Source organism: Taudactylus pleione, unplaced genomic scaffold (genome assembly GCF_031769625.1).
Source record: "Taudactylus pleione unplaced genomic scaffold, aTauple2 ptg000248l, whole genome shotgun sequence".
In the NCBI taxonomy this organism is placed as follows: Eukaryota; Metazoa; Chordata; class Amphibia; order Anura; family Myobatrachidae; genus Taudactylus; species Taudactylus pleione.
Genome location: NW_028284650.1, coordinates 2,711,524 through 2,783,612, shown reverse-complemented (window position 1 = coordinate 2,783,612; position 72,089 = coordinate 2,711,524).

Genomic DNA, 72,089 nt, shown 5'->3' with positions numbered 1-72,089 from the left:
GTTAATTAGTTCGCAAATGCAAGTCACTACACCAACAATCAAAAATGCGGTAATTAATTCGCAAATGCAAGAAAAAAAATGGACTTACCCAACTCGACTATATAAGATTTCCAAAAAAAAGGTCTTTGGGTCCGAAAGCCAAAACAAACTAAAAAAGATGAAATTAGTGTTAAAAAAAAATAGCTAACCAAAAAACAGAAGTAGACACCAATTGGCCACAAATTAGACTGCACAAAACTTACCAAATCAGGAAAGGATGTGGAAAAAAGCAAAAAAATGCGAACGGAAAACCAAAACAACTGTAGCAAAACCAAACAAAAAACCAACTCTGCCAAATCCTCCAACCGCAAACAACCAAATCCAAACAACTTAACCGCCAACAATCCAACAACCCAACCTCGACTCCACACACACCAAGCCATAAATAGTGTTTATTTTCCCGCACAAATTAAGGATGAATCATAGGGACGCACAATCAATGATGCGGCCGCAAACAAAGGACGCATGTATAAATACGTCACGAAATCACATTGAATTTCTGGTTGATTTCATTCTGGAAGCAGAGACATGGCTTCAGACCAGGGAAACAATGGGCAAAAATCCGGCGGTAAGGCCTTCATGCATTTTGTCTCAATGATTATTTTAAACCAAATATATTGGTCAAGTTGTGAAGTGGCTAAATCTGCATATTTACCCAAATAGGTGAGGAGGATGAGATGGAAGAGACTGCTGGCCCCAGTCAACCCGCCAAAGCTGCCAAAAAAAAAAGGCAGCCACATTTCACAAGCAAGGAGATGGAGGTTTTGATCCAGAAGTGCATTGACATCCTGCCCCAGGCAGCCAGGAATATGAGCCAAAGCCAGAAGTGGAGAATGTGGGAGGAGGTCGCCGTTGCTGTCAATAGGGTGGGTGATTATGTCCGTCTAGCCCGGGATGTCAAACGGCGGTAAGTAAACACTTTCCCATCCTATAAACAAACCCCATTGTAAAAAAAAGGATAATGGGTCCAATTTCATTCCACAGATGGGCAGACTTCAAATATCGTCTCAAGCAAAAACTTGCCGACAGGGCTAGGCATGCAAGGGGGACAGGTGGGGGTCCCACCCCTGTGTCATTGGAGTTGACAGACTTAGAAGAGCTGGCACAGGGGTGTGTGCAGGCTGTGGAGGTGTTTGGCGTGTCCAACATGGATACGGACATGCCAGACTTTGCGGCTCCTCATGTTGGCCAAGGTAAGTCTTGTGATGTCACCAACTCTGAAATGCTATTGTGCCAATATGTAGATTCTAATGTGAGTCTTTTCGCAATTTTCCTAACAGAGACAGAGGCGGATGAGTCTGCTCCAGAGGGGAGCCTTGGCCGCAGAATTTCTGCTGGCTCTGCAGGGGAGGAACCAGTACATCCGGCTGAGGACCCTGCAGAAGCCAGTCCAGGGCGTGCCCCCTCGCAGGCAGTGGGCCTCCTCACAGAACTCAATTTTAAATCGGATTTCCATATGGAGATTCTGCAGAGGATGGACGCCAGTCTGCTACGGGTGGCTGAGGCCCTGGAGCAAAATGCTGCGGCCAACGTGACCATTGGTCAGGCCCTGGCGGAAAATACCAGGGCCAACATCCGCATCGCCGATGCCCTGGAGCAGCTCGTTCGCCAGCACATGGTGGAGCCGACCTCCCTTCCTGCCGGAACATCCGGATCCTCCACCTCTGGCACAACATCAGCCAATCCTCCAAATGTGCCTAGCCCTGTGCCTAGTCCAGAGGCCACAACATCTGCCTCGGGACAGGCCAGCCCGATGGCATCCCGGACCCGGTCTGGCGCCCACCCTCACCCAGCCAAACGGCCGAGAAAACGGTGACAGCAATGGCGACTTTTCCCACACTCCTTCTGTGCTTGGCTCATATTCCTTTCTGGTCAAAACTTCCCTCTCCTTTCTTGTGAAATGTTTTTAAATTTTGTATTTACGCTTATGTTAGCAGTTATGGTTTTTTTTTTTTTATTAACAAATATCTTTGCCACAAAAAAAGGCAACAAAATATTAGGCCAATTTGTTTGTGTTTAAACAATAAATTTAAAACAAAAAACTGAGATTGTATTGTGACATTATTGTACAAATGGGTTACATTTAATCCTGGCCCTAAAGGCAAAAACTGACCCTCTTAAAAAAAAAAAAGGCCTCTTTAAGGAACGTTTAAAAAATCACATAGCGATGCAAATTCCACAGTAAACCAAAAAAAAGGGGAGCTAATTAAAACATGATGACATTATTGTTACAATAGGCCATAACCAACAAATTGTGGCCAAAATAAAAAACCAAAAATGTACGCTAATTGATTGTGTAATCATGACATTAGCAGCTCTGATTTCCACCTGCGTACGCTTTTGTGCTATCCCAATAAACTGCTTTCCAAACACATACCAAGCCGGGTTTCAATCCAACACTAATTACTTTACTGACCAGCCGCGATTAATCGCAACACCATCGTTGAGTCCCGGGACGGAGGAGAAGGCCATCGCCAATGTGGTCGAGTAATCCAGACCCTAAGCTGTGCGAGCATTTTGAAGGGAAAGCGGATGTTCCAGTGACGTATGAGACGGTCCAAACACATTTGACGTTCGCATCTGCTAATGTATGTACGCCCCAAAAACGCCTCGCCACGCCTGCGTTTTTTCATCTCCACCCCCGTCAACACCCAAAAACGCCCTGTTCTGGCAATCACATTTGACATGTCACTTCCTGTACGCTATTTTAGGAACGAGAGAAAAAAAGCTCGCAATCTGCCGTACGCACATGCGCAGTGTAACACCGACGCATGCGCGGTTAGTCAACATCGGAACGCAACGAGCGTACTGTTGTTAACGTGCGGCTCTGAATGAGGGCCAATGACTTCTATATAAAGTGTATTAATGGTCTATTTATAAAGTAGAGTAAAACCATTTTTCTGGCATTTTCACTAGAGAATGGGTTTTTCGCAAGTTTTCTCTATTTTTAAATTAAGAAATAATTAAGTAATTTCTAAATTATTAACAGGCTTTGTTTGTTGTTGCTGGGTAACACTATCTTCACATGGCATTACTCTACACCTGTCTAGGGAGGACAAACAAAGCTGTAGAGTGTAGAAGCTTTGCAAAGCCGCCCAAGGGCCAAATCTTACTATGCTGTATATACAGTACCCTTATATAGTAGAGGGCAGTGCCGTCCCCATGGGGTCACCCGGTACAGGGAGGGACGCTGTGTGTGCTGCGAAACCGAGCACCGATGAAAAGGGGGCATGGCCATGCAGAAAGGGGCGTGGTATCCCGGCCAAGCCCCCGTGGTCCAGTTATTACTGAGGGGCAGGGTGGGTGCCGCAGGTGCAGACTGCCCTGTGTGCAGTGCCAGTCGGCTCCCTCACAGTGCAGCACCCGGCTCCTGTCACTGAGGGGGAGTCTGCACATTGGTGTCACGCCTCCTGCGTGAAGCCACTGGTAGAAGGGTAAAGTCTCAGATTGTTGAATTGCAGAGTAACTATTATCTGTATTGCTGCAATAAGTGGTGATACAGATTTTAAGTTAGCGACACGTTTTTAATAAATAGACCCCTTAGGACAATAAATAAGGATACTATGCTCCAGACACAAACCTGAAATGCTGGACGTGCTAGAAGCACTGGCAAAAGTATATACTGAAAATGCAGCAATTTTTTAGACCTATATTAATGATTGCAAACATACGTACAGAGGACCTGATTCAGACCCGCAACTTTTGCGAGCGGCCAGGTGATCGCGACCATCGGGCTTGCGATGAGACCCTTGTTGTAGGGTCTCGTCTGCTGCAAGCCCCAGTGAGCTTCCTGCTCTAAAAGAGCCGGAAGCTCACTACTGACATCACTGGTGATGTCAGTAGGGACGCCCACAAACGGCAGGCATTCGCTTGCCATTTGTCTAGCCACCCCTCCACCCCGCCTACAAAATGGGGTGAGCTGTCGATCAACATCGACAGCCGCCCCGTTTGTAGCAAGCCCCGGAGCGAGTGAATTTCTCACTCGCTGCCGGGCTTGCGCACGCCGCGCGTGCACACTGCCCGGCCATCGACCTGCTTGCAAGCGCTATGCGGGTCTGTATCAGGCCCAGTATGTCATCTTGAATGAAACACTTCCTTGGTAGATGCAGTTCCTCTGACCCCAGCAGCCAAGTTCCGATGGACATTCTGAGCAACCATAGAGTTGCTCAGAAGACCGATGTTATGGCCGATGTTCTCCCAATTGTGCGCCTTTGTGCACAGAGCAGCGGATTAGTCAATGGGCATTTTAGTAGACAGCAAGTCACAAATGCTACTGCTCTGCGTCCAGCTCTAAATCTGCACCATAATGAAGTAGTGCTTAGACACTCTATTGTAACTCAGAGCCACAGATATTCTCTCTTATTAGTGTAACAAACAAAATTGACCAAGACTATCAGAGAAGTCTGAGCAGTTTGCATATGTGTGAGCATGACGGAACGGGTGACACAGTAGTGTAAATAGACATGTTTGCACTTGGCCTGTCCTAGTGTTTTGCAGCATGTTGATTGTAACTCTGCAAACTGCAATACAGTGTATACTCACTCCCCATAATGTGTCACCCCGTCTGCCGCCACTGATATGTCTCCTAGAGAAATGCTACTCAGCTTTTATTTTCTGCATAAACATCCTCTTTGGTTATTTTTGAACTTAAAAGATGATGCAACTTCAATAAAGTGGAACAAAGCATCCTTCCGCTAGTGTGCTAACCCTAACCCCTGCATATAAAGCCAGGCTGTCCCTGTTTCCCCCTCCATAAAGTAACGGTTTTATCTAACCTTATAGCTTCAGCTTGTGGCTTCTCCATTCCTCTTATAACTGGTGCTGACATAATCCCGTCAGCATCAGTGGAGAGACACACGGAGGAGCCGACAGCAGACGAGACCTCAGGTCATGTCAGTGGTACTTTGGAAGAGTCTCTTAGAACAGCTATAAGCACTGATGCTGATGCCATCGGAAATGGGGGACTGCTGCAGATTCCCCTCCTCTGCACATTTTCCAAATGCTCAAAATTTCCGGAAAGCTGTGTTCATGGCATATCCCGTTAATTTATTTTGATAAATATGCCCTTTACTAGCAATGCACTGCACTCCACTGTAAAGGCGAGTATCCACTAGCTGAGAAAAATGAGCGATTGAACCATCACGACATCGTTATCGGTCAATCGCTCATTAATCGTGCATAAAAATGTCGGCAACGACCACAGATGTGTGTTCCCGCTGGTCGTTGTCGGCATCACTGATTGCTCGAACATGACGGTCAACCTGACGATATCGTCAAGTTGAGAATGTTCGGAGATGAGGGAGGGTGCCTGCGCTGAACAACATATCGTTCAGTGTGGGCACTGCACAGCATAATGAACGACTGAACGATAATGATATCGTTCAGTCCTTCATTGTCGGCTAGTGGATATGCGCCTTAAGTTGTTTTACAGGTGACGGTAGTTAAAGATGATAGTTACCATCAGCAACAGTGCAGGGTCTAATACTGAGAAATAAGCAGAACTTTTGGACCTGAGCCCTTATTTAACCTATTACCACTTCATACAGCATCAAGATGCATAATCTATTATCTATCACCTTCATACATGCACAGTATGGATATAAGATATGCCATGCTGTGGGAAGTTTAATAAGAAAGAATTTATGGTCACTGACTCACTTCTATAATCACCAGCAGTGTATCTGATAGACGTTACCATGGCTCCTGAGCATCACACTTAACAGTTCTCCTTCCTAAGCCTTGTGCCAGGTATTACACATGACTTTGGCTGCATATAGAACGCCATATAACTGGTGGTTTCATCACCTTCTCAGATTATCACTCGTGCTGCTTCCTGTATAATAGCAATAAACCAGCCAGCCTCACAATACTGACCACAAAGTATCATCCTGTGCTACACTAATAGCAACAAGCTACTGTTCTGACACAGATGCTTGCTAAATTACAAAATAATATATTACACTTCATACTTATTGTTTGCAAAAATATATTAAATTACGTGATAAGAAGTGCACAAAATTTCCTGACATAAATACTGTAAATCTTCCCCTTAGATCACAGTTCTTCTGCTCTTAGGGGTCTATTTACTAAGCAGTATGTGAAAAGTGATAAGTCTGTGATAAGGTGCCAGCCAATCGGCTCCCAACTATCATTTTTCAAACACAGCCTGTGAGATGACAGTTGGCAGCTGATTGGCTGGCACCTTATCACTATCTTATCACTTTTCACTTCTCCTAACACTGCTTAGTAAATAGACCCCTCAATCTTGTAATGTAGTCACAAGGGCACAAACGTTGAATGGCCTGATCGCTAAGCAATGTGGCCTTGCGAATACTAAACATACTGGCAAACCCTATATTGTTTGGCAGAGGTCATTATAGTTTGGGTCAGGTATGCTTTTTCCCCTTGAACATTAAATATCCAATTCATATAAAGGCTAATTTGAGCTATTTTATTCTGAGATCCATGTGGAAATGGCTGTTTCCACATAAGTTTTTGAACTTTTAGGAAGGGGACATATATGAAACCTTTATTGCAGGACATATCAAATGTATAAAATATCTTGCAGGAGCCATCACAATAGTTCTCTATTGGGACGAAGATATGGACCTATTTAAAAACTCTTAGCGTCTCAGAGTTAATCACTGTCAGCTAGTGCCATCTTTACAGTAGATGATGATAGCTTGTTGTGTCTAAAGGGGAGGCCCAGGTATAGAGGAGATTTCTGAGAGCTCCATGGTAGGTGCTTGATCATGGGTGTCTCTATAATGGGTGAGGGGTGTACAATGCACATGGGCTCCTCCTTTCAGAGGAACCCACCCTGCACCCATTCACCATACTTACCTCTCCGTTGGTATCTACTCACCGAAACTCCTGGGGTGGAGGTTACAGGAAGACAGTTTTTTCCTTAAAAGCCCAAAGGTTAAAGAAAAGAGAGTAAAACTGTAAGGAAGGATAAAGCAGGAGACACAAATCATAATATTCATAGTTTTTATTCCTGGATTCAAGAAGCAAATTGTGCCATAACATGCTAATAACTGTTTTAGTAACTGAAGTTTCAAATACATTCAGTTACTGAAGAGATAACAGTATTAATTATAAATTACTTGAAGCCCATTACCTTTAACCATGTGTTAATGTATTTCATTCTTTAGGATTTGCGCCATTGACTGTAATTTGTTAGTCTGCATCCTAAAATGACATCACAGTGAGCTGTAGATACAAATCACTACTGTAGTCACTGAACAGAATGGAACTTCAGAGGATAAAACTAATCTTTGGCATGTTTAGAATACGTACCTGTGATCTATGGGCCTGATTCAGCCTTGTATGCTATCTATGCCGATATTTATATAGTTGGACAATGTATTTATTACAGTGCATGCATCTGAGTCGCATGGCACATGCTACCCGGTGCCTCTGCTTTGTCACTTGCAGAGAGGATTTAGTCAGTCATTAATAGCTATGGGTGGTTAGGAAAACGCAGGCGTCTCACAACCGTTTTATAGAAGTCTCGGATCCAGCGACTGCGTCTTTGTATCAGAGTTGCTGTCTCTCCCACAATAGCCAGGAGGCTCCCAAAAATCAGGTGGCACTCCTGGCCCCCCACAACAGAAAGTAACCCTGTTAACCTGCTGCCTGTCGAACTTCATACCTGTCGACCTTGTTACCAGTCGACTTTAGTGTGTTGACCTTCTGACCCGGCCAACCTTTAGTCCCTGTCGACCTATTGCCTGTCGACCTTTAGTACCTGTTGACCTATTGCCTGTCGACCTTCTGTACCTGTCGGCCTATTGCCTGGCAACCTTCAGTACCTGTCGACCTTGTTACCTGTCGACCTTTAGTGTGCCGACCTTCTGACCCTATCGACCTTCAGTCCCTGTCGACCTATTGCCTGCAACCTTTAGTACCTGTTGACCTATTGCCTATCGACCTTCTGTACCTGTCGACATATTGCCTGTCGACCTTCAGTATATGTCGACCTTGTTACCAGTCGACCTTTAGTGTGTCGACCTTCAGACCCTGTCGACCTTCAGTCCCTGTCTATCTATTGCCTGTCTGTCTTCCATTGTCTACCTAAACACTGTCTATCTAGACAATGTAGACCCAATGTACCATAACCGTTACTCAGAGGGCCAATGATCTACTGATCTGAGATTGATGCTGTGACATGTTACACAGATGCTGGGACATGTTACACAGATGCTGTGACATGTTACACAGATGCTGGGACATGTTACACAGGTGCTGGGATTTGCAAAGCTGCAGCTGGACGTCTTATTGCATCTCCTGGCAGCTGAATCAGGCAATGTGCAAACTTTCACCTCTCAACTCAAAACTTCTCTATAACTGTAAGGACAAAATAGCTTTATTTGACCACAGTAACTTGTATTTGCTCCAGTATCGCTCTAATACAGACTAAGGGCCTGATTAATTACGTATCGCTATTGCGATCGCATCTGCAATTACGCACGCAGTCTCACTGTGAGAATATGCTAATGATTGCGATCGCTATGCCGTCACAGCCAAACATAAGGACGCCCACTTTACCTTACACACATCCGTAATACTGTGCACGTCTGTGAAACCATCGGTAACACCGAGTACAAGCGCAGTCTCACGCACACTTGCACAAGGGCTGACCTTACTCAGAAATGACTAATCTCATCGCACACAATGATAGCCTAAGCTGTGTATGGCATCGCTGTGGCTAATTTATGCACGCCCCTGTAACGGCATTCACATGCACTGGCACCCCTGCATTTTCTCTGAACACCCCCCGTCACCACCCCCAAACTCTCACTTCCTCCAAACTGCGATGGGTCTATTATCAATCACCTCTGATACATGCACAGTGTGGAAGAAAGCCATGCCATGGGATGATGAATAAGAAGGTGATTATATGATCACAGTACACTTCTGTCTTCTCCAGCAGTCTGTTTATATGAGAGATGTTACCATGGTACGTGAGCATCACACTAAATACTTCCCCTTCCTAAGCCATGTACGTGGTTTTATACAGAGATCTGAAACTATACATGTACAGTAAATGCTCTGGACAAGATAGAACATTAGTGGGAATGCTAGTAAGCGCTGACGCTCCGTGATGGCACACCGCCATTGAGGTGTGTGACCAATCCAATGCAGATACTTATATTTTATCATTATATTACGCAGCGACAGTGGCGTAACTACCATGGGTGCAGGGGGTGCGACTGCAATGGGGCCTGGGCTGCCTCCAGGGCCTGCCGCTCCCCCTGCACCCAGTCATGCATGGATTCAGCCTGAGTCACCTGTCCAGGGGTGGATTGGGCCACCAGGACAGCGTGAATGTTCCTACTGGTCCGATCCCATATTCCCCAATGCCGGCAGGGCCGGCTTACATCAGCCGGCTGCCGGGGAATGCAAAATGGTAGCGGACATCTACTCCGGCTAACGGGCACTTCCGGGTGCCGCTAGCCGTGAGCAGCGCCATAGTGTGCAGGGCCGGCCTGATGCGCTGATAGTCCCTGTAGCCTGGACCAGGAAACTCACATTGCCGCACATCGTTTCCCATCCACGCACAGCCCCTGATAGAGGCAGGCTGCGGTGATGAGCTGAGGGTCTGAGCCGAGGTCAGTGATTTGAGGAGGGGCTGAGGACATTGATTATGAGCTGGGGATGGTGGTGAGGGGCTGGGGAAGGTGGTGAGCTGAGGATGGTGGTGAGGGACTGGGGATGGTGGTGAGGGGCTGCGGGCTGTGGACGGTGATGAGGGGCTGGGGAAGGTGGTGAGCTGAGGATTGTGGTGAGGGGCTGGGGCAGAGGAAGGTGATGAGGGGCAGAGGAAGTTAGTGAGGGGCAGAGGAAGTTGATGAGGGGCAGAGGAAGTTAGTGAGGGGCAGAGGAAGTTGATGAGGGGCAGAGGAAGTTGATGAGGGGCAGAGGAAGTTAGTGAGGGGCAGAGGAAGTTGATGAGGGGTAGAGGAAGTTGATGGGCGCAGAGGATAGGGAGAGGGGCAGTGTGTTTGTTTGTTTTCCTATTGAGGCCAATGTGTTTTGTTTTGATGTGGGGACCAATGTGTATTTTTTTAACTCTCGGTGCCAATAGAAAGGGGGGGGCTTTTCAAGATTTTGCTATGGGGCCCGCAAAGTTCTAGTTACGCCCCTGTGCAGTGATGTATCCCCGCTTATTATCGCAGAGATCGAAAAATCTTTTTCAGGACAAACTACCCAAAAGAACTTCCTGGGGCACTGGAGAGATGTTTAGTTCCTAGGAGAGAATGGCTGGCAGCGGGATGAAGAGACTGAGCACTTCCCAGGCCATTCCAGGTCGCCTATATGCACACCACAGCATACAGAGGGCCTGATTCATACCAGGTCGCTAAGCTGCGAACGCACTCTAGGGGCGATTATCGCACATCTGCGCATGCATATGCTGCGCGAACCAGTCACTGCGGCCGGGAGTCGTGCGCTCGTAGTACACAGACTGGATGCTACGTTGAGTGTCAGAATGTGCCATTTGTGGGTGGTGACAGGGGAAGGTGCTTGTGAACGGAGTGGATGTGCGAACGCAGGCGTGTCTGAGCGTCAAAATGGAGTTTAATGGGTGTGCATAATTATCAAAGTAGCGTCATTGTACACGTCACTTAGTTGTATTTTAGCCTGAACTGATCGCAGTGTTTGCGGTGGGGTAGGGGCTACCTCAAGGGCTGCGAGCTGCTCCGATGGGTCTCGATGTTCCCGATTACTCACACACCCTGGAGATGACGTGTGCTAAGAGAGAACGTGGGCAGCTTTATACACCTACGTACGCTCACTGCCGTCGCCCTCTAAGACACAGAGGGCGTCCTTAAGCCAGACAGTGCACTCGTGGCCCCTTTTGGCAGCGAGAGAGTGCAGCTTAGCGACCGAGTCTGAATCAGGCCCAGAGTCAGATTCTAGTGACAGAAAAAACCCAGCAGTATTCACCATCGGTGAGAAGAGCGCTGTACCCTGGTTACGGTCCTGTTTATACATCAATTTTGCTGCACATAGAAACTGATATAAGTAATACGATGTCTTTTCAACACCTTCACAGATTTTCGCTCACTCTGCTTCCTGTATACTAGTGATAAAGCAGTCAGCCTCTGCAAGCTCACCACAAAGTATCATCCTGTGTTTATTTAAATAACAATAGGTTACTGTGTGTGATGAACGCCGAAATACCAGCTACATGTGTCAGGTGGCAAGGCGCCATCAACACTGATAACAGCAACACACTTATATAAAAGTGCAGAGTCAGCACTTCGGCTAAGTCAAGACAATCAAAACTAAGAGAGCTCGTCTGTTGCAATACACAACAAAAGCATGCTAGACGACACAACACTGTTATATAACTCTTACTGCAATTATGCTAGTAATCAAATGAATCAGGATTAGGATACCTACTCTGCATGCAGCCTTTATAAGGCACTTTCTGTTGGTTCTTCATGGTCTTGTTTTATTTGCCCATTCATCAACATCAGCCTCGTTCTTCACCTTCTCCAACTCATCATCTTCAGCTCCTTCCTTATATTTTCAACCTTCTACAATCCATTGACTTTGGCCTTGTCTCTCACCATTCTACATGCTCCAACCCATTGACCGTGGCTTCATCCTTCATGATTGTATCTTCTTCACCTTATTTACTTTAAACCTATTGACTTTTTGCTTTGTCCCTCATGATTCGACCTTCTTCAAAATATTGACTTTAACTCTCTCCCTCGTGATTTTACTCTCTTCAACCTATTGACTTTGGCTTCCTCCACAATGATTCTACCTTCTTCAACCTATTGACTTTGCTTCCTCCCTAATGATTCTACCATCTACAACATATTGACTTTGGTTTCAACCCTCATGGTTCTACCTTCTTAAACCTGTTAACTTCACCTTCATCCTTCACAATTCTATGTTCTGCAACCAATCAACTTCCACTCATGACCCATCTTCTAAGGACTTTGGACCTCATTCAGACCCGGTCGCAAGTGCTGAGCGCTCCCAACCGGGTCGATGTTTAGGCCCTGCACACGCGCAGCGGTCACACTGCGCATGCGCAAGCCCCGGAGCGAGAGAGAAATTCTCTCGCTCCGGAGCTCAATACAAAAGGGGCGGCTGTCGATGTTGATCGACAGCTCGACCCATTTTGTAGGCATGGCGGGGGGGTGGTTTCACAAATGGAGGCATTCCTTAAGGAACGCCTGCCGTTTTGTGGGCAGCCGCACTGACATCAGCAGTGATGTCAGTGGGGAGCTTCCTGCTCGATCAGAGCAGGAAGCTCCCTGGGGCTTGCGGTTGCCGAGATCCAACCTTAGGGTATCGTCACAAGCCCCGATGGTCGCGATGGTCTTGACCATCATGACCATCAACCTGGTCGGTCGCTAAAGCTGTGGGTGGTAACCCACAGCTTAGCTAGCGACCAGGAGGCCACATTTGAAAAGTCAAGTGGCCGCCCTCATTCAGAGCGAGCGCTCGCTTCTTGCGACCGCCTCTGAATGAGGGCCATTGTGTCTTGGACAGATATACTGTGCCTTATAGATATTGTAGCCAAATGGATGTCTCCTGGGAGCACTGAGATAAATACATATGCATACAAGTCCAGTTTGTGGGCAGTTCTCATGATGTTTAGCAACTGCACATGCGTTGGAACCTGAATATGCAACTTTGAGTAACTACGGGCAGTTTAGACTCATACTCATCTTAGCTGTGTCTCCACTTGCAGCTTAGTGGGTGTAATTGGGTGGCAATTTGGCATTCACATGTAGAATAAGTGTTCTGTGGGCGTGTCTGGGTTTGTGTATGGGCTATTCAGAGTTCTGACAGATGTCTAGCTCCAAGGATTGAGCTGGTGTAAATATACACTGATAGTGATGATAGGTACTTTCACAATTACCAGTTGCATATATTTACAAAAATATGGCTAAGCCTCCAGGCCACATCACGGCGTCTCTGTTTACTGGAGGTCCCTAATACTTAGTCAAAGTCTGGGATGCGAACTCCAAAAAGCTGGCGAAGGCCAACCACCTCAGGGCAGCACACCAGTGAGAGGCTAAAGTGTTAGTGAGTGTTAATAAGAATAAACCAAAAGCTGTGTTAAAAGGTGATACACAGGTGAAAAGTGTAGGTGCTATATGAAGTGTTATAGTGTGCCACCCTGGAGCAGCCCAGCCACACCAACCAAGGGGACACTGTACCCTCTCTTTCATGCACCTGAGTGATATTACTGAAGTGATTGAGCAGCTACCAATGTGTACTGGTGTATCTCTGTATACCTACCTACTCTGTTCTCATGGATTTCAATATCCCCACTGACATCCCTAATAGCACTGTTGACCCTAAATTTGTCATGTTCACCTCCTACATTATATCTTCCTCAATGAACATCTACCACCAATCACAATAGTAACTCTGTCCACCTCATCTTCTCACTCCTCTGTGCATCACAAAACTACTTCAAACCCCTTATCTCATCTTTGGCTAACAACCCCTGTAATCTCCTTACTGTTGCTTTCTGTCCGCCCACTCCGTCTGCTGACTTCTCACTCACTGCTCATGATTTTGCCACTTACTTTAAAGACAAAACTGATGCCATTCAACATAAAATCTGCTCTCAACAGATCATCCTCCCTCAATCCACCATCTCAGCTGCCAGTCACCCTTCTACGCTCAGTTCCTTCCCTCCTGTAATGTGAGATTTTCTCTTCTCTTTGTCTACACTCTCAACATGACGTCTCAAAACTGTTCCCTCCTAGTCCTAAATTCCCTCTCTCCCTCACTTCCTGACACCTTGCTCATCTCTTTTACCTTTCCCTCTCCACCAGTGTCTTCAAATATGGTTTTATTTTCTCTCTTCTCAAGGAATCATCTCTTCATCCTTCCTATCTTTACAACTTTTGTCTGCTCTCCTTTGCTTTCAAAAACCTTGAATATCTTGTCTTCAACTAAGTGACCCTCTTCCTTTCCTACAATGCTCTTCTTGATTATCTGTTATCTGGCTTCCACCCACATTACTAAAACTGTCCTCAGTACCAAGACCAATGATCTACTTTTAGCTAATTCAAATGGCCCATTCTGCCAAAATATGCAGCTTCCTCATTCAAGTAGCAACTAAATCCCTGGACCACTTGCTCATTATCTTTAGAATTGACTACTGTAACCTCCACCTCACTGGCCTGCACCCACCTTTCAACTCTACAATGTATTCTGAATGGCTAGCGTAATCTTCTCACCCACCACGCCTCATCCACAGCAGTTGTCTGTAAAATCCTTCACTGGCTCCCCAATAGCTATCAAAATCAATTCAAACTGCTCACCCTGCTCACTTAAAGTATTAAGCCTTCATACATGTGTCCACTTTGTCCATCTCTGACATCACACGATACACCAAATCTGGACCACCTCTGACCTATTCCTTTCCTCCTCTATTATAATCTCCTCATATACAGTATGTCTCCAAGGCTTCTCCTACATGGTTCCACAAATATGGAACTCCTTGTCTTGCCCTTACAAACTTTACCCCAACCTATAACCCTTCACACACTTCTCATAATTAACCTCTTCATATTTACTTACCCAATTCCCTTCTAGACCTTCATGTTCACTCCCTCTACTTCTACCATCAATCATGTTCACTAGTGTCCCGCCTACTCTTTCATTACCCCCTCCATCTAGACTGTAAACTCTCATGGACAGGGTCTTCTCTGCCCTACACCATGTTTGCCTCCTCTCTGTCTACCTTGTTTGTTCCTATTATGTCTAACTGTATGTTGATTTTTTTATGTGAGTGCTATGCCATTTGTTTAAGTTATACACAGATAATTCACACTTGTGTTTGTGCGACCTCTCACCGATTGGTCACAACTTACTACTTGTGTTTGTACCATATTTTCTATTATGCATTATTAAGTATAATATTCATGTATTTGCTATTATGCTTTATTATATTCATGTATTTGCTGGTATGCTTTATTATATTCATGCATTTGCTGTTTGCTTTATTATATTCATGTATTTGTTATTATACTGAAATATATTCATCTGTTTGTACTCAGTGCTCTAGAAATTGTGGAGCCTTATCATTAAATATTGATAATGATAATTATGTTATGGCATATCAATAGGGTAATGTGAATGGAATTGAGCATTTACTACTAACACTGTCAAGCCATATATATAGGTAAACAACGAAAGAAAGAAAATAACCTGTGGCGCTATGGAAACCAATATGTAACAATAATGAGGTTTAAATTACAAATACAAAATAGAGGGACAGATACACCAAGCTTCTGAGATAAAAGTTGCCAGCAAAAGACCCAAATCAGTATCCAAAAAAACACAGCGCTGGGGAGTGACTCTTAATCGCTTATTAGTGGGTGTGGAACTAATCCAATGTACACGTCACTACAATAAATTAATAAATAAGTAAAATCAGTAAAAATAAATATAAAAATGCAAATGTTCCATTAATAATTTAATAAACCAATCAATACAAAATAATGAATATTTATGATAAAAAGGTAAAAAAATAAAGAATCGTAAAGATTTATACATAATCATGCAGAATGTAGGTCTAATACACATTGCACAATATGCAGAGAATATTTTTCAGAAGCTGTGATCCCAAGCACTAAATCAGTCTGACTGAGGCCGGTGATTATGTATCGTATGAAAGTTACAGCTGGCAGTTCTGTAATATATCCTTAGTTGCAGCCGCAAATTTGCAATAATGTTTCAGTTAATAATTCCTGTCAACATTTGTCCACATGTATGAGAAATAGAAATAAGTCTTCCAGGACAATTAGGAGAAAAATGAAATAAACATATAAATGTGATGGATGTGGCACTTGTCATCCACTAAACACGCTCCGGTGAGAGAGAGTGGTTATTTTATGGAGCATAAAGTATGTAGCTACAGCCGCGTCCGGCTAAGCAGAAATGATCTCTACTCCAATATAATGTGTACGGCTAAGCAGAAATGATCTCTACTCCAATATAATGTGTACGGCTAAGCAGAAATGATCTCTACTCCAATATAATGTGTAGGAGGAGAATATTCCTTATTTGTTGTTCAAACAGGCTCCCTGATAACTTCACTAGCAGCGGGTGCTTACAGGTGATATCATATCAGCACTCACTGCTGCAGATACGGGACCTCATCCGCTCCAAAGGGCCGTGCCCCCGCTATGGATGTGAGATGTTACCTTCAGCTGATATTGAGGCCGCTCACACTGTGCTTGTCCTGCAGTAATAGAAGCACCTGCTTTGGATGCCTGCGGGGTCTCGTGTAATAACCGGGCTGGAGAAAGTGTCAATGCTACTACATCCGGTCTCCAAAGTTTCATAGAATGATGTTTTCTTCCTTGATAGGATTTCATCAGAGGGGTAAATACATTTGTATGCTGGCGATAGGGCTACTGTTTTTGAGTTAGAAGCATTATTGTGCATTTTTTCTTATGTAAGTTTGGTGTTTTCACACCCTTTTCACATTATTTTAGTATCACCTATAGTTATTACAGGGCAATTGGAGTAGAATTCGTAAAATTCTACTCCAACCCCTAAGTATCACTTATTTTTAGTAAAGCAGGTCACATTTCCCATAACTGTAATGGGAAATGTGATCCGACCAGAGTTACTAAAAATAAATTATGAAAAAATATCGGGGAAAGCCCTGTGATAATAACGCCACCTGGAGGGACCGGTGATCAGGCCTCCGGTGATGACTCCCCTCCGGTCAGCTGGTCTCCCATAGTGCACTGCTCTACGGTCATCAGGTGATCGGGTCCCAGTGCAGTATGGGAGATCACCTGACCGGAGGCATGAAGAACATCACCGGCGGGCCCGGAGCATGCAGGTAAGTGCAATTAAGGGAGAGGGGGGTCGCGGGGGGTCCGCGATCGCGGGTGGCGGGACTCAGTGCTGGGGGGCGGGGCTTAGCACCGGGGGGTAGCAGCGGTGACCGGTCTGCGCATGCGCGGGCACTTAGTCACGGTATTTTTTGTGAAAATACCGTAATAAGGCTCCAAAGGGGATTCGCAGGGACAGAGCTTTATCGCAAGCTCTGTCCCTGCAGGGGATTTTTAGTAAATCCCTGTGATATTGCCTGAATTCGCAATGCGAATTCAGTCGATAATATCACACTAGAATCTGCATTCAATATGCGGATTGTAGTAAATAGAGCCCTTGGACATAATCATAATTATTTTATCAAATAATTATCATAATTATTTTAGCAGATAATTATCATAATTATTTTATCAAATAAAAATCAAATAATTTTATTAAATAAGAATCATAATTACTTTATCAAATAAGTGTATTGACATGTAATCAATTGCGAGCAGCCATTTGTGGACCTTTTTAGTAATTTCATAATAACTCTAACAGTTATACACTATGATACCCTATTATGGTTTGAGACTTATTGTAGGTCGGTCCTTTGTGCAGTGGCGTAGCCAGCTTTTGACATGAGGGGAAGCAGAAATTGGAAAAATAGGAGACCCAGTGCCAGGTGTTCCAAAATTCCAATACCAACATCTAATGACATTATCTACATTCAAATATATCAATTATACCCCTGACAATAACAATATAAAGCAGCAGAGCCAGTGACTGCCATGCAGTACACACAGTATTGTATTGTATTGTATTGTATTTATTGTTGTCATCAGCAAAACAAGTTTGACAGACGAAATTACATTGCACTTTTTTAAAACAGTGAATAGCAATCCATGGTAAAGGTTATCACAAACAATTTCACAAAAATAATAAAATTAAAATTAACTAAAGAGATACAATCATAGCATTCAACATGCGCACAGCAGATGGAAGAAAACTAACCCTCAAGCGACTCGTACGTGCCCGAAGTACTCTAAACCGCTTTAAAGATGGGAGCTTATCAAAAAATTCATGAAATGGATGGCTTGGATCCGATATGATACCTTTGGTTCTCTTTAGAACCCTAAGCCCATAAACATCATGAATAGTTGGCAGCTGCACGCCAATGATTTTGCTGGCGGTCCTAACAACCCGTTCCAGTGCACTTCTTTCACTCGCTGTGCAGTTGCCATACCAGATAATGATACCAAACGTCAGAATGCTCTCAATTGAGCATCTGTAAAAGTTTAGCATAGTTACTTTGCTAACTCCCGAGGCCCTCAAACGTCTTAGGAAAAACAAACGCTGTTGCGCCTTTTTAATTAGGGACAGTGTATTTAAAGACCATGTCAAATCTGCCGCAACCTGGATACCCAGAAATTTAAAAGACTCAACTATATCAACATCCTGGTTGTTAATAGACACTGGCAATTTCTGCTCTAAACATCTCCTACGAAAATCAATTACCAGTTCTTTTGTCTTGTCACCATTTAGGAGCAAGTGATTATCACCACTCCAAGAAACCAAATTTTTGATCTCTTTCCTATAATGGGACTCATCATTCCTGCTAATTAACCCAACGACTGCAATATCATCAGCAAATTTGATGATTTTCACAGAATCAGAAGTCGACACGCAATCGTGGGTAAATAGCGAGTATAATAGGGGGCTGAGAACACAACCCTGGGGAACACCAGTCTTAATCAACACTTCCCCCGACACAGCACCTCCAATTCTAACTACTTGTGGTCTATCAGTTAAAAAGTTTAAAACCCAGTTACAAATAGACCCACTTAACCCCAAGTCAAACAACTTAGATGTTAGTGAGATGGGAATAACCGTATTAAAAGCAGAACTAAAATCAACAAAGAGTATCCGAACATAAGAATCCCTCACTTCCAAATGAGCTAAAATAGAGTGAAGTGCTGTAAGTACCGCATCATCAGTGCAACGATTTTTCCTATATGCAAACTGAAAAGGATCAAAATCTACTGGGAAAAAAGATTGAATATGTCCTAATACCAGCCTTTCAAAGCATTTCATTATCAATGAAGTTAGTGCAATTGGGCGATAATCATTAAGGCATTTTACTACCCCCTTTTTTGGAACTGGAACAATATTTGCCTTCTTAAAACATCTCGGCACTACACAATTAAAAAGGGACAAATTAAATAAGACCGTTAATATCCAACTTAACTGGTCTGCACACCCCTTGAGGACTTTACCGCTAATCCCATCCGGGCCGGCTGATTTACACAAATCAACCCGACGTAGACATTTAATCACATCATACTCCTCCAACATAAGAGGAGACTCCCCCACCCGGGGAATTTGGGGCGTAACAGAAAAACTATTCTCTTGATCAAACCTAGAGTAGAACAGGTTCAAATCTTCAGCTAATAGATTATTGTCATTGCTAATCACCTCCTTTTTTATTTTACAACCAGTAATATCCTGGATCATCTGCCACAGGCTTCTCGGATTCCTGTTATCATGACTTCTAGCTTCAATCTTTGCGGAGTAACTAATTTTAGCCCTCCTAATACCTTTCTGCAATTCACACCTGGAAGATTTCAACATTTCTAAATCACCAGATTTAAACGCTCTATCACGAGCCTTGAGTAGAGATCGAACTTCCCCGTTCAACCAAGGCTTCACGTTGGGAAATATTTTAATACTCTTTGTTACTGTAACACTATCCGTACAGCAACCGATGTAACCTAATATCAATGATGCTAGAGAGTCAATATCTATATCGCCATTTACCCTACTCTCATCAATAAACAAATCCCAGTTTGTGAATTCCAACATATTCTGTAATCTAGTCAGTGCGTCCTCCGGCAATATAGTTACCAGACGTCTGACCGGTCGCACTCTCCTAACTAATGACCTGTAAACAGGTATGAGAAACAGGGACATATGATCGGATCTGCCAATATGGGGGCAAACAACAGTTTCATAAGCTGACTTGAGGTTTGTATACACCTGGTCCAAGGTACGCATGCCCCTAGTTGGAGCCGATACATTTTTATATAACTTAGGCAATACTTTCCTCAGGTCAGCTTGATTGAAATCACCTGCTATAATGAAAACTGCCTCAACATACACAGATTGTAATTTCGCAATTTCCTCGTAAAGAATTCCCAGGGCAATTGTCACATTAGCCTGAGGGGGAATATAAACGGCAATGATAATTGCCACCGAAACTTCTCTGGGCAAATAAAAGGGTCTACATTTGACAGACAGATATTCAATATCCACTGAGCAATGATTACCAATACAGATAGCATCAATACACCAGGTACGCAGGACATACAAACACAGCCCCCCACCCCTACTTTTCCTTGATGAAGAAGTTCTGTCTGCTCTGAACAGAATCCTGTTTCCAAAAGAGACCGCAGTATCCAGAACTAAGTCATTTAGCCAAGTCTCGGTAAAAATTAATACAGAGCAGGACTCCAGATGCTTCATGTATGAAAGAACTGCATGTAATTCGTCCAGTTTACTAGTCAGGGACTGAACATTTGCAAGAAATAAGCTAGGCAAAGGGGGTTTGATAAACCATAAATTGAGCCTGGCTCTAGTACCAGCTCGTTTACCCCTTTTTTGCCTCCTCTCCCTCCTCCGATGCCTCTTCCAACCCTGCCTGCGTCTCCAGGGATAACCGAGTCTCCAGAAATGCCCCCCTCCAGAGCGCTGCCCACCCCCATAATCTCTACTTCCATTGCCGTGCACATGGCTCTTCTCACAACTCCAGTCTCCAGACCAGCCACCACTCACCACCCCAGCTGCGACAGACCCATCCAGGGCCGCCACGCTTGCAGGCACAGTAACTCCAGGGGCAGCAGACACACAAGCTCCAGAAGCGGCAGCAATCCCAGCCACCCCCGCTCCACCCACAATGCCTGTGGCTGAGGGGTTACCCGGGGCTGTACCTCCCTCAGAGACCTGCACAGCCTCCGCGCCGGACCCAACAGCCCCTGCAAGCGGCTCCACCCCACCAGCTCCGGAACCTGCCACTCCACTCCAAACTCCAGTCAGGCGGAGACCAAGGAGCACCCCGCGGGGGTATGTGATCCCACACCAGCCGCCGTCACCACACAGGACTCCGACAAGCAGGAACAGGAACAACCACACCACATCCGGAGCGCGCAACACACGGACACCCGGACCACAGGAATCGCCATCACCGGCACCAACGGTAAGTGCAGCCGCAGCGTATACACGCGCCGCCATTTCCCAAGATGAAGACAATCCTGTATAAGCCACGATGGGGATCTGCTATTTCCACAGTATTGCAGTGACCACCATACAGTACACACAGCAATAACTGCGCAGCCCCTCAAAGGTGAGGTGAGGTTAAGTACTGTGCATCACCTATGCCACCCAAGGTCCGCCAGTCCATCTGTTTTTCTGGCCACCCCTTACAGACTCCTCCATTCTCAGAACCCAGCACATATTGAATAAAACATATTACACAGCATCCGGGTGGCCTTGCACTGGATGTCGCCCTTCTCCATTTTTAAGATTTCATCAGCAGGGGGTGCTGTTTCCTCCCCCTGCACTACCCCTAGCTATGCCACTGCCTTTGGGGTTCTGATATAGCGATCTAACTGGGATATGGACGTCTGTGACATGGATCTATGTACGTGCAATATACTGTGTGGGAAATAATGAATTTAATATTTTTCACTATGGGATAGATTTACTAAAGCTTTTTAAACAGACAAATGGAGGTGTTGCCTTTAGCAACCAATCAGATCCTGTCTATCATTGTCTAGGATGCAGATAGGAATGATAGCTAAAATCTGGTTGGTTGATATTCTCAACACTAGTACTTTTCATTTTTGGATGCTCTAGTAAATCTAAATCTTAGCGCTCCCCTTTATCTTTCATTTCATAGAGTGTTGTGACTGCCCCAGTGCTGGGTCATTCCTATGACAAGTTGAAGCAGACGAATTATGATTAACATCTCAAATGGATTATCATATTATTATCCTTTATTTATATGGCGCCACAAGGGTTCTGCAGCGCCTTACACAATACATAAACGAATAAGCACACAAGAAAACAGATATTAACAGTCCAAACAATGCAGGACAGATACATCATTTAGACATTGATGCATAACACTTAGATAAGCAGCATGGTGTCTGTAACCAAGGGTTGGGTGCTGTTGTAAATTAGAGTATAATTAAGTCAAGGAGAATCACATGAGGGAAGAGGGCCCTGCTCATGAGAGTTTACATTCTAAAGGGGAGGGGGCAGACAAACATAGGTGACACAGATGGGCTGGATACAAGGGTCACAGTAATCTAACATCTATGGAAAGGTTAGTCTAAACTTAGGAAAAATAAAAAATAATATGAGTACAGCAAAATTGCACCAAGCATCATGATTTGGGGGCCACAGCCAAGGACCATTTGAGATGTCATCTTGCTGCGTGGTTCGGTAAGGTATAGTTGGAGTGGATAAGCAGAATGCATGGGAAGATCACGAAGGATGCGGGCAGCGTTGGCGGTCCAGGTGCAGGCATAATCCATAGGCATGTTGGAAGTGTGGTGGTAGATAAAAACAGTCCTTAATAGCAGGATTTGCTGATCTGTAAAATTCTCCTTCTGTTCTCCTCCTGAATAACTCCAGCTTTAACCTAAATGTTCTATTGACACTTCAATCCTAGGCTCTGATGTTACTTTTGCTTATTTGGATCCTGCTGACTTCATGTCTTTAGGGCTTTGATATTTGCTTCATTGTCGAGTTTTATGTATATTATTGTTATTGGAAACAGGAATTAAAAAAGAGAACTATTTGTCATAATTTCTCTTCTTCTTTGTGTAGTGTTACATTAATCCTGAAATTGCGGAATCATTTTTTTATCTTAAAGAATGATCATACTAAAGAATGACTTTAATGAAGTAATTAAGTTTATACATATAGTAGCTCAATTGCAACATTGTCTGCTGTCAGAATACCCAGTCTTGATGCTGATTAAAACTGTTCTATAATTTAGGTAGTTTACAGATACAGAATATATTATTTTATCTTACTTAATTCTGGCATGAGTGGGCCTGATTCAGACTTGGGAATAAAGAGAGATATCTCTCTCAACTGTGAACCTGAACAAACCATATTGCAATGCAAGGGGTGTAAATACATAAATTTTTTTACATGTGGGGTAAATACTGGCTGCTTTTGCATGTAGCCCACAAGTACTGCACAGCTTTATTATTACTCTACAATTTAGATGTCAGTTTGGAAACACTCCTCCCAAATCTAAATCTCTCTGCACATTTTAAATCTGCCCCACCTGCAGTGCAGCATGGTTTCACCAAGATGACCAGTTGAAAGAGATCTCTCTCTATTCCCAAGTCTGAATCAGGCCCAGTGGCAAACGCAGGAATTCTAGAGGGGGGTTTCCAAATGCCTGATTTTAGAGCGAGTGTGGCCAGTCCATGAAGAGGACATAACTAGCACTTAATCAGCTTTAATATACGTCATACAAAGTGTATTGTGTGTCATGATTCCAGCATATACAGAACCAGTGATCACAGTATGCCATTAGATGCGGCAGTAGGCCATCCTGTTTGAGTTGAATGTATTTATTTTAGATGTGTGCACCATTACAGACTATTGGAGCATGTCCGGGAGCCTGGGGGAGCAGCAGAAGAACCTAGCACTGCCCTAGACATATATCTACATATTGGGCTCTATAGCAGTGCATCCCTAACAGTGCATGTTTTCCATATCTCCTAGTTGGTGCACAGGTTATTTATTACTGGCTGATACATGTTTTAAGATCCACAGGTGGTGCTAATTATTTCATTTGTGATACTGAGAAGAACATGCAGCACTATTCTATTACTATTTCTATTGTGGTCATGGTGTAGGCTGGGGAGGGGGGTTTCCAGGCAGACAGAACCCCCCCCTGCGTTTGCCTATGCGGCCCAGTGTATACGTGCATAGAGATCTCTACTTTTTCAAATAAGTTCTCTAGCCCTCATTTCCCTCATTTCTTGGACATCATGTTTATAATAATAGTAATATAAGGTATGCAGTCGAAATGCCGACCACCAGCTACCCGACTGTCTAATCCTGACAGGGGACTAATGACAGGCGTCGAAAAAAACGACGTCAATCATTATCCCTACGTCAGGAGCCTGACGCCCGGCATACCGAACGAAGGTTCGGCAGGCGCAGACAGCCGCTGGGGGAGGGTTAGGTTTATGGCTCCGGGGGTGGGGGGGACTTAGGGTCAGGCATCCCCCCGGGAAGGTTAGGGTAGGGGAAGGGGGGGTTAGCATTAGGCACCCCCGGGGGTGCTTAGGGTTAGGCCCCCCAGGAGTCTTAGGTTTAGGCTGCGGGAATGGGGGGGTTAGGTTTAGGCACTTACAGGGGGGGGTTAGGGTTAGGCACTAGGGGGGAGGTTAGGGTTAGGCACCCCTAAAGGAGGGTTAGAGTTAGGGGGGGTTAGTAATGGTTTACATACTTACGATCGGGATTTTGGAGGCTGCCAGTGTTCTACTGTCGGTATTTGAAACCCGGCTCTGACCCGTGAAAGGCGTACCTAAAATTAGCTGATTGGTGGCTGCTGAGCAGTCACCACCCACTTTTTATGACCTCAACTTTGTGAGCCTGAAAAATGTAAATTATTTAATGACACACACAAGTGCAGGGCTCATATGGGTTCAGTGTGAACGGTGTCTATCCAGGAATACACCGGGTCCAAGGTGCAGTGTGAAAGGAGTCTGACCCACTTGTGACATGGGTTGGAACTCGTACATTTTGGTGTGAAAGGGGTATCACTCTCTCACAGAGCTAAACACAACTGGATGGCTTATACCACTTTTATGTCTGAATGCTGGGTCGCACTCGGTATTATGTTCACGCGCCCATCCAGGGTGCAACCTGGCTAAGACCCCATTCAGTCTGAGGCACTAATGCCGGGTTGATGATATCATCGGCATCGCGTGAGGAGCCGGCGCTTGGAAATGATCTCATCTCCAAACGCCGCCTCTTCCTATGCTGTGAATGGGTCCAGAGTCGCATCAACATGAGTTCAACCTTCGTGTGACCATGAAATACCATGAAAGCCCGATTTATTTCAACCTGGCCCTTTCACACTTCACAGTAACCCAGGTTGCTGAGCGTTCACGTGCAATAACCCGGGTTATTGCTGCAAGTGTAAAAGGGGTATAAGTATCACCTTTCCCTCCTCCTATTTAGTTACACACACTAATGGTCAGATAAAGGTACATGGATTATTACATCATTTAATATAAATAACAGATGGCTATAATGTTATTGGTAATGGTTATTGTGTAATAATGTGATTTCGTTTTATGGTAGTTTGTGTGATATAAACAACTTGCAGTAATTGCTGTTTATAATAGTTACAAATCATGCTTAATAATTTAGATAATTAACCTCACAGTTTAACATGTCCGATTAAGGTTTCTTACACATTGTTAGTGTCTGGATTAGTTATAGGACCCGAGGCAGTTATTTGGCTGGAGGCCGTGTGATGGAACTGGGAGGTCTAATAACGCTTCCTCTCATGTAGCATAAATATAATTGCTTTATTGAACAAACATAACAGGGTAATTGGCAGAACACAATATACAGTCACTGGTTACCGGCAGGACCGGCAAATATGGTACCCACCTTTATCGACCCCATGGAGTTCACCTCACTGAGGAGGGTTTGGCGGTGTTTGTTGAGTTTTTTAAAAATTATTTTAATAGGTATGGTTTAGTTTTTCTTTTTAAGGGTTTCGGTTTGTTTAGTTAGGGTATAATGGCGGCGACCGCTTAAACCTTGCTGTGACGGTTCTAACGACTGTGTGGTAGGATGTTTTTTTTTGTTGCATTTTAGATGGGTGCGTCCTCCTTTAGTTTGGTGGTTGCTGATGACCCTCTGCGGGTTCGGCTACACCACTCGTCCATGTGGATGCACCATAAGTGGAGCAAATGTGTTGGTTGTTTTAGTTATTGACCTATTTGCTGAGTTGTGTTGCAGCCGTTCATTACCATTATACTTCCCTTCCCCCTTCTTTTTTTTTTATCAATAATTGGTTAAATAGGTTTTGAAATCTTTTTTGCAATTCTGTCTCCATCTCTTTATTATTTAGTATTATGATGTTTAATGTACATTAGGTCTTTATGGTTATGTCACATACATGTCTGATGCTGAGTCGTATACATGGCACTATAGCACTAAACATGGAAAGTCTCTGATAGTATGCAGCCCAATAGGGAAAGATTCACACAAAGGTACTTCCGGGGGTAGTAGTTGGTAAATTTGAAGCAGATCTAATTTCCCATTACAAGTATGGGAAATGCAATCTGCTTACTAAAAAACGAACACGAAAAGTGTTCCAAAAACCCTTTAATACATTTAAGTGAAACTAAAATAATGTGAAAAGAGTGTGGAAAAAGGATTGTGGCATTCTGTATTGCCTACAAGATAAAACAATAAAGGAATTGTTGAATGAGTCAAGTGGGTTCCTATATACATACAAAATGCATTGCCAGCCCATAAGGTAAGGGGATGTCAATCCAGACAAAGGGCCTGATTCAGACCCACTCGCGAGCGGCTGTCCGCTCGCAAGTGGGTCGATGGTCTGCACTGAGCATGCGCACGACGGAGGGAGCTCCGTCGTGCACATGCGCCAGACACGACGAGCGAAGGACTTTCCTTCGCTCGTTGTGTCTGATCAAAGGGGGCGTGCTGTCGATGTTGATTGACAGCACGCCCCCTTTGGTGGGGGTGCCGGGGGCGTGCCTTCCTGACGGGGGCGTTCCCAAGGGAACGCCTACCGTCAGAAGCCGGCCCACTGACATCACTAGTGATGTCAGTGGGAGTGATTTTGGCTCTGATAGAGCCAAAATCACTCCGGGCCTTGCGGTTGAAAACCTCAACCGCAGGCTCCGGCTCGCAGTTTCGATGGTCGCGATGGTCAAGACCATTGCGGCCATCAAACTGCATGCTCGTATAGGCTGTGGGTGGTGACCCACAGCTATACGAGCGTCCAGGAGGACGCTCCATTTTTATGGAGGGCGGCCCTCATTCAGAGCGTGCGGCTCTGAATGAGGGCCAAAGACAGTAATCTACTGCCCTCCCAGTACCCAAGTCATGGCACTGTGGGAATCAAGCTGGGTAAATGTAGAAACATTTTAGGAGTCTTATGATGTAAAGAGCCAGACCCCGAAATGGTCAGCTCCAACTCCTCTCTGGGCTTCTCCAGGAGAGGAGAATTAAAATGTCTGCAAATATGGTCTACACTACAGTGTTAGTTTTCTTAACCTGGGAGAGATCTCTAATCTCCTCCACTAAGCATTTCTCATGGATGTCTCTTTGAGAGAGATAAAGCGGAGAAGTTGCCCATAGCAACCAATAAGCTTCTTCTAACAAGCATATTCAATTAGGTGCGGGATTGAAGGCTGCAAAAATTTTGCGTACCTCACACACATTTTTGAATTATTGTAGGTATGCTTGCTTCCGATACCCGTGGAATTCAGTAAAAAAAATGGATGCAAAATTGTTTGCACGCAAAATTCTGTAAGGGAGTAAAAAAGTTGCTGCACGGAACACCGGGCACTTACCGATGTGTTCTGGCCATTCCTCACTTGCTCACACTCTCTCGTAATGGCCAGGAGGCTCCCAAAAATCGGGTGGTGCTCCTGGTCCTCCAAAGGAGAGGGCAAGTCTCCCAGCCCGGCCGAAAGTGGGCAGTCCAGAAGGGGCCGATAATGCGATTTGCGCTGAGTCGCGTCATCGTAGCCCCGCCCCCTGCTTTGCAATGCAGGTAATCTCAGCATTGTACAGCGGGGGGAGATTTGGGGCAGCGATGATGCCACGCCCCTGCACCAACCCCGCACACCTATGACATCACCACGCCCCTTCTGCGCTGACCTGGCTGCCACCTTCCGGAGGGGGCAGCTGAAAGGTTTACAAGTATGCTGCTCTTATGGCCTCTCACCCTCCCTGTCAGCCCCCTTCCTGTTGTTGCCAGTCTCTGACTTGCCGGGCCAGTTGCAGAGGAGGATTCTGGGAGGAGCCGGGGGATTATGGGAGATGTAGTTCCTACTGCTGACACCGACACACACGAGATATCACACACACACACCGGAGGTCACACACCTGACTGGGAGTCTCACACACACTTACAACACTCACAGCTGCAGAAGACCAGCATGTCGGGGGAAGCGGAGGAGAACAGCCCTTCAGAACAGAAGGTAAGTAATTATGGACTAAATAAGCTATTTGGGAACTTCCAATTGCTTAAGTAGTTATCATTAGGGGGCCGGGGGGGGGGGGGGGGAGGGTGTCCAAGGGCTTCAGAAGCTAGTCCATACAATTTGACCTAAAAATAACGATTTCAGAAAAATCAGACTTGCTCTGAAGCTGCAAGAAAAAAAGAGCATGCCCACCCCAAGGAAAATATCTCTCACCCAAATGAACACCAAAAATCTTGCACATTTTTTGTAAACTCGCACCTAATTGGATATGCCCCTAAATGTCATTTATCTAACACACAGGGCCAGTTCTATGCATACGCATGGTACGCAGCTGAGTAGGGCGCCACATAGTGGAGGGTGACTCAGCTGCGACCATGCAGGCCGCGGGCAGACTGTGTCTCTGTGACACAGCTGCACTGCGCGTGTAGTGCTGACCGGACGGCGCCGGCAGCTGTGTGTTTGTTTTAATAAGCAGCCAATGAGAGTCTGTCAGACTCTCATTGACTGCTGCGCCCACTGTCGGAGCCAGGCTGGAGCTCACTCATGAGCTCCATCTTCCGGCTCCCGCAGTGGGTAATGGGAGAGATGTCATGACGTCTCTCCCATAATGCAGAGCGGGCCGGCCCGGGAGAACGGACAGAGGAGGGGGGGACAACTACTAGGGGCACTACAAGGGGGGCTACTACTGCAGGCACTGCATGGGGGGGATCTCCACTGGGGGCACTACAAGGGGGGACTGCTACAAGTGGGGACTACTACTAGGGGCAATACAAGGGGGGGGACTACTACTAGGAGCACTACAAGGGAGGACTACTACAAGGGGGGGACTGCTACTAGGGACACTACAAGGGGGGGCTACCACTGGGGGCACTGCATAGGGGGTAACTACCACTGGGGGCACTGCATCGGGGGACCACTACTGGGGGCACTATACAAAGGGCACTACTGGGGCACTGCATAGGGGAGGGAACTACAACTGGGGCCACTATTTAAAGGGCACTGCATAAGGGGTACCACTATTGGGGCACTGCATGGGGGGACTACTATTGGGGGCACTATATAAGGGGCACTGCATAGGGGGTACCACTATTGGGGGCACTGCATAGGGGGGACTACTACTGGGGGCACTATATAAGGGGCTTACTACTGGGGGCACAAGGGGCACTGCACAGGGGGGACCACTACTGGGGGCACTGTAAAAGGGGCACTGTAAAAGGGGCACTGCATAGGGGGGATCACTCCTGGGCACAAGGGGTACCGCACAGGGGGGGAAACTACTGGGGGCACTGTATAAGGGGCACTGCATAGGGGGGATCACTACTGGGGACCTGCATAAGGGCGACCACTACTGGGGGCACTATATAAGGGGCTTACTACTGGGGGCACAAGGGGCACTGCACAGGGGGGACCACTACTGGGGGCACTGTAAAAGCGGCACTGCATAGGGGGGATCACTCCTGGGGCACAAGGGGTACCGCACAGGGGGGAAAACTACTGGGGGCACTGTATAAGGGGCACTGCATAGGGGGGATCACTACTGGGGACCTGCATAAGGGCGACCACTACTGGGGGCAATGTATAAGGGGCACTACTTGGGGCCTGCATAAGAGGGACCACTACTGGGGCATTGCATACTAGGGGTACTGTATAATGGGCACTACTGGGGGCCTGCATAAGAGGGACCACTACTGGGAACACTGCATACTGGGGGTTCTGTATAAGGGGCACTACTGGGGGGACTGCATTAAGGTGCATATGGAATGGAAAGGACTGTTCCCAGAGTGACGAGAAAGGTGTGTGTGTGTCATGGTTATGGCTTTTTCCATGAGACCACGGCTCCTTTCATTTGTTTGGGCACGCGCAACAATATGCCTGGGGACACCAAAAAATATACTCGCTTACCAAATAATTTGGGCTAGGGCCGGCCCTGCTAACACAGTGTATAAAATTACAGTTAAAGTAGACACCTCATTGATTGCTACAGTAGTGGCACCTTCTCCACTTCCTCTCCCTCTCAAGGTGGGTACATGTTGAACATATATATTTGCAGATCGAGTGGTCTGCAGAAATATCTGTAGATGATGGTCGTTCATACACACTGAACGACCATCACTTTATCAGATACTGTAGTTTGTGGGAGATGACATTACCCGCAGAGAGCACGGTAAGTAACTCACATATAAGGGGAATTCCACTAAACCAATAAGATTCCAGTATCTGCTTAGAATGTTCCATAAAAAGGCTGCAGTCGGCTCCATGGCTGATACCAGGATCATATGAGAAAATAAACGCCTCCCCACTCCCCTCTTCAATCTTTTAGACCAATTAACCAAAAATGTATTTATGTGTTGTATCTACAGTACTGTGCAATATAAATTGCGTTATTTTCAGTGCACGACTTGTCCCTGAAAAGCAGATTGATTTGCTGGACTGTATTCACACAGACTTCATGACCGAATACAGTTGCTGCTGACCTGATTTTCTGACCTGATTTGGGGAGAGACACGCAGTGAAAATTGAGGTTGTTTCCGGCTATAAAGATTTACAGCCGCCAAGCTCAGAGGACACTGGATACTCTCTTGGAGAGGAAAAGGGCTGTTTTAACAAAAACATCTGGGAATAATTGTGCTTAACACTCATGGGGATGAATGTGCCCTATAAACAGACTATAGAGTAACGTATACCTTCTGGGCCTGCCAGTAAGTAAGCAGTATAAGGAACAGGGTGCAGTAATGGATAGACCATTGTCAGAGATTTCCCCAGATGTTACATAGAGCTAGCCAAACGGTTCTGCACACAAGTTATTTTTACCAATATTTTGAAATAATAACTATGGGCCTGATGCACAGGTATATAATATGCAGTAGCAGTCGCTACTATGACATTATGCTAATGCCGCAGGAGGTGTCTTGTGTAAATAAACGCCTCCTGCCGGTTTCTGCAATCCTCTGCTGCATCTGAGGACGCAGCATCCGATCACTTGCGTAAACATCAGTCATCTGAGTAACCCGCAGGTTACTCAAGATGGCCGTGAAATTCACGCTAGAGAAGCTGCATCCAAGGACGCAGAAAATGGCCTCGGCACGCCCAGAAAACATGGCCGACACATTTTCTGGGAAGCTGGGCGTCGCTGCCCGTTCCCTGTCCCCAAACAGCCGACGCTTGACAATCATGCTGCAGCTGACGGGGCACTGCAACCGTCATTGCAGATACCGAAGGGCTCATGCACAATACAGATCATCGGATATGTACGTAAACCATTGGGTGTGCATACATCTCTAAATCAGCCCTATATGTATAATTATAATATGTACAAAAATATTACAAATTTCCCCCCTGTAAAATAAACTAAGGGAAACTCATTCATCTGCAGCCAATCCAGGGTAGGTGAATCTGTATTCTTATTGTGCTGAGGTAAATGCCCCCTGGGAGATGGACTGGCCTGGTGGCAGCTCTGGAAGCCTCCTGTTCCCAGGGTTAGGGGGAAATTCACTAAAGGCAGTGTTTGCTGACGGTGTGGATTGAATTTACTATTCAGCAGTTTGAAGGTGGATTGTGAAAACGCCATCGATACAGTGTTTAAAATAGGCCATAAAACCACCACAAAACCACAACAAAACTGCTGCTACTCCATCGGTCAGCTATCTGGCCAATCAGACGAGGAGGAGGCACAATACATTTATTGTGCAATTATTATGTATTGAATAAAAGGCCAAACACATAAATAATTATCTTCTGAGAGCATTATGACTTAGGGCCTGATGCACTACCGTACGCAACTGCGATTACGCATGTTTCACACTGCGCATGCATACACATCGCAGTGCGTGTGCGCGAATGGGCCACTGCGACGGGGACTGCGATCGCAGTGACTACGCAGACCCATCGCAGAGTGATTGATAGGAAGTGCCGTTTGTGGGTGGTAACGGGGGAGTGGTTGGACGAACGCAGGTGTGCCAGTGCGTTTGAATGCCATTGGAGGGGCGTGCATAAATTATCCACTGCGATACCCTACAAAGTCTGAGGCCTCATAGCGTGCGTGGAAGTTAGCAATTTCTGAGTAAGGTCTGGGCTTGTACAAGTGTGCGTGAGGCAGCGATGATACTCGATTGTACGGATGTTCGCAGTCCTGCTAAACAGTATGTATGTGTGTTGTGTTAAGTGGGCGTCCTTTGAAGTTCTGCAACGGGATAGTGATCACAATGAATTAGCGTAACATCACAGTTGAACTACGTGCATAATCGCAATTGCATACGGTATTGAATCAGGCCCTTAGTTAATGTTTTAGGGGTCCAAATTGATTTGTAAGTCAGTTGTAATTCTGTGCTCGGGAATAAATACGTATATCCGCATATGTATGTGTTAGGAGGACAATACCTGCAGGGAGGTGATAAGATTTTAGATCCCTTTGGAGAGAGGTTTATCTACAGTATAGCTTCCGCCATTCCCTTAATGCTCTATGGGAGGAATTCAATTCAGTGCGATGAGCAATAGCCGTAGGAGGGAGCTCCCACAGATATTCAATTCAACGTGCTGTTTGGGCGGGCAAAGGATTTCTTCTCGCACCCCCCCGGGGGATGTGAGGAGAAATCGGACAAAAGTGCCCGGCACGCAGCTGTTTGCCGGCTTATAGCCGCGCGCCTGGCACTTTAGTTGGATAATGCCAGTTACCCTACCTTAACACCCAGGTTAAGTCGCATGAACCGGAATTCTTTGACTTACCTGCTTCCCGACAAGGCAAACAGCGCATTGAATTGAACAGCTGCTGGAGCTCCCTCCCGCGGCTATTCATCATCTCGCTGAATTGAATTCCCCCCCCCCCCTATATGCTGAGGCCGCTGAATCTAACAGTATGCAAGGTCGTACACATCTTTGCGGTCAGACAGCACCTATCCGTACACTTGGTTCGATACCTGACTGAGGGCCTGATTCAGAGCCGGACGGTCTTTCAGAGAGCTCGCTCTGAATCAGGGTGGCTATTTTTATTTTTTTGTATCGGCCTCCAGCTTTTGCGAGCGGCCAGGTGATGGTCACGATGGTCACCATCGGGCTTGCGACGAGACCCTTGTGGTAGGGTCTCGTCCATCGCAAGCCCCAGTGAGCTTCCGGCTCTAATAGGCCACCCCCAAACGCCTCCATTTGTGTAGCCACCCCCCCTGCCTGCCTCCAAAACGGGGTGAGTTGTCAATCACAATCGACTGCCGCCCCGTTTTGGTGCGGAGCGCCCCTCACTGGCTGGGTCTCGCGCATGCCCGAGCCGGCTCCGGCGTGCACATGCGCAGTGGGGGCCCATCGACCCGCTTACGAGCGCTGTGCGCTCGCGAGCAGGTCTGAATCAGACCCTGAAGCTTAAACTCCCCCCTCTTGCGGACCGACAGCCTCGTGCATTTCATCTGTACTATCCACTTTCAATGGGAAGTCTTTTAGCGGATTTCATTGCATGGCCAAGACCGCTGGCCTTTGTGCAGACTTCATTTGTACTTGCAGTTTTCTTTTCTTTTTTCTTTTTTTTTCTTTAGTTTGCTGTATTAAAGTCTTCCTCTCTTCTAATCAGATTATAGATTAGATGTCTCTCGGTTTATGGGGCATGAAAGATAACTGAAGCCTGTGATGGAGACCCAGCTGCAAGATGTCTGTCATTTTCTGGCTGCATTTTGAAGCATATTTTTTATTTTATTTTTTTGCCACAGCCAAATGCGACTTCCTGTCCCAGCAATTCTAGGAATATTGTAGCACTCTGTTCTCCAAGAGGCCAGCTCTTCCGTCTGATGGAGTGATAGGATGATGTTTGATGCCTTCTATCAAGGGACAAGAATCTTTTAAGATAAATACACTTGTTTATTGCAATGGTATATTGGTATTTCTGCCTGTTCTCTTTATCTGTGTTGATGTGAGAAACTTTCTGTCTCTGTTTGGCAGCACATAAGTTTTAAAGTCTATATTTTGTTCTTAAAGACACACAGGGCCTGATTCAGACCCGGTCGCTAGCAATCGATCGCTCGTTGCTGGCGATGTTTGCTAATGTGCTAATGTGCGCATGCGTATACATCGCAGTGCGCGTGCGCAAACTAGTCCGAGTGATTGGGAAGCGCTCGCTCGACAAGCAAAGACAGTCCAGTGGAATGAGTGACAGGAGAGGCCATTTATGGGTGGTAACAGGGGCAGGCCACTGGAAACGGGGGAGTGGATGTGCGAACGCAGGCGTGCCTGAGCATCTTAATGCCGTTTCAGCAGCGTGCATAATTACCAGGCAGAATCAAAGTACACGTCACCTGGTTGAGTTATACACTGAAGTACTTGCAGTGCTTGCGGTAGGGTACAGTCAACCGCAAACGCTGCAGTCAGTTCCAATGGACCCGATGTACTGATGGTTGTATACACTTCCAGGAGATGATATTCGCTAGTGGGCGGCTAAAGACAGGCTGGTGGGCGTCTGCATACACAAAGTGATCGCTCGCCAAGACATAGTGGGCGTGCTAATGCCTTGCAATGCCTTGGATTGCATACGCTGAGAGCGAGCGATCGCTTCTGGTGAGCAGGTCTGAATCAAGTCCACAGTGTGATGAGAAACTACTTGGCCAGTTTTTTTTAATGCTTATTCATTTTTAAACTTATTGCAGCTCTGCCATAATACCTGAGGGGGAGTGGCCAAGTATTAGGGCGTGGTCACATACATCATTGGCATCGGCACACACTATCTTGGTGGTGTGACTTCACCTCCCTGGCAGGTCCAGTCCACCCCTTTCAGCGCCCTGGTTAGATCTTAATTCAACTTCAGAGCCTTATTTAATCCTGCTGCAAGCTATCTAGCCATTTAGTCTTTTCAGGCCACATCTGAACATGAATGGCAGCATGTGGGCCCAATACAACCAGTAATACTAAACATTATCCGATCAGATGATTGACAAAGCGGAAAATTATGTTGACCAATGATCTTATTATCAGAATTTGTGGGTTGTCAGCCGGTCTTGCTAACTGGGTCCATACTTTTTCTATAACATACTTCTTCTATTGTAAATAAAAGCATATCTAGAGTGGTGTTTATCAAATAGTTTATGATTTTATGGCTAATGCAGTTATAATCATTTGCTTTTCTGAGGACAATGTGTTGTCTGGTATACAGCACGGGTGATTTCTGTGCCAGACGCCAGCTCATTTGCTTTCAACATTGTTTGTAATGCAATGTAGTTGTTTATTTGTGCATATCCGGTGTAGCTCTGAGGACCCAGGAGTCCTGTAAACTTCACCTCTCCACCCGTGCAGGTCACCAGCAAGAATAATAAGGGTTATGAAACTTGCATGCTGGTAGCAATTGTTAAGATTGTACAGTACCTACAGTATGAGAAAGAGACTGTCCTAAAAGACAGCAGCCCTGCTGAACGCAGATTCCTGATGATAGGGAATCTGCACAGGAGCCTGACCTGTTCTGCGCATGTACAGAACGGGTCTGCGATCCCACACGCAGATTGGTAGCAGTCTGACATTGATTGACAGTCTGCTGCCGTTTGTGGGCGGGGAGGGGGCGGAAACGGAGGCATGTCGCCGCCATTGGGGGCGAGGGAAGAGGTCAGGATCTCCGTTGGCTGACGGAGATTTACTGACTTCATCCTCTCACTTCTTCCTCTCATCTGCGGCGGCCGGCTGCGTGACTCCATGGGTTACCTTCGCCAGCCGATGTTCCGCAGATTATCCGATGCTGCATTGGACAACGCAGCTCGGATAAGTAATGCAGCAGGAGGCGTGATGCCCCCTACTGTATTACCATATCTGCACAGACGGAATTGCAAAGCTGTTTGCAATTAGCTTTGCAATTCAGTCCGAAGCTGAATAATGCCCAGTGTCCTGAATAGCTTTACTCAACAGATTAGGCAGTTCCATGAACATATTAGACAGTTTCATGAACATATTAGACAGTACCATGAACATATTAGACAGTTTCATGAACATATTAGACAGTACCATGAACATATTAGACAGTTTCATGAACATATTAGACAGTTTCATGAACATATTAGACAGTACCATGAATATACTTGACAGTTTCATGAACATATGTTATTAGACAGTTCCATGAACATATTAGATGTTTCCATTAATATATTGGACAGATCAATGACTATACTATGACTATATCTAAGGCTGCTAAAGCCAAGGCTGCGTTTGCAAGAGTGCTTAGATTTTAAGTAGGGATGTGCGCCGGACCATTTTTGCCGGATTTGGATTTGGATTTGGTTCTAATTCGTCGTCCAGCTTTGGATTTGGATTTGCCAAACTGCGGTGACTGGCTTTGGATTTGGATTTGGATTTTTTTACAAAAATTGACAAAAAAAGCTAGAATCACATAAATTGGTCTTTTTTTTCTTCCTAGAGTATTATTAACCTCAATAACATTAATTTCCAGTCAATTTAGACTATATCACAGCTTATAATATTGTTTTCAACATTATTGGCCAAAGGTTGCAGTGAGCTGACTGGTTACTAAGCGACAAAGCAGCGGCACAACGACACAGACACCACAGTATAAAGCACATCTATGACACATTGCCACACAGCAGTGGCAGAAATGAAAAGTAGTGCACCCACCCAGTGGGTACGGCCAGCAGAGTCACAGTACTTGTTTACATAGTGGGCTACGGCCCAAGGAGTCACAGTGCACAATCTTATTCACATTACACCGCACACAGGGCCTGATTCACATTACACCATAAAGTAGTGTCTCTTATTTATGTTACAACACACAGTAGTGCCCCTTTTACACAATGCCCACAGTAGTGCCCCTTTTACACAATGCCCACAGTAGTGACCTTTTTACACAATGCCCACAGTAGTGCCCCTTTTACACAATGCCCACAGTAGCGGTGTCCCTAACACAATGCCCCCAGCAGTGGTGCCCCCTATGCAGTCCCCTTAGTAGTAGGGTCCCCTATGCAGTGCCCCTAGTAGAATGTCCCCCAGTAGTATGCCCCCCATTAGCAGGCCCCCCCAGTAGTATGCCCCCCATTAGCATGCCACCCAGTAGTATGCCCCCCATTAGCAGCCCCCCCAGTAGTATGGCCCCCCCAGTAGTAGGCTGCCCCAGTAGCAGGCCCCCCCCAGTAGTAAGCTGCCCCAGTAGTAGCCCCCCTGTAGTATGGCACCCCCCTGTAGTAGTAACCCCCCCCAGTAGTAAGCCCCCCCCAGTAGTATGCCCCCCCCAGTAGTATGGCCCCTCAGTAGTATGGCCCCCCCAGTAGCAGACCCCCCCCCCAGTAGCAGACCACCCCCCAGTAGTATAGCCCCCCCAGTAGTATAGCCCCTCAGTAGTATGGACCCCTAGTAGCAGACCCCCCCTAGTAGCAGACCCCCCCTAGTAGCAGACCCCCCCAGTAGTATAGCCCCCCCAGTAGTATAGCCACCCCCAGTAGCAGACCCCCCCCAGTAGTATAGCCCCCCCAGTAGTATAGCCACCCCCAGTAGCAGACCCCCCCCAGTAGTATAGCCCCCCCAGTAGTATAGCCACCCCCAGTAGCAGACCCCCCCAGTAGTATAGCCCCCCCCAGTAGTATGGACCCCCAGTAGCAGACCCCCCCCCAGTAGCACCCCCGGCCCTTGCACAAGTAAAAAAATAAAAAATAAAAACTTACCTGTATTCCCGCTCCCGCGCCGTCCGCTCTGCTGTCACACGCTGAGGAGGGAGCCGGAAGACGGAGCTCATGTGTGAGCTCCAGCCGGCTCTCTCCGTGCAGCAGCCAATGAGAGTCTGTGTGACTCTCATTGGCTGCTGTAACAAACACACAGCTGCCGCTGGCGGCTGTGTGTTTGTGTCTATGTAGGGCAGCGCGCTATCTGCCCTACACAATAGGAGCCCTGATGTCGGATTCTCTAGTGAGAATCCGACATCAGGCGGCCGCCGTTCGGCCCCGATCGGGGATCCGAGTCAGGCGGGGAACACCCGAACAGGGTTCGGGAGGACTCGGATCCCCAATGTTCGGAGCGGTTCGGATTCCACAGAATCCGAACCACTCATCTCTAATTTTAAGTGCTTAGTTTAAATTGTAACTAGAATTTTAAATTGAAGCCGGAGTTATTCAGGAGTTAAACAGGAGGAGAACAGACGGAGAAATTAAAAAATCAACTATTCCTGCTATTAAGGACTGTTTTTATCTACCGCCACACTTCCACCATTCCTATGGATCGTGGGACTGACGGAGATTTTAAGTCACCGCTGCTACAAAAAATATCCTGCAAAGCCCAAGGCTGACTACACCCTGAGGTCCCACTCCTACCCAAGCAGGGCTTTCCATTTTCCTGGCAGTTGACTGAAGAGGACATTTGTTCTGACAAGTGCGTCATTTAACATAAGGAAGTTGGAAGTCAATGTGTATATTTCCAAATTATTATTTTTCCTGTGGTTCAGGACCTACAGTAGGGACAGGCTAAACCTCCTCTCTGTGCAGGTAGAAAAGATGATCACACTCCTGTAGCATAATATAGGCTAGAATCTATGGGGAGAGTCAGGGCCGGATTGAGGACCACATGGGTCTTGAGCTGAAAGTGACCAAGAGCCTATTTTGACCAGTGCTGTGTGGGTGTGGTCAGTGTCATGTGGGCGTGGTACGTGCCATGTGGGTGTGGTCAGTGCCATGTGGGCGTGTACACACCCTACACTATCAGTCCCAATGTCTTCCTAAATACATAAAAGTAGAAACACTGCAACATTTTGTGAAGAAAATACAACTGTAATACTTTATGGCCGATTGTGTGGCTAACTGGGCGGCCAATCATCATCATGTTGCCATGATAAGGGACCTATTTTTATGTGGAGGCCTTGCCTGAGGCTGTAGTCCCATCCGCCCCATTGTTAATCTGGCTCTGGGGAGGAGGAAGATAGATGCAGTATGAATGATAGTGAGGAGAGGGAACATGGCTTAGTTGGGAAATCGGGGAGGAGATAGAAGAGGTAATAAGGAGGTGGGTAAATTAAAAGTAAAAATATTAAATGTATGGTAACAAATGTTAAACAAAATAAGTGTACTTGACATAATGATGATAAACTATGTATAATTCAGACTTGGCTGGATGACTCGACAGTGAATTATTGAAGGTAATTAGGGAAAAATGAATGCATTTAAATTGTTAAAAAAAATACCAGGAGCTGAAAATGCATTATGGGAACACAAGGAATGGAACAACCAGGAGAGCACAAACAAGCAGGAAAATATGTTACATAAAAAAAGTCTAATCACAAAATATGTACAGTTTTCTATACAGTATTTAAGTAAAAATCATGTTTTTCTCCTGAAAGGCTGCTGGATTTTGACTAATTTTACTGCTTAATGACATCATTAGGGTGATGGGATAATGGGATTGGTTTTATTACGTGTCACTTTTATGCGTATAAAGCTTTTTACGCCATTGCTTGAAGTGCGCCTAGAAACTCCTCCAAACGATGGTGAAGAACGCCTCTTATTTTATTCTTTCATTAATGGTCCCGGCAGCGTACCTTTGGATTCCACGTCTTATTTTATGCTTTTAATTACACCCATTAAGCACAGAAGTCCATTTGCTGTTCCACTCCTAGGAATGCACAGTCTTAAGCTGAGTACACACTATACTATTATCTGACGGATCACCTGACGATTTTATGATCTGACAGAGTATTGTATAATGTGTACGATCTCCATTTATCTCAGATAAATCCGTCTGCTCACATGATCGCATCTTCCAGGATGCTCATAGGATGTGATAAATCTGTCACGTTATTGTATACATATGCGCTAAAGACTGATATCTGTGATCTTTCCATCCAATCATTAGGACAGATAAATAGTAGAATTGGAAGAAACTATCATATAGTGTGTACTCATAAGTTCATCACATGTATAGTACAAATTGTACAGTGTGTACACAGCTTTATAAGCTACTGCAGAGCTGAGTGCTAATCAGTTTTAACTCTGTGCACCAGATTTAAGCTGCGTACACAATGAGATGATGTCGGCACGATATGTAGTTTCTGGCCGAATCAGAACGACATATCGGCCACATCGCTCAGTGTGTATGGCCAATATGCGCGCTCCCGCGGCCGCATGCGATGTCATCAGGACGGCCGTGCTGCATGTTCAACCAGACGATATCGCATGTGACCCCAGTGCAGGTAATGAAGGACGGAAAGAGGGATCGTTCCGTCCCTTTATTACATCATTCTGATGTGTACCCAGGATCCGATATGTTGACCCGTCGGGCCGACATATCGGCTGGGTACTCATCGCCCAGTGTGTACCCAGCTTAAATGCGTATATCTGCGTATGTATGTGTTATGACAATACCTGCAGGGAGGTGATAAGATTTTAGATCCCTTCGGAGAGATGTTCACCTATAGCTGCCAATATTCCTTTGATGCTCTGTGGGGGCAATTCAATTGTTTTTTAAGCAGTGATAATTAATGGGCACCCAGTGTTGCATTTCAATTGTTCTGGGCGCTCATTAATTATCGCCCCTTTCGCCCCAGGTTTCTAAAGTTCTGTTTAGGGCGCACTAACTGCTAAATGTAGGCAAGTATTCCTTTAGGAGGTGTCGCTGAACTGTCTATGGGTCTGATTCAGCAAGGACCGCAATTGCAAAGCTGCACGTAGGCATATACTGTAGTGTGTAGTGCACGCAGGCATATACTGTAGTGTGTAGTACAGGCATATACTGTAGTGTGTAGTACAGGCATATACTGTAGTGTGTAGTACAGGCATATACTGTAGTGTGTAGTACAGGCATATACAGTACTGTAGAGTGTAGTACAGGCATATACTGTAGTGTGTAGTACAGGCATATACTATAGTGTGTAGTACAGGCATATACTGTAGTGTGTAGTACAGGCATATACTGTAGTGTGTAGTACAGGCATATACAGTACTGTAGAGTGTAGTACAGGCATATACTGTAGTGTGTAGTACAGGCATATACTGTAGAGTGTAGTACAGGCATATACTGTAGTGTGTAGAGCACGCAGGCTATAGATATATGATGTATGCACGCAGGCAGCTTTGCAATTACGATCCTTGCAATTATGGTAATGCAGCAGGAGGCATCACGCCTCCTGCTGCATTACTTATCCGAGCTGCGTTGTCCAATGCAGCATTGGATACTCTGCGGACCATTGGGCAGATTAGAGTGAGAGGCCAGGAAATCTCCGTCAGCCGGCAGAGATACTGACCTCTTTCCTCCCCCCAACGGTGGCGACACGCCTCCATTTCGGGAAACGGAGGCCATCGCCGCCCCCTCCCCGCCCACAAATGCCAGCAGACTGTCAATCACTGACAGTCTGCTGGTAGTCTCCCTGTGGCCTCGCAGACAGGTTGTGCATATTCGCAGAACGGGCCTGGCACCTGCGTAGATTTCCAAACATCGGGAATCTGCGTTCAGCAGTGCACTAGCTTGCACTACTGAATTAGGCCCTAAGGGTCTCAATCAGACCCGCTCGCAAGCGGGTCGATGTGTGTGCATTGCACACGCGCGGCGTGCGCAATGCGCGTGAACAACTTAACTTGCTCCAGGGCTTGCTACAAGCGCGGCGGTCGATGTTGATCGACAGCTTGCCCCGTTTTGTAGGCGGGGTGGGGGGGTGGCTGGACAAACGGAGGAATTCCTGAAGGAACGCCTGCCATTTGTGGGCGGCCCTAATGACATCACCAGTGATGTCAGTAGTGAGTTTCCGGCTCTATTAGAGCCGAAAGCTCACTGGGGCTTGCGGCAGACGAGACCCTACCACAAGGGTCTCGTCGCAAGCCCGATGGTCGCAACCATCGCGACCATCACCTGGCAACTCGCAAAAGCTGTGGGTTGTCACCCACAGCTTAGCGAGCGGACAGGAGGCCGGCTTTTTTTAAAAAAAGCGGCCACCCTCATTCAGAGCGAGCGCTCGTTTTTGCGAGCGGCTCTGAATGAGGTCCTAAGTCTCTTCATTGCCTGTACTTCAGTGTGGTTTGGGCCTGATTCAGCAAGGTACGCAGTTGCTTATACGCACGCAATCGGCCAATTTTTGCGATCTGTGCATGAGCATGCATCGCAGTGTGCGTATGCAAACCAGTCATTGAGATCGGAACTGCGATCACAGTGACTCATAGCAGAGCGATTGACAGGAAATGACATTTATGGATCGTGATTAGGGGTGTGCAGCGGCCACTTTTCGTGTTTTGGTTTTGGATCTGGATCTTTCTTCCTGTTTTGGATCTGGATTGGTTTTGCCAAAACCACCCTTCCATGTTTTGGGTTCTGGGTTTTGTGTTTTGGATCTGTATTTTTTTGAAAAAAAGTATAAAAACAGCTTAAATCACAGAATTTGTGGGTTTTTCTGCTCCTATGCAATTATTAACCTCAATAACCTTCATTTCCACTCATTTCCAGTCTATTCTGAACACCTCACACCTCACAATAGTGTTTTTATAGCCAAAAGATTGCACCGAGGTAGCTGGATGACTATGCTAAGCGACACGAGTGGGCGGCACAAACACGTGGCCCATCTAGGAGTGACACTGCAGTGGCAGACAGGATGGCAGTTTGAAAAACTAGGCCCCAAACAGTACATACTGCAAAGAAAAAAAAAGAGGTGCAAGATGGAATTGTCCTTGGGCCCTCCCACCCACCCTTATGTTGTATAAATAGGACATGCACAGTTTAACAAACCAATCATTTCAGCGCCAGGGTCTGCCACATGACTGTGGCTGAAATGATTGGTTCGTTTGGGCCCCCACAAAACAAGCTGGCAATTAATGTGTCCCTGCACAAACTGGCTCTACGGAGGCAAGATGTCATCCTCATCCTCCTCATCCACCGATTCCTTGGATAAAACAGGAAAAAGGGATTTAGGTGTCCCTGGACTGCTTACGGTCTTAGCCAAAGTTTCTGAACTTGACAGTAACTTTTTATGAACGCGCTGCAGGTGCCGTATAAGGGAGGATGTTCCTAGGTGGTTAACGTCCCTACCCCTACTTATTTCACCTTTACATATGGTACATATGGCAAGACAGTTGTTGTCCGGATTTGGATAGAAATATTGCCAGACCAAAGAGGTGGAATGTTTGGTCTTCTGCCCAGGCATGACCGTGATGGGCTTTTTCATCCCACGGACAACAACTGTCTCCCCCGGAGCCTGATTTAAACAAAACACATCACCATCAGAATCCTCCTCGCCAACTTCCTCCTCAGCGCCAGCTACACCAGTATCCTCATCCTGTTGTACTTCAACAGTGACATCTTCAATTTGCATATCAGCAAGTGGACTGTGGGTGCTCCTTTCAGCACTTGCAGGGGGCGTGCAAGTGGTGGAAAGAGCCACCTCTTCCCGTCCAGTGCTGGGAAGGTCAGGCATCGCAACCGCCACCACACTTGGACTCTCCTTGGGGATTTGTGATATCTTCTTAGAACGCACAGTTCTTCGCTGTGCTTTTGCCATCTTAACTCGTTTGATTTTTTTAGCGGGAGGAGGGCTTCCGTTGTCATGTGAAGCTGAACCACTAGTCATGAACATAGGGAAAGACCTTAGCCGTTCCTTGCCACTCCGTGTCATAAATGGCATATTGGCAAGTTTACGTTTCTCTTCAGATGATTTAAATGTTTTTTTTAAGGTAATTTTCCTGAACTTTGGGCCTGATTCAGACCCACTCGCAAGCGGCTGTCCGCTCGCAAGTGGGTCAATGTTGTGCACTGCGCATGCGCACGACGGCGGGAGCTCCGTCGTGCGCATGCGCCAGACGCGACGAGCGAAGGACTTTCCTTCGCTCGTTGTATCTGATCAAAGGGGGCGTGCTGTCGATGTTGATTGACAGCACGCCCCCTTTGGTGGGCGTGCCTCCCTGATGGGGGCATTCCCAAGGGAACGCCTACCGTCAGAAGCCGGCCCACTGACATCACTAGTGATGTCAGTGGGAGTGATTTTGGCTCTGATAGAGCCAAAATCACTCCGGGCCTTGCGGTTGAAAAACTCAACCGCAGGCTTCGGCTCGCAGTGGCGATGGTCGCAATGGTCAAGACCATCGCGGCCATCAACCTGCTCGCTCGTACAGGCTGTGGGTGGTGACCCACAGCTATACGAGCGTCCAGGAGGACGCTCCATAATTATGGAGGACGGCCCTCATTCAGAGCGTGCGCTCTGCTCAGAGCGTACGGCTCTGAATGAGGGCCCTTGTCATTTGGGATTGTATGCACCTTTTCACTGTCACGCCACATTTGGAACATCGGCCTTGGCAGACGACGTTGATGGCATGTTATCGTCTATGTCATGACTAGTGGCAGCAGCTTCAGCACTAGGAGGAAGTGGTTCTTGATCTTTCCCTATTTTATTTTTATCAGAGAAAGTTTGGTCCTCCATTTATGTTATATTGATTTGATATATACGTGCGGCTAAGGCGCACACAAACACAGAAAATATATTTTTATTTTTGCTGGAGAGTAGTGCACTTTGTGGGTTACACCACCCTTTAAGAAATGAGCCAGCCGGCACTTTCCTTATGGGACACAGGCGCACGCTTGGCGCTGCTCCATTGTTGATGCACGTGCAGCCACAGTGCACACAATTCACAAACACAGAAAATATTTTTTTATTCTGTTTGGAGTGTACTTTGGGGGTTACAGCACCCTTTAACGGACAAGCCAGCCGGCCCTTTACTTACGACACAGGCGCACGCTTGGCACTACTTTGTTGATGCACATGCGGCTACTGCGCACACAATTCACAAACACAAAAAAATATATTTTTTTATTTTGTTTGGAGTGCCCTTTGGGGGTTACAGCACCCTTTAGTGGTAAATCCAGCCAGCCCTTTATTTATGGGACACAGGCGCACTCTTGGCACTACTTTGTTGATGCACGTGCGGCTACTGCGCACACAATTCACAAACACAGAAAATATTTTTTTATTTGGTTTGGAGTGTACTTTGGGGGTTACAGCACCCTTTAATGGTCAAGCCAGCCGGCCCTTTACTTATGACACAGGCGCACGCTTGGCACTACTTTGTTGATGCACGTGCGGCTACTGCGCACACAATTCACAAACACAGAAAATATTTTTTAATTTGGTTTGGAGTGTACTTTGGGGGTTACAGCACCCTTTAACGGTCAAGCCAGCCGGCCCTTTACTTATGACACAGGCGCACGCTTGGCACTACTTTGTTGATGCACATGCGGCTACTGCGCACACAATTCACAAACAGAAAATATTTTTCTATTTGGTTTGGAGTGTACTTTGGGGGTTACAGCACCCTTTAACGGTCAAGCCAGCCGGCCCTTTACTTATGACACAGGCGCATGCTTGGCACTACTTTGTTGATGCACGTGCGGCTACTGCGCACACAATTCACAAACACAGAAAAAAAATAAAAAATTTTAGCACTTGGGGGGAGCACCCCTGACGGACAGAGCACCCCCTGGACAACACTACAGCACCCCTTTAGGACTGGGACACTGCACAGGACTTTGGAGTGGACACAGCCCCTATGGACAACTAACTGCACAACACAGTCCAGCCAGCCCCTATGGACTTTGAAGTAGTGGACACAGCCCCTATTAACAACAGCAGCACAACACAGCCAGCCCCTATGGACTTTGAAGTAGTGGACACAGCCCCTATGGACAACAGCAGCACAGCACAGCACAGCACAACACTACTCTGCACTACACTACACTACACAGCCCAGCCAGCCCTAACTCCCACCCTCCCTCTTCACTGTCCACAGCCGAGTGAGAAAATGGCGCCGACGCGGGTACCTTATATAGGATCCAAAACCCGCGAGACCCGGAAGGCGGGATGATGACGTTTTGCCTCGATTTCAGATCCGAGTCAGGCGGGAAAAGTCGAGCCTGACTCGGATCGGCCTCAGATCGGGGGGGCTCTGGGGGGTTCGGATTTCAGAAATCCGAACCCGCTCATCCCTAATCGTGTTGGGGGGGTGGTTGGTCGAACGCAGGCGTGCCAGTGCGTTTCAACGCCGTTGCATGAGCGTGCATAAATTATCCACTGCAATATCATATGCAGCCTGAGGTCTCATAGTGGGCGCTGAAGTAAGCAATTCCTTAGTAAGGTCTGACCTGCCTTAAGTGTGTGTACTCGATTGTACCGATGTTTTCGCTGTCTTGCTAACCATTACGGATGTGCGTGTAAAGTAAAGTTGGCGTCCTTATGTAGTGCTGTGGCGGCATTGCGATCGCTATGGATTAGCATACTATTGCACTGAACTGCGTGCGTATGCTATATTGCGATCTGTAGTGAATCAGGCCTTTTGTTCCAGAGCAGGTCTAGAGCTAAAACGAGCAAGGTACACAATGTATTCAACTCTGCACCTGTCTCTAAAAGTGTCACCTGTGTACTTTCCTGGTGTGGAAGTGTTGTGTGCACATTATTTTTGCACATTATCCGCACAGTGGGCCTAATTCAGACACGCTCGTGAGCGCTGAGCACTCGCAAGCGGGTCGATGTTGCCCGAGTGCGCATGCGCACGACGAAGGCTGCTCCGTCGTGCGCATGCGCTTGACCCGGATAGCGACGAGGAAGCTGTTGCTCCGTGTCTCGCACCAAAGGGGGCGTGCTGTCGATGGTGAGTGTGTATGCAGCTTTTAGTAGTAAGTGCTAAAACAGCATTACTCTATTTGCACACAGTATAGTAATGTATAGTGTTAAACACACATGAGAGAATATTGTCAGTGGCGTCACTAGAGGGGTGCAGCCACACTGGGTGACACCAAAATAACAGCTGCTCTGCTATTTTGGTGTCACTGAGCATACGTATGTTATCCACTGTGCTGGGCGAGAGGCAGGGGCTTGCCCAGTGGCTCCCGGAGCGCTGGCCAAGCCCCCAGCAATTCGAGAACAGGGGCGTGAGTCTTGCATGAGTGGATGTGGGTTCATTGGCACAAGGACATGCACCTTTCATGAGCGCCTACGTCGCACGCAGAGGATCATAAGAGAGGTGACAGAGTTAGTACAGAGCACTGTGTGTCACCAACCCCTGTGACACCACTGGTAACTTGGCAGTTACTAATAAATACAAGTTGCATTTTCAATATAAAACGTAATTAATATAAGATGTAATATAATGTAATTTAAATAAGTTAAATAAAAAATGTAAATAATAATAAGAATGTACAGTAACAAATTTAATTCACTTAAATACTAACAACTGAGGGATCCGCCCACAAACCCTTTGGGAATCTTCTTACCTGTAGTAGTTCCAAAGGAAATGTCAATTAAGCAATGTGAAAAGTCAGCAGCGACTTAATGTTGCTGAATGTAGCTGCTTTGTGTGAGGTTCTGGTTTTGCTGTGGACCCGGGGTGGTAATAGGAGCAGACACTGAAGCAGATTTAAAAATAAACGTGGAGTTTTTAATGAGTGGCTTAACAGACATGAATGTGGAAAAACAAAAAGTCCGGGTAACTGTAGTGAAGCAATGGGAAAAAGTCCAGGTAGTGATAACAGATGGAAGTCCAGTATTCCAGGGTTTGTGAGGCTGAAATGAGTTGCAGACTGAAGCAGGGTTGCCTACCTTTAATTTTCTCTTCCCGGGAGAAGCCCGGGTAAGAGAAGCAGAAGGGGTCCGACGGGGGCGGGGCTTGACGATTCGCTTCATTAAGCCCCGCCCCTCGCTGTAAAATTGCCGCGATTGGGCACAATTTACATAGGGGGCAGGGCCAAATGCTGTGATTCATGCAGAATCACAGCTTAAGCCACGCCCCCTTCACGGAGACCCGCGATTGCCGCGGGTATTCTTCCAATTCTTACCAATTTACTAGGAAGTGGGCAGAATGCGGGAGAAATGCCTACCCTTCCGGGGGTGCGGGGGGTTACCCGAAAAATCGGGAGCCTCCCGCGAAAACCGGGAGGGTAGGCATGTATGGACTGAAGTGAATGGCAGACTGAAGTGAATGGCAGGCTGAAGTGAATGGCAGGCTGAAGTGAATGGCAGGCTGAGAAACAATGTCCAGGGAAACTGCAAGTGGAGGCAAGGTGCAGGGTATCAGCTGACACATGTACTCAGGCAAAGGAGGAGGCAGGAGCCAGCGGGGCTGAAACAGGCAGGGTGAAGCAGGCTAGGTAACAGACAGGTGAATGAGCACAGGAACTCTCTCTCAGCTCTCGCTGACAAACACGTTGCACTGGCAATGAGAGGAAACTCGGCACTCCCTTAAATACCCAGTGCTGCACTGTGACAGGCCAGAGAGAGCATGTGACACACCAGGATAGGACGACTAGGTCACATGACCGAGGGCAAGATGGCGGCGCCCATGCCAGAGCGATACGGAAGCACCACCAGGCCTAACCAGACCAGAGTGACAGTATGCCCGCACAGGACTACATGCAGCCAATGCACCCCGCCAGATACCAGCACCACCACCAGACGCCCCTCGCCATAGCGTCCTCACAGGTAATACCTGCCGACCTGCATGCCGAGAAACCCTGGTCGTGACACTTTGTTTTCAGCTCATCAATAACCTTGTGTATCATTGCACCTGCCCTCCAAACATGCAATATGCTTCCATGTCTGTCAGGGATCCCTAAATTGACTCAGACTACAAAAACATATAAAAAAGCTCTATCATTCATTATACATTTCTGTTATAAAATAGTATCAAAATACATAGTAACATTTAACATGGCTGCTGTATAACATAGTAAAGTTTGTCTAAATATAAGGTAATTCCCGTCAGCTACATTGACTATAATAGGTTACAATGGCAGTGGCTGCTCTGAGCCAATTAGCGGTCGGTTTCCGTGGCCGCTGATTGGCTCAGAGCAGCCGCTGCCATGGTAACGGCTGCTCCATTATAGTCAATAGAGCTGATCAGTAATGGCCTTAAGTCATTAAGAGTGGCAGCGGGCACTGCCCACTCCTTGTCCATGGGGTCATGAATGGTTTGTTATTTTATCAAGACCTAGGACTTCTACTAGAAAAGAGGACCATCCTCCTTCAGGGAGTAGGTAAGTACTGTATGTAGTGTGAGTGAGAGAGTGAATATGTAATAAAGATTTACAATATTTGGTGTGTGAGTACTGTGTTTTGTTTAATATTTTTTTCACAGTGGGAATACAGGTGCCACTGGCCTGCTGGAACTCATTGTTCTACAAGAGCCAAAGGGCAGGCTAGTTGTTACCTATAGTTCTGCTATGAAGAACAATATTATTACTTAAAATAACACATTACCCCTGCATTCACTGGCCAAGATTGCAGGGAAGAGCCCAAGGCTGGTTAATGCTTGGTAGGGGGGAGGCATTTTATTTTGAAGGGGGAGTGTCCAAATTTCCAAGGATGCCAGCCATGGGCGGACCAGTTTTGGGCTGGTCTGATGCTTTGGGTGGAGGACCCCCACCCTGTGTGTTCTCCTACCCTGGCATTATTACCTCAGCTGCTTCAGCCTGGTGCTAGTAAATGGAAAATATGGGGAGCCCCACAATGGTTTTTCCCTGGATTTTCCATGACCAAACCAGGCTAAAAGGTCCAGGGCTGGTTATCAAACTAGGAGGGTGTCACTGCTCATTTGCTTAGATTAGCCAGTCAGCTCACTGCAGTCTTTGGCCAATATGGGTGAAAACAATATTGTAAGCTGGTCAAAATTGACTGGAAATAAAAGTTATTGTGGTTTATAATACTATAGGAACAAAATAGGCCTAAATTACAAGATTTTAGCTGTTTATATCATTTTATTAAAGAAATCCAGATCCAAAACCAAAACACTTGATGGTGGTTTACCAAAACACAACGATAAAATAGAACCAAAACACGGGCGTCCACTCATATCTCTATTAATAACCCAAGGTCCATGCTAGGACCACCCACATAACTTTTAACCTAAGTACAAACAACCGTAAATTATTTCCTCTGTATAATAGCCACATGAAATATGGTATGTTCACATTAACTTCCATTATACAAGCTATAAAATTATTGTAAACAAGACTGCTCTGGGATGTGTGATTGATTCGATACCTCTCCCAAACCATACGTTCTAGGAAAACTCAAATATCACCAGACCAAATACACATTACAGCGGGCAGCACTGCAGCTGTCTGCCCACTGCGCTCTGCTCCCTCTCCCATCTCCTGTAGTGTCTTCAGAGACTGAGCGAGACATCATGTTTTTCCCAGTCCAGTTCCACAGTGCCCTGCACGGAGGAGCTGTTCCTTCTACGTTGGGCTGAAGCCTGCAGAAGAGGTGGCACAGGCAGGGACAGAGACTGCCGCTTTCCCTGTTACCAAAAGGTAAAAAAGGGCAGACTAGATGGGCGAAGTGGTTCTTATCTGCCATCAAGTTCTATGTTTCCCTTACTCCCACAGTGACCGCTGAGAAGCTGGAGCTGTACAGGTAAATGCTGCATTTAGGACATGGGAGGGGGCATAATATGTAAGGGGGGGCTTTGTACTGTGTGGGATAATGTGTAATGGGGGAATTGGTACTGTGGGCATAATGTGTAAAGTTCATTACCACTAAGTGGTCACAATATGTAAGGGCCATTAATACTGTATGGCGTAATGTGTAAGGGACACTACTACTGTTTAGTGTAACATGTATAAGGGACACCACTAAGTAGTGCAATGTGAATAAGGGGCACTACTGTGTGGTGTAATGTGAATTGGGGGTACAATAGTGTGGCCACACCCTTTCTCTATGAGACCACACCAATCTTTTTGCCTGTGCGCTTGTGGTGTGCACTGTCCCTGTTTACAATGGGGGGGGGCACCAAAGCTCTTTCTGGCACAGGGCACCAAAATGTCTACTTACGCCTCTGCTACAATGCCCTGCCCAATCATGTCTGATTCTGTCACACTGATCGTGCTGTTACTATACTCCACCAACACTTGCCCGCACCTGCCCATTACTCCTCTCCAGGAGAAGAGTCCCAAGTCACAGAGATGCAAAGTGGTATATATGGATATATAAAACTAAAAAGGCAATTCTGGTGCATATATGCTTTACAGAAATGTATGTTGTATACAAAAAACAGACACAGGTCCATCAGTAGATGAGCCCCTGTATGTGTGGGACATATTCTGCTGTTATTATTAATTGATCCCTCCTCCTGTACGTACAGTATGGCTAAGGCACATCAAGCATATTACCCAGCTACAGTCCTCCATTTTCTTATTACAGTGTTTCATCCTGCAGTAAATACTGCAGACTCTCTCACTGAACTGCGGGAAGGAACTGAAAACTCAGCAGAGGACACTTCTCTCTGAGAAAGCTGCAATAGAGAGAATCGCCAACACAGGGAACAGAACACTCATTTGTAATTTACATAATTATGATCCTTGTGGTTGTGCAAATTTGCAAATTGCTACTGGTAGGTTTTTTGGCAATTGAGAGTCAGCTTGGAATCAATTTGTATGAAATAACAATCCATCCGCTTGTTTGTGTATATTTTTCTTATTAAAGAGTGCTCCAATTTCCTGTCACTTACTATATACGTATTTATAACTGCGGATTATAAATATTACCATCCCATCCCATCCAGGGGCTCATTTATATGAGCTCTCGCCTTCTTCCCTCAGCTACAGTCTTATCATAGCATTCACGGAGGGACAGTGCAATTAATATTATTTTCCAACCCTAGTCACCACTGTTTCCTACAGTGACACACACTTTCTACTTACGCGACTTACACTGAAAGTTGGACAATGCACAAGGCAGTGAAAGTTTGACCTTGAAAATGGTCCTCAAGAGCATTATGCTATTGATAGTAACATCTGATGCTTATACTGTAAACTCCCTAATGGTTGATATCCACATTGTATGTTAAAGACTTATCACAACTAAAACTTATCTAAAATAAACTAGAGATGAGAGGGTCCGGTTCTCTGAGAACCGGACCCACCCGAACTTCCAGATCCGAGACGAGAACCGAGCTAGGCTTGGGTTTTCCAGCGTGACTCGGATCTCTAAATGAGGCAAAACGTCATCCACCCGCTGTCGGATTCTCGCGGGTTTTGGATTATATAAAGGACCCTGCGATCTTCGCCATTTTCACTCTGCCTATGGAGAGAGAAGCTAACAGACGTAGTCACTCTCAGTCACTCAGTGTTTGTGTCCAGTCGGGGTCTTGACCTGAAGGCTGCTGCTGTGTTGTCCATAAAGGGGCTTAGGCTGCAGTATATAAAGGGGGGCTTCCTTCAGTGGGTGCTGCAGCTGCTGTGTCACTTGTCCTGTCAATTAACTGTGGCTGCTGCTGTGTTGTTGTCCTGTCCATCAAGCTAGGGCTGCAGTCCATAAAGGGGTGCTGTGTTGTCCGGGGGGGTGCTCTGTCAATTAGGGGTACTCTTCCCCAGTGTAAAAAAATTAAAGGGGTCTTTTTTGCGTGTGTGTGCGTTAGCAACTTAGCTGCGCTATTACTATACGGTGACTCTGCCGCAGTTTATCGTCCATGTATTTGTGACTCTGCAGGTGGTCTGTCCACACTCGGCAGGTGTGCTTTGTTGTCCATAAAAAAGGGGTGCTATCTGTGTTGGTAATCAAAGGGCTGCTGCCACATTCAGGGCTGCTCTTCCCCAGTGTCAAAAAAATATTGTTCAGTTACACTGCCGGTCAGACCACAGTGTAAGTTTGTTGATATGGAGGACTATCAAATGAGAGGAGAGCAGGAACCACATACCAGTCTTGCAGCTGCTGCTAGCAGTCATGATGACGATGCAAGGCCATCAACGTCATCTACGAAGGCCGATACCCAAGTGCTTAGGTCAGAATAAAAAAAACCAATGTTTTACAGTGTTAAAGAAAAAAAATTTAAAGCAAAGTTAGCTGCAGAGAAACAAAAAATTGGCAATATGCCATTTACTACATGAAGTGGCAAGGAGAGGATAAGGCCTTGGCCTTTATTTATGACTGTTGGTTCTGCATCTTATGATGATGTAAGCCCTTCTCCCTGTAGAAGTGTAAAAAAAATTTAAATCACTAAGGCACATGAACCAACTGTGTGCTCAGCAAAGTCACAGATCCCCGAGGAGTCCAAGTGTGTCCGCGGTTGCCATGTGTGAGCTTGACCTTTCTAATACTGTACTTGAAGAGGATCCTCATTCCACCATTTGTGTGCCCTCTGCAAATGTGGGGATGAACAGCAGAAGTCAACATGCTGACGTAGAATTCGAGGTTGCTTCTGTGGAATTGCACCAGGAGGATGAGGAGGATATTTCTGTAGTTGGCGCTAACAAGGATGATGAGGATGTTGATGCCGAGGATGTTGTTGTGTAAATCAGGCAACAGTTGTTGCCCATGGTATGAAAAAGCCCTTTGTTATACCAGGGCAAAAGACAAAAAAATCCACTTCTCATGTGTGGAATTATTTCCACCCAAATCCGGACAACAGTTGTCAAGCCACCTGTAATGTTTGCCAAGCAAGAGTGAGTAAAGGTAAGGACTTTAACCATCTAGGAACCTCCTCCCTGTTACGTCACTTGCAACGCATTCATCAGATTCAAAAGTGTGTTTCAATTTCAGAAACTTTGGCTAAAAACTTAACAACTCAATCATGATCGGAAGTAGTCCTGCATCCAATTTAATAATTTTATTCGTTATTCCTCAGAAGGATCCTTGAGTGTTGGTGCTGCTGCAGCTGTGAGGGGATCTTCATCCCAAAGGGGACCAGGAAGAACACTACTTTTAGTAGTTTAACAAAACAATTGACTGTCAAACCTTCCTTTGCATGGGGGATCAAGTATGACAGCAGTCACCCAGTTGCACAATGGTTTACTGATGCCATAACAGCTATGCTGGTATTAGATGTGTGTCCAGTATCTGCCATTAATGCAGTGGGTTAAAGACAGTTAACTGAGGTCCTGTGTCCCCGCTACAATGTCCCTACTAGATTCCATTTCACTAGAACAGCAATTTCCAGTCTGTACAAGGACATTAAAAAAACTTTATTAGTGTCCTCCGAAATGCCGTTGTGCCCACTGTCCACTTATCCACAGATATGTGGACAAGTGGGACAGGACAAACTAAAGATTACATGACTTTGACATCCCACTGGGTAGGTGTATTGCCTCCAACAGTGCAAACAGCAGCAGCATCTAACAAATGCCAGCTCATTCAGAGGCAGGCTACTCTGTGTATCAATGGTTTCACTAAGAGGCCTACCACTGAGAACCTCTTAGAAAAACTGAGGGAAATCATTGCAAAATGGCTTACCCCACTTGGACTCTCCACGGGATTTGTGATTTCTGACAATGTCACCAATATTGTATGAGCATTACATCTGGGTGAATTCGAACATGTCCCATGTATTGCTCACACAATTAATTTGGTGGTGCAACATTTTTTAAAAAATGATAGGGGCGTGCAGGAGATACTCTTGGTGGCCCAAAATATTTTGGGACATTTTCAACATTCAGCAACTGCGTGTCGAAGATTGCAGCACCAGCAAGTACTGTTGAATTTGCCCTGTCATCAGCTGAAGCAAGAGATAGAAACTAGGTGGAATTCTACCCTCTATATGCTTCAGCAGATGGAGGAGCAGAAAAAGGCCTTCCAAGGCTACACAACAGCCTATGACATAGGGAAAGTAGTGGGAATGCACCTTAGTCAAGCGCAGTGGAGGATAATTTCTGTGTTGTGCAAGGTTCTCAAACCCTTTGAACTTGCCACATGTGAAGTTACTTCAGACTGCCAGCTTGAGTCAGGTCATTCCCCTAATCAGACTTTTGCAGAAACAGCTGGAGAAACTGAAGGAGGAGCTGAAACTGAGTGATTCCGCTAAGTATGTCAGACTTGTAGATCAAGCCCTTCATTCACTCAGATCACTATATTTTGGCAACCATACTTGATCCTAGGCTTAAGTCATACCTTGTGTCTTTCTTTCTGATGGATATAAATCTGAAGAGATGCAAAGAGCTGTTGGTGAAAAAATTGTCAGCTCAAGCGGCATGTGACACAACAGAATATCCTCCTTCAGTTTCTGCGGCTGCCAGGAAAAAAACTAATTTTTCCTAATAGACCCACTGCTGGTGATGCAGATCAGTCAGCAAAACCTAATGACATCTGGTTGGGTCTGAAAGAAGTGCCTACAATTAGTGACATGTCGACCGTGACTTTGTCTGATACGGTCACCATTCAGGGAATGGTGGATGATTATTTTAGGGATAGCATCCAAATAGGCATGTCAGACAGTCCATCACTACTGGCAAGAAAAAGAGGCAATTTGGAGTTCCTTACACAAACTGGCTTTGCTTTACATAAGTTGCCCACCCTCCATTGTGTACACTGAAATAATTTTTAGCATAGACGGGAACCTTGCCAGTGATCAGCATAGCAGGTTACTTCCCAAAAATGTGGAAAAAATGATGTTCATCAAAATGAATTACAAATTCCACGAGGAAGACCTTTACCAGCAATTAAGTAAAAAAAATACAGAAGATCCTGTAATGGTGGATTCCAGCGGGGATGAATTAATATTGTGTGAAGAGGATGTACACACTGATGGGGATGATGATGATGATGACGATGACAACATCTGATCTTACTTATTATTACCAGTTATTTATATAGTGCACACATATTCCGCAGCGCTTTACAGAGAGAATATTTGGCCATTCCCATCAGTCCCTGCACCAGTGGAGCTTACAATCTATATTCCCTATTGCATGCGCACACACATACACACTAGGGTTAATTTGTGTTTGGAGCCAATTAAACTACCAGTATATTTTTGGAGTGTGGGAGGAAACCGGAGTACCCGGAGGAAACCCACGCAGGCACAGGGAGAATATATGAACTCTGCACAGGTAAGGCTGTGGTGGGTGTCGAACCCATGACCTCAGTGCATGACCAAACTGGCTTATGTTGTAAAGCTAGTTTGTGTATGGGATCATTGCCAACAATGTCCACTGCGCATTGGCAGCTTGTTTTGTGGGGGCTCAAACAAACCAATAATTTCAGACACAAGTGGCAGTCCCTGTCGCTGAAGTGATTTGTTTGTCAAACTGAATGTCCTGTTTCATATATACAACATAAGGGTGGGTGGGAGAGCCCAAGGACAATTCCATCTTGCACCTCTTTTCTTTGCATTATGTGCTGTTTGGGGCATTGCTGCCTGATATATTTAATGTTATGGTTTCTGAATGTCCAGAAATTGTAATGGCCACAGACAGCATCTCCTGTATGCCCCTTTCATTTTTTTTTTTTTTTTTTTTAATTCTGAACCACCAAGTTGATGGGGTGGGCAAATATGAGCAGCAGCACAGAGCATCTTCCTGCCAGGATGTGTGCAATAAAGTGCAAATACGTTTAATACGTAAATTAGTTGTGTATATTGGTCACATACATACATATTTACATGGTACATAAAGCAGGCTGAGGCAACCTGAAGCACGCCACCTGTTGTTGACAAATAACTTCCAGTAGGCCCAGCAAACATCACAGATGCTGGGAGTTCTAGTTCAGCCAGAAAACTACAGGCTGCTTTCCTCTGATGTAAACAGCAAGTCTTTGTCCCATTTTCCCTAACAACCTCCCTGAGTACAAAGTAAACATCTGTTTACAGTATGTTCTAGCAGCACCTCCACAAGCAAGGCCAGCTCATTTCTATTAGATGTATAAAAATTAAAAAACCTCCTCCAGATCAAAGATGTCTTTTAGGAACTCAAGAACTTGATCCTAGATTGATCTTCCTTCATAAATTTTTTTAAGAATCAAAACATTAAAATAAATAAATGAAAAACTAATCAATCCTTCTGTCCTTTCCCTGTCTTCAGTCCATAAGCATATTTCAACTCCATCGGGCCTCTGACTAGTTAAGGAAAACACTCTTCGGTTTTAAAATTCCTAGGGGTCGCATAGTTTATTAAACTTCCATCCTATCTACCACTGCAATGCCACTCTGTGCCATGTTGGAAGCTGAACTGTCACATGTTAGTGCCGCCCACTGCTGTTGCTTAGCTTAGTCAGCCAGCTAGCTGGATGCAACCTTTTGGCCCTAAACTAGATGAAAAAAATCATTATTGTTGATTGCTGTGAGGTGGTCACAATTGACTGTAAATGACTGTAAATAAATGTTATTGAGGCTAATAATACTGTAGGAACAAAAACAGGCCCCAATTATGTGATGTTAGCTGTTTTTATGATTTTTTAAAGAAAAAATACAGATCCAAAACCAAAAAACACGCAAGGGGCTGTTTTGGAAAAACCAAATCCAGATCTAAAAAACACAAGGAGATACAGATCCAAAACCAAAACACAGGGGTCGGTGCACATCCCTAAAATAAACACAACAGGAGTTGGAATCAAATAAAGGTAACATTTTATTTTGACATAAGCCAACTGAATTTTATCTTTGATTATCAAATAATTATCAAATAATAATTAAATTAAAGTTAGTATGGTGGCGGACAGCAAAGCACAGACAACTCCAACAAATACATGCAAACCAAACAACCCACTCGTTGGTGTTCAACTCTCCAGAAATTCATGCCCGTCATTACCCTGTAGGCACGATTTGGCCTATAATTGATTAAGTAGAGGACACCCATTTAAATTATATAAAACAATAAAAAACACACCACCGTTTATTCCACCACAACATGCACAACAAAAAACAAACAACAATGGGATGGAGGGATTTCCAGAAGCAAAGAGACTGACCAGCCCTAATATCAGAACAAAATATACCCCCCAAGAACCCTATAGGCTAACTCTATCTGCCTATTAATATTGAATCATAGCAATAATTCTTAAAGGAACCCTGCTACTACAACCCCGGGGTTTAACCTAGCTTAGGCAGATTGTAAATGCCTTATTCTACTCTTCTCTGACAACAGTGATACATAAGAAACCAGTCCTGTAAGAAGTCACTTCCACAATTGCATAACACCTGGGGGAGCCAATCAGATTCTGGCTATTATTTATCTAGTATATTCTAGATCAGTGGCATAACTAGGGTATTTGGAGCCCAGGGCAAATAAAAAAATGGAGCCCTACCCTCTATGTGCGCGGGCCTTTGGCACACATGACTAAAAATGGGCGTGGTCAAAAGGGACGTGGTCACTTAAAATTGGGGCATGTCAACATGACACACACTCCTTTTTCGTTTACTCTGAACATTCCTTTCCATTCCATATGCACCTTAACGCAGTGAACCTTATACAGTTCCCCCTATGCATTTTTCCCAGTAGTGGTCGCCCTTATGCAGGCCTCCAGTAGTGCCCCTTATGCAGTACCCTCAGTAGTGGTCCCCTTATGCAGCCCCCCATTAGTTCCCATTATACAGTTCCCCCAGTAGTGGCCCCTCTTATGCAGGCCCCCAGTAGTGCCCCTTACACAGTGCCCCCAGTAGTGGTCCGCTTTATGCCGGCCCCCAGTAGTGATCCCCCCTATCCAGTGCCCCTTATACAGTGCCCCCTGTAGTGGTCTTCCCTATTCAGTGCCCCCAGTAATGGTCCCTCCACTGCAGTGCCCCTTGTGCCCCCAGTAGTAAGCCCCTTATATAGTGCCCCCAGTAGTAGTCCCCCCATGCAGTGCCCCCAGTAGAGGTCCCCCCTATGCAGTGCCCTTTATATAGTGCCCCCAGTAGTAGTCCGCCCCTATGCAGTGCCCCCAGTAGTGGTCCCCCTCTGCAGTGCTACAGTAGTTGTCCCCCCAGTAGAGGTCCCCCCCAGTAGTTTACCCTCCCGATGCAGTGCTCCCAGTAGTAGTCCCCCCCAGTAAATAGAGGTCCCCCCCGTAGCAGTGCCCCCAGTAGTAGTTCCACCCCCCAGTAGTAGTCCTCAGTAGTGGTCCCACCCCGATGCAGTGCCCCAATAGTGCGGTGGTCAAAAGGGATGTGGTCACTTAAAATGGGGCATGTCAACATGACACACTCCTTTCTCATCACTCTGAACATTCCTTTCCATTCCATATGCACCTTAACGCAGTGAACCTTATACAGTGCCTCCTATGCATTGCCCCCAGCAGTGGTCCCCCTTATGCAGGCCCCTAGTAGTGCCCCTTATACAGTACCCCCAGTAGTAGTCTCCCTTATGCAGCCCCCTGTTAGTTCCCATTATACAGTGCCCCCACTAGTTGTCCCCCTTATGCAGGCCCCCAATAGTGCCCCTTATACAGTGCCCCCAGTAGTGGTCTGCTTTGAGCAGGCCCCTAGTAGTGATCCCCCTATCCAGTGCCCCTTATACAGTGTCCCCTGTAGTGGTCCTCCCTATTCAGTGCCCCCAGTAATGGACCCCCCAGTGCAGTGCCCCTTGTGCCCCCAGTAGTAAGCCCCTTATATAGTGCCCACAGTAGTAGTCCCCCCTATGCAGTGCCCTTTATATAGTGCCCACAGTAGTAGTCCCTCTCTATGCAGTGCCCCCAGTAGTGGTCCCCGATGCAGTGCTACAGTAGTAGTCCCCATCAGTAGTGCCCCCAGTAGAGGTCCCCCCCAGTAGTGCCCCCAGTAGTGGAACCCCCGATGCAGTGCCCTAGTAGAGGTCCCCCCTGATGCAGTGCCCCCAGTAGTAGATCCCCCCCAGTAGTAGTCCCCAGTAGAGGTCCCCCCCTGATGCAGTGCCCCCAGTAGTAGATCCCCCCCAGTAGTAGTCCGCAGTAGAGGTCCCCCCCCCCGATGCAGTGTCCCCAATAGTGCAGACAAAGATACACAAGTTTAAAAAAAGAAAAAAAACACTTACCTGAATCCCCGCTCAGGTTCTGGCTTGTGCTCCTGCCGCCGTCCGCACCTCAGTCCTCCAGGGCTGGCGCGCTCCACATTATGGGAGAGACATCATGACATCTCTCCCATCACCCACTGCAGGAGCCGGAAGGTGGAGCTCATGAGTGAACTCCAGCCCAGCCTTTGCAGTGAGCGCAGCAGCAGCCAATGAGTCTGTCTGACTCTCATTGGCTGCTGAAACACACACATCACCGCCGTGCTGGCAGCGATGGGTGTGTAAATGTGTCATGCCACTGCACTCACTGCGGTCTACACTATACTGTCTAACTAGGACGGGCCGTTATCGTGGCCAGCGGTGCCCCCCGCGCTGCCAATCTTACGGTGCCATGGGCAAGAGCCTCGGCGGCCCTGTCCTAGTTACGCCACTGTTCTAGATGGAGTGATAAATCTCCTCCTGAGAGTCAGGACACCAATGCATCTTAAACATGGTTGCTGATGCTTAACTTTCTTGAGTCCTTTTTATTGATGACAATGGGTGTAAACCATCTCTACTTCAAAAATTCAGTTGGCTTATAATTTTGACTGAGTGGTGTCTGGCTTCTACATTCTACTCTATCAAAACTTCTTCAATCAATTTGGTCACGGTGACTCTGTGGTATGAAGCAACTTAAGGCTGTTTTGGGGGAATGATAGGGGAAATTTAGGCCAGCTTGAAGGTATACATGCCCGTGGGGTGTGGTCACTCCCACTATAATGTGGACTTGCCATTAAAGTGACACAACCACACCTCGTCCTGGTTTAGGAATTTTACATGTTAGGATGTATGATGCATAATCATATTTGTAATAACTATATTTATGTTATGTTATTCACGCATCAGACGCCCTTCTAAATCCTTATTCATTACCAGTGTTTATAACTTTTCCACATTCCATTGTACCATGCTATAAAGTAAACCCATTATCTTCTAACCTGAGAGACAGAATACTCCCTCACTTCTCCTCAGCAGTGGTGACGTCACTAAGAGCTTTTGTGAATTTCAAATGAAAGTGAAGCGATCACATTAGTATCTGTCCCCTTTCTTCCATGTGAGTAGATAAAACTCCCTGATGTTTCCACACATGACTGTGAGAGATTCCCAGGTGGGTTCTGCCTAGAGTAGTCCCTTTTACCTTATATATACTGTGACCTTTGCTGTTCTGTGGTCTCCAGGTCCATCCTGCAGACTAGGGAAGGACAGATTAGGGCAGGATGGTTTATAGAGAGGTCCTGATGTATGCTTATATAACTGGACTGTCATACAACTGTATATATATAACGTCCACATTTCAGATTGGAACAGTAAAAACCGTAATATTAACTTATCTAAAATAAAGAGAAGTGGCATTTAAAAATGATCAGCCTTTTTATTTATATAACATGAAAGATAATATACTGGTGACCCGACACACTCCCATAATACGCCCACGGACCATGTTTGCGTGTCTTACTAGCCACCTCCCAGTCACTGCCCATCCCTTTTCTGCCACACATTATGCCACCTTTCTGATACTGTTTGTCCCGATCACAACAATAACACGTGGAATGTCTGTACAGGTTAAATGTGTGTTACAGTTGTGTATGTATGTACAGATGGAGAGTTCATGTATGTATGTACAGGTGGAATGTGTGTATACTGACACAGGGAATGTGTGTGTGCATAAATGTAGAATGTGTGTGATCATGTTTTATACACACATTCTATACATATATATGAATTAGGGGTGAGCAGGTTCGGATTTCTGAAATCCGAACCCCCCCGAGCCTCCCCGATCCGAGGCCGATCCGTGTCAGGCTCGACTTTTCCCGCCTGACTCGGATCTGAAATCGAGGCAAAACGTCTACATCCCGCCTTCCGGGTCTCGCGGGTTTTGGATCCTATATATGGTACCCGCGTCGGCGCCATTTTCTCACTCGGCTGTGGACAGTGAAGAGGGAGGGTGGGAGTTAGGGTTGGCTGGGCTGTGTAGTGTAGTGTAGTGTAGGGGTGAGCGGGTTCGGTTTTACTCGGTTTTACTCGGATCTTTTTATTGGCGATCGCCGAACACGTGTTTTGGATAGCGAATAAAATCGAGCCGAATTTGCGGTAAAGTGGCGATAAGAACCGAGTAAAACCGAACCCGCTCACCCCTAGTGTAGTGTAGTGCAGAGTAGTGTTGTGCTGTGCTGCGCTGTGCTGCTGTTGTCCACAGGGGCTGTGTCCACTACTTCAAAGTCCATAGGGGCTGGCTGTGTTGTGCTGTGCTGCTGTTGTTAATAGGGGCTGTGTCCACTACTTCAAGTTCAAAGTCCATAGGGGCTGGCTGGACTGTGTTGTGCAGTCAGTTGTCCATAGGGGCTGTGTCCACTCCAAAGTCCTGTGCAGTGTCCCAGTCCTAAAGGGGTGCTGTAGTGTTGTCCAGGGGGTGCTCTGTCCGTCAGGGGTGCTCCCCCCAAGTGCTAAAAAAATAAATATTTTTTCTGTGTTTGTGAATTGTGTGCGCAGTAGCCGCATGTGCATCAACAAAGTAGTGCCAAGCGTGCGCCTGTGTCATAAGTAAAGGGCCGGCTGGCTTGACCATTAAAGGATGCTGTAACCCCCAAAGTACACTCCAAACCAAATGAAAAAATATTTTCTGTGTTTGTGAATTGTGTGCACAGTAGCCGCACGTGCATCAACAAAGTAGTGCCAAGCGTGCGCCTGTGTCATAAGTAAAGGGCCGGCTGGCTTGACCGTTAAAGGGTGCTGTAACCCCCAAAGTACACTCCAAACCAAATAAAAAAATATTTTCTGTGTTTGTGAATTGTGTGCGCAGTAGCCGCATGTGCATCAACAAAGTAGTGCCAAGCGTGTGCCTGTGTCATAAGTAAAGGGCCGGCTGGCTTGACCGTTAAAGGGTGCTGTAACCCCCAAAGTACACTCCAAACCAAATAAAAAATATTTTCTGTGTTTGTGAATTGTGTGCGCAGTAGCCGCACGTGCATCAACAAAGTAGTGCCAAGCGTGCGCCTGTGTCATAAGTAAAGGGCCGGCTGGCTTGACCGTTAAAGGGTGCTGTAACCCCCAAAGTACACTCCAAACCAAATAAAAAAATATTTTCTGTGTTTGTGAATTGTGTGCACTGTGGCTGCACGTGCATCAACAAAGGAGCAGCGCCAAGCGTGCGCCTGTGTCCCATAAGTAAAGAGCCGGCTGGCTCATTTCTTAAAGGGTGGTGTAACCCACAAAGTGCACTACTCTCCAGCAAAAATAAAAAAATATTTTCTGTGTTTGTGTGCGCCTTAGCCGCACGTATATATCAATATAACATAAATGGAGGACCAAACTTTCTCCGATAAAAATAAAATAGGGAAAGATCAAGAACCACTTCCTCCTAGTGCTGTTGCTGCTGCTGGGAGTTGTTCATCATCCCAGAGAGGAAGTAGGAACACCACTACTTTTACTAAACAATTGACCCTCCAACAGTCCCTAGCGATGAGGATGAAGTACGACAGCAGTCATCCTGAAGCAAAACGTATAAATGAGGCCTTGACTGCTATGTTGGTGTTAGACGTGCGTCCGGTATCCGCCATTAGTGCAGTGGGATTTAGACAATTGATGGAGGTAGTGTGTCCCCGGTTCCAAATCCCGTCTAGATTCCACCTGCATCCTCAAAGCAGCAGCGACAAGCGTGCGTCTGTCTGTTAAAGGGTGGTGTAACCCTCAAAGTGCGCTCCACAAACAATAAAAATATTCTTCTTTTTTTTCTGTCTTTGTGAAATGTGTGGGCTGTAGCCGCACCTGCATCCTTAAAGCAGCAGCGACAAGCATGCGTCTGTCTGTTAAAGGGTGGTGACACCCTCAAAGTGTGCTCCACAAACCTTAAAAATATTCTTCTTTTTTTTTCTGTCTTTGTGAAATGTGTGGGCTGTAGCCGCACCTGCATCCTTAAAGCAGCAGCGACAAGAGTGTGTCTGTCTGTTAAAGGGTGGTGTAATCCTCAAAGTGCGCTCCACAAACAATAAAAAAATTCATTTTTTTTCTGTCTTTGTGAATTGTGTGGGCTGTAGCCACACTTGCATCCTCAAAGCAGCAGCAACAAGCGTGCGTCTGTCTGTTAAAGGATTACATCGGCGACAGCATCCAAGTAGGCATGTCAGACAGTCCGTACCTGTACTGGCAGGAAAAAGAAGCAATTTGGAGGTCCCTGTACAAACTGGCTCTATTTTACCTGAGTTGCCCCCCCTCCAGTGTGTACTCCGAAAGAGTGTTTAGTGCAGCCGGGAACCTTGTCAGCGAAAGGCGTAGGAGGTTGCTTCCACAAAATGTGGAGAAGATGATGTTCATAAAATGAATTATCAACTCTTCCAGGGAGAACAGCCTCCAGAACGTACAGAAGGACTTGTGGTTGTGGATTCTAGCGGGGACGAATTAATACTCTGTGAGGATGAGGATGTACACAACACTGAAGAGGGTGAGGAATCGGTGGATGAGGAGGATGAGGACGACATCTTGCCTCCGTAGAGCCAGTTTGTGCAGGGACAGATTAATTGCCAGCTTGTTTTGTGGGGGGCCAAACAAACCAGTCATTTCAGCCACAGTCATGTGGCAGACCCTGGTGCTGAAATGTTTGGTTTGTTAAAGTGTGCATGTCCTGTTTATACAACATAAGGGTGGGTGGGAGGGCCCAAGGACAATTCCATCTTGCACCTCTTTTTTTTCTTTGAATTATGTACTGTTTGGGGCCTAGTTTTTCAAACTGCCATCCTGTCTGCTACTGCAGTGTCACTCCTAGATGGACCACGTGTTTGTGCCGCCCACTCGTATCTCTTAGCATAGTCATCCAGCTACCTCGGTGCAACCTTTTGGATATAAAAACACTATTGTGAGGTGTGAGGTGTTCAGAATAGACTGGAAATGAGTGGAAATTAAGGTTATTGAGGTTAATAATAGCATAGGAGCAGAAAAACCCACAAATTCTGTTCTTTTAGCTGTTTTTACGCTTTTTTTAAAAAAAATACAGATCCAAAACCCAGAACCCAGAACCCAAAACACGGAAGGGTGGTTTTGGCAAAACCAATCCAGATCCAAAACACGAAGAAAGATCCAGATCCAAAACCAAAACACAAAACACGAAAAGTGGCCGGTGCACACCCCTAATATGAATATATAATTTTATAAATACACATTCATCCCAGCCGTCCCGTCTGTCCAGATATGAGCGCTGCGCCTTGTCCTGATTAGCTGGAAATAAGGATACAGTATGTCACATTCACTGCTGCTCTGCTTAGCGTCAGGTGTAAGCTGATATAATTGAATGTGTACAAATGGAATGTGTGTTATTACCAGTGGCAGCTCCTACATCCTGTAAGGGGAGAGAGAAAAAAGTGCACAAGCCCCTGGCTTCTAAGGACTGCGTCAACTGCAGCCCTAGAAGCAAATTACTGCAGGCGGTAAAACCTAGCGACAGATTTACAAGTGGTATCGCAGGGACGGCTGCTTTTGGGAGCAGCTGTCCCCACACCAGAGCAATAGTTAATTGCTCCGGTATTTTAGTACTGACTGCTGCAGCTTGTGGCAAGTTACACTAGATACTTAATTATTATGTGCCTATCGAAAATGAATAAGCGCCTTAATCACTTATAAAACATGTACTATACTGCAGAAAATATTCTTTGAGAATTAGAGATTTTCCAAGCCAAAGTAAGGAATGTGCAATACATTAGTGCAAAGGAGCCCGAGCAGTAGCCAAAGACTTTAATCCACCATTTGAATGGGTTTAATATAAAAGGCTATGTGGTCTGATCAATAAACAATGTGGCCTGTACACTCAGCATTCTATTGGTACTTATGTCTGTTTATTGTAACACATTTACTGTTTGCATCAATACATTAATGTATGTATACATCTTTGCCCTATAATTTCTATCTAACACATAAAATATGGGATACCCCTAGTTCTATAGGAGCCAATGGACACGGTAATCTAAGAGGATTCCACTAGGTGAAGCCGCAATGAGCCAAAAAGAGACAAGTCAGCAGCAGAAGAGGATTTGAGTGGTTGCACATGCGAACCAGTGACTGAGAGACAGAGGAGCAGAGCAGAAGAGCGAGGTGAGGTACCGCAGGTCTGTGGAGAGAGACTGGGCAAGCGATGACGCTGTAGTAGTGCCAAGTGCCACCGAATAGCCACTGATGGTGCGCTGGCAACCACTGCAGAAGAGCCAGCAGAGTGAGTCTAAGATCCGGTGACAGCGCTGTGAGCCGCAGCAGAGATCCGTGGAATCTGTGTGAGTTAAAACTGTTAAAGAGAGGCATCCCTTTTCAAGCATACTGAGAACATGTTGAATGCCTATTCAAAGTATATGGAAAACCTATTTAAAGTACATTGAAAGCTTATTGAAAGTACTGAATAACCCTAACACATAGAAAAGATTGAACTAGAGATACGAATATGCTAACATTGTGATATATGTCCTGTGTGAGTTACAGTGACTGAATCTATTAGTATAAAGAGAAGAAGCCATTTTGTGAGAGAATTATATGATGATATTGTACACTTTGGAACTGAGCTATTGATACTATTAAGTGCTGAAGTTAATTGTGCTACTGAAAGTGGAACTATGCTTATTGTGGAAAGTCAAACTATTGTTCTCTGCAATCAAGAAAGACCAACATTAGATACTAATTCTAATTACTTTTGCCTATTGTGAATTACAAATGCTTGTATGTTATAGGACAGTGACCACCTAGCAAGAGTACTCCAATAACATAACTTTGTGTTCACTTTGAAGTAAATGACTGATCAGTCTGGGGTATTGCTAGTCTGCTGAATAATAACCTGTTTTGCTAATTCATTATATGTATATTTTTGTAGGATTTTGTGTGTTTAGAATATAGTGTTTTGAAGTAATTGAGAAACTGCATTATTCAATAGTTATAGCTAAGGAGGTGCAGCAGCAGTTAAGTTAAACTATTCAAGAGAGTTCTTGCCCATTGTCTATTTACTGCACACATTGTCTATTTACTGCAAATCAAGTGCCTACTTTTTTGCAGATGGCTAGGTCATTAGACCCCACATCCATCAAGCCCAAATTTTTACACCATTTTAGCCCTGCCCCTCAATACGGACTGCGATTCTTTATCTGTTCACAGGGGAAGCGGCAGACATCTCCGTTCTAAACCGGACCTCCCAGGAGACACCTGCTCTATGCCACCATATGTTCCATGAGCCCACTGCTGGTCATAACCTGCTAAAACAGCCCCGATGATGTCACTTCCACCCCGACAGTCCAAAACTGGAAGTGGGACACCACTGAAACATCAGTTATTGAAACAAGAAGTACACATCCCTATAAAAGACATCTCTGGACACAGGTAAGGTTAAGCCTTGAAGAAGAGACCAGAGTATCTCGAAATGCGTTGGAAGCCTGCACCTGTGCCTTTTCAAAGGATTCACCACCGGGTACTCTGCATTTTTCTAACACCTACAGCTCCCCATCAGCCAGACATGTAGGATACCATCCACTTTCATATTTTTATCTATACCAAGACTCATGTGCCATTGAGCACTACTATTTTATATACCCTATTTTATATACTCTTTTTTTTTACCATCCCACATTTTAGTGGTGTATATTTTTTGCAATTTTGCTATTGCCTTTTAGCATATGTTTCCTCCCAAATTGGAGGGTTTTCCAGTATTTTATATACGTCTGTATAGGTTATAAATGACTTAAAGTTCATGCCCACTGCCTTAATATTTGTACATTTACACTAGATTGTGTTTGTTTAATAAATGTTAAACTTTTTAAAAAAATCGTACATATCTGCACTGTTTTATTTAAACGTATATTTTCACACACCATATTCTCATATGGAACACTAAGTAACACCATCACTTGTCATATTCCAATTGTACCTAATTATCTATCATTTGTGGTGATTACTGTTTTCTTCATGCAGTGACCTGTCCTGGACTCACATCCTCTTACACCCCCTTTAATGAATCACCTTGATTATTCTATTTATCAAGGCTGTCATTTTATGTCATTTAACTCTGTATGGGGCTGACCTCTCTGCTATAGCCTGAGGTGGATAAGCTTATGGAGTCGTTTCCAGAGAAGAAGGAAGATCCACTGGAGATGACGTCAGCTGTAAGATACCATCTAGAAATAAACTTATCTGTGCCCACTCCAACACCCGGGGTACCTCATACGTTTCCCCATTCTGTAACTCCGCCCCCTTACTCTCTGTCATACTTGTTACTTTCTATCTTTTCACACCCTGTGGAAACATACACAGAATGTTCCCCCACTTTTAGCACAAACAGAACTTCATGAAACCAGGACTGTGTGATGTATCTGCAGAAAGCGTGGGACATGCTTGGCTGTGCAGTGTGGCTTACGTCCCAGGAGACTCAATAGGAAATAAATCTAAAGTGTAATAGAAGCATTTGGTCCATTTCAGTCAAAAATTTAAATTATCTTCAGATCTGGGTGATACCATCTGTAACGTTTACGTAGCCATTCCTCCTTTCCAAAAATATGAATCTCAGCAATGTAAATGAGTTTCCTTGCAGCATCTCATTTCCCGTACAGACAGACTGTTTTCTCTCTATATTTATGGTGAATCATACAAAAAGTGAATCTTATATTTGTTTTGACGCAGTAAGGAAATTTGTGATTTGTAAACCTGATAACAGCTTTTCTTCATCATATTTAGTGTGGAAACCCCCTCTGGTCTGCCGCTACAGACTGTAGTTCTGAATGTAAAATGAAAGTACTAAACTGGGTCTGATTGCCCTTTATTAGGCATAATTTATTGCTGTGTGAGAGCCTATTGGTTTTAGGAGCCTATTTATCATATAGGCCCCCAAAAATCTGCTTTCTATCAGCTCTCAGTAATAGAATTTTTTTTTTAGCTTATTTACAAAACAAAAACAAAAAAATTGCAATATTGGCTGTCAGCAGTAAGCTTACCGCGTCGCTGGCCATTTAGGGTCACTTCTGCTCATGCATGACTTGGCTTTGCTGGGTCACACGTATGTACTGCACATGATAACAAAGTGATAGAGCAACTATACCTTGGTGCAAAAAAAGGGATTTCAAGCTGCCCAACTCCAGTCTGGGTTAACACACCTAAACCCCAAAACAGCTCAAATAATAATACAAGAAGTGACTAGAAGCATGGCGCTAATCCCACTAATGAAGTATTTACTATTCTTCACTCAAGATAAAATAAACAAACACTTCCCTTAATGCAATGATCTCTTTCTTGGTTCAATGGGTTCAATGATTTAGAGTTGGAGGCTCAACTATCTCTGTCACCGTTGTCCAGTCTTTTTACTCCAACCTACAATTTCAAAAAATGTCCTGTCACCGGCCGACGCGTATCGAGCAACGCTCTTCCTCAGGGCATGGCCATAGGCCGGTGACAGGACATTTTTAAATTGTAGGTTGGAGGAAAAAAAACTGGACAGCGGTGACAGAGATAGCTGAAACTTCGGTTCTAAAGCCTCCAACTATAAATCATCTATACACTACACTATCACTACTCTCTGGTAACATCTCCACTCATTACCTGTGTTATAGTCATTTTTATCCATCAGGAATTTTTATCAGAGTGTAAATGTTGAGCTTATTGTGAATTTTTCAGTCTATTAAACTGTATTTCATTGCACTATGTTGCGTTATCATGCTTTGATTTACATATATGGAAAACATCTGCTTATGATACTTCCCACTGAACCAAGAAAGAGATCATCGCATAAAGGGAAGTGTTTGTTTGTTTAGTTTATCTTTTGTGATGAATAGTAAATGCTTCATTAGTGGGATTAGCACCATAATTCTAGTCACTTCTTGCTGAGAATGATGCTGAGTCTTAGGCATCTAGGGGCAGATTCCATATAAAACCAGGCTTGCCTTCCCTCCCGATTTGGCCGGGAGCCTCCTGAATATCGGGTGCCGCTCTCAGCCCCCCATAAAGGCAGACAAGCGTCCCGACATTACCGAACCCTCCCGACCTCCCCCACAGATTACACTAGAAATCCCCGCAGCGGGGGGGCGGTGATGCAATTCGCGCTGAATCGCGTCATCGTGGCCCTGCCCCTTCACAGTACCGAAAATAACGGCATTGTGAAGAGGGGGCGGGGCCACAATCATGCAGCCCCACCCCTGGCTCCGCCCCCAACGTGTCACAACTGTCCGGACACGCCCCCTGCTGTTAACCGACAATCAGCTCCCTCCCGGAGGGAGCTGATTGTCAGCAAGTACGTATAAAACAGAATTCCTAAATCATGGGAAAACAATAGACTCCTTAGAATCAACTTGAAAGCGTTACTTAAAACGTTCACATCTAGGGGCTTGCCTAGATGATTGTGTGCCCTGTACAAACATTTAGTAAATGCCCCCACATGCACATACATGTGGTTTCAGGGACGGACTGGGGCTGGCCACACCAGAAAAAGGGGTGTGACTTCACCTCAAAAGGGGCATGGCCTCGACTCACGGGGGCCTGGCCTCGCAGCATGCCTCCGTCTTTCAGTATTCTTGGCCGAGCAGAGCACCGGGAGGCGGAGCTATGGCTACAGCATTGCATCTGTGCAGAGAGTAATACCTGGAAGTATAACCCAGATTCACACTGGAAAACCTGCATTTTTGCAACTTTGTAAATCACATTTTTGCCTTATCAGCTATTGGATATTATTTTGGGTCTTTTCCCATTTCCAATTTTCCTGATAAAAGAAAAAAAATACTAAGATGGAAATGGGAGTATATGGCATTCTAAATACTACAATTAACAGCATATATAGAAAATAGGAGTATTACAGCATTCTAAAGACTACAATGAGCAGTGTATATAGAGAACTAGCTGAAGTACCCAACGGATCCCTGTCCAAGTTATGTGGTTTTATTATGTGATGTCATCCAAATCCATCCAGTGGAAGGCCCAGAACAGGCTCCCTGGGTCAAAGTTCTGCCCAGCATACACCAACGGGAGGTCTGGCCAGGACCCTAACCCCTCTAAATCCTGGCTAGGATTCAACTGGACCACCTCACGCTGGTTTAATCTCAATCGGTGCAGGGGTGTCCGAATGCATAACAAACAGACCAATTCATTTTATATAAATGTATATAGAAAATGGGTCTAGCATCGAAGAAAACTAATAGTTTACTTTTTCCAAAATTTTTCATATGATTTGCATAAGTGTCGGATTAAAGATGTATCCTGCAGATGTGACTGAACCGTATATATATATGTATCTTCCTGGCTTTACCACATATTTATGGACATTTGCCAGCACCTAGATTTACATTCTAATTGTCCGTTGCTCTTTATAGTATAGCAGCAGTGGTAATTGGCAAATGTAGCAATAATTTGCCATTAAACATAGTATTAAGTCCATTTGTTTCCTATTAGGAGCATCCTAAGCTCATAAAACCAAAAGTGAAAAGGTCACACCGCTTATTAAAACCATGTTATATCCAGTTTCTGCTTTATAAATGAATCTCTCCATTTTTTTGGAGAACACTTAAGCACATGCAAGTTTAAGCCATTTTCTGTAATAAGCTGACCCATGATCACCGGCTACAGTATCATATAATCACAGGGTTGTTGCTGTAATACCGATGTTTTCATAACCTCAATCCTCTCTGCATGCCTGGGGAACACAGCAGATAGACCGGCCATGGGGAGTGCAGGATCCTCACACATAGCACTGCTCCTGCCAATAACGGAACATTCACTATTACAGGGAGCTCCTCTAATGCAGCATTTGTAGCAGGCAGGAGGATGTTATGGCAATTGGTTTTAGAGATGAACATATTGAATTGGATTTGCGGATTAGTACAAGAAAATAAATAACCCCCATCCCACTATGTTCTTTTATCTATTATCTGTCAGTAGTTTGCTTGGGGTCTCTTGCAAACATTCTCCCAGAGTGACACAATCATGGACAACAATTATCCCTCTGGTATACTGAGCAGTTTCAGCTTTCAGCTCGCCATTCTGTTGTGTAATGAAACAACACTTCCCTTCAACTAGTAAATCTTATGAGATTTCATGGGAGATACAGTATAATCTGTGTCACCCCTGTTCCCCATCTGTGTCACCCCTGTTTGTCTTCCCCTCCCCTTTTAGAATGTAAGCTCTTACGAGCAGGGCCCTCTAACCTCTTGTACTTCTCCCTACTTTAGTTTCATCTACTTCTTACTCACCACTAGGGCACCTAACACTTGGCTGCTTATCTGGGTGTTATGGTCACTAATGTAGCAATATATATTATCCATGTCCTGGTCCTGTATTGTATTGTTCTGTAAGTCGCTTGTCTACAACTTGTTTATGTGCTTTGTAAGGCGCTGCGGAACA